This window comes from Vigna angularis, chromosome 4, assembly GCF_016808095.1.
Source record: "Vigna angularis cultivar LongXiaoDou No.4 chromosome 4, ASM1680809v1, whole genome shotgun sequence".
NCBI lineage: Eukaryota > Viridiplantae > Streptophyta > Magnoliopsida > Fabales > Fabaceae > Vigna > Vigna angularis.
The window spans coordinates 24,719,022-24,780,922 of record NC_068973.1 but is presented as its reverse complement, the minus strand read 5'-3'; the positions used below and the strand labels follow the sequence as shown (position 1 = coordinate 24,780,922).

The 61,901-nt window shown below is 36.1% G+C and overlaps 1 long non-coding RNA gene across 1 annotated transcript; it reads right to left on the bottom strand.

Annotated features, from left to right (window-relative positions):
- Window positions 1-12,932: 12,932 nt before the first annotated feature.
- LOC128196387 (uncharacterized) lies at window positions 12,933-14,689 on the bottom strand. Its single transcript, XR_008248664.1, has 4 exons — window positions 14,630-14,689; window positions 14,218-14,453; window positions 13,287-13,504; window positions 12,933-13,117 (listed from the first exon to the last, which is right to left on the bottom strand). It is a non-coding gene; the product is annotated as an uncharacterized LOC128196387 (long non-coding RNA).
- Between the last annotated feature and the right edge of the window lie 47,212 nt (window positions 14,690-61,901).

Here is a 61,901-nt window from a genome sequence, read left to right as displayed (position 1 = left end):
TCAACCCAGACTCTACGAGTTTTCTTAACTGTAGACTTTTTATAATGATGCATGCTCTTACTGTCAGGAGGCGGCTGCAGCGGAATGGTTAGCGTGGAATAACAAACCAAGAGGGTTTTTAATTCAAACGTGTGCCTTAAAAATTTCTACTCAATTAAACTTACTTAGCAATTAATATTGACAAATAAAGAGAGTAAGGTTGAGAGAAATTTGCACAGATGATTTTATCCTGGTTCGGATCTTACCAATCCTACGTCCAGTCGTTTATCTCAAAGCAAGATAAACAATTCACTAATCACAAAACAATTACAAATTACAATCACAAAGAAACAATTTGTAAGAGTTTAGAAACCACCTCTCTTGATACCACAAGAGATGAAACTACACCTCCTTTGAGTTTTCACAAAGGATGAACACCTCCTCCGAATACTTCACGAAGGATGAACACCTCCTCCGAATACTTCACGAAGGATGATTCTCTTCCGAACACCTCCTTAGACACACCAAGGATGAACCGGCTATTTCTTCTGTCACCGTAGCAGCACTTCACCAGCTCCACAGACAAGAGTTTCACAAGCCGAACAAGAACACACAAGTCTCAAGAATTTCTGAGTATTTTGAGCACAAGGGAAGAGTTTCTGTGTCTTTTTGGTTGTTTTTCTTGAGAGGAAATGAGAGTCTATTTATAGACTCATCCAAAGGCTCTTCCATTTACTAAAAGACAAACTTAACGGCTACTTTGTCCAACGGCCATAAACGGCTACTTTGTCCAACGGTCATAAACGGCTAGTTTGTCCAACGGTCATAAACGGCTAGTTTCTTCAATAGTCATAAACGGCTAGTTTCTTCAACGACTAGTTTCTCCCACGTCCGTGTTAAGTGCGATACTCTTACCGTTAACCGTCACTATTCACGTGAATAGTGTTACTATTCATGTGAATAATACTATAGTGTTTTGTTGCAATGATTTACTATAGTAATTTTACAAAACACTTTTCTTTTCCTTATCTAAGTCCTATACACATTTCTAAGAGTATTACAAAAGCTTTCCATCACAATACAAATCTTCAAGTCATTTTGATTCTTGATTGGTCTTGACTTGATTTGGACATCATCAAAACTTCATCTTCATCATTTTGCTAACAATCTCCCCCTTTTTGATGATGATCAAAAACTCCTTGATTTAAAGCTTTTGGTAATAATCTGTATTTAAAACACAACTTAAGGAAGAAAAGGTGCATTAGTGAATAAGCACAAATTGCACAAATAGGCAAATAAGCTTTAAACATTTTCTCCCCCTTTTTGATCATAATAAAAAAGTTGTGTTTGATGTTCTCCCCCTAAGATAATACTCCCCCTTAATAAAAGCATGTATGCATATGAGCTAAAAATATTTCAAATTTAAAGATTCATTCAAACATGCACAATAGGATATTTAAAGCAAATATTTTTAGGAGAAAGAGCTTATAAAACATTGTTGAGATCTTCATCTTGAGGATTGTCATCATTCTTTGCTTCATTTGTTGTCTTCTAAAAATCTTCGTCATTGCCTGCATGTAATTCAACTGACTCAAGAGGTTTTGCCTCAAGGTCTACAATTTCATCAAAGACAACATGCACACATTCTTCTATTTCAAATGTTTTCCGTTTGAAAAATAGTTCCATCTACCTTGGAATAAAAATTTCTTAATTCTTCTTTTTAAATATTTAGAACAAGATAATTTTTTTTAAAAAGTTTTCTTAAATATTGTTTTTAAAAAAATTCTAAATTTTAAACAATAAGTACCCAACTATTTTGTATGGGTCCTTTGGGTTAGTTTGAAAATTTGAAATCATTTTACAACCCAAATATATCTACCACTTGGAACACCATAATGCTTAATTTTACATTTATTTGAAGTATGACCCTTTTTCATACAATAAAAGCATGATACAACATTTGTGTTCCTATAAGTTGTTCCTTTTTCTACCCAAGTTCTATGGGTTCTATGATTATGTTTATTTTTAATTCTAGGAACATACTTATTTTTAACAACCTTATTTTCATTATTTTTACTACATTCTCCTGAGGTTGTTTCATCTAGTAGTTTCTTATAATTAACACAAGATGCACATTCATTACTACTAGTAAATTTACCCTTTTCAAAAATTAAAACTTTATTTTTCAAATCTTTATTTTCTTCAAAATTATTTTCAAAATTTAATTTTAAATTCTTATTTTCTTCAAGAATATTTTCAAAGTCTGATTTCAAATTTTTATTTTGTTCAGAAATATTTTCAAAATTTAATTTTAAATTTTTGAAATCCTTTTTCAATTTCTGATGGGCTTTATCTAATTTTTCAGATTCTACTATTAAAGCAGCATAAATTTCATGCAATTCATTTTCACTAATTTGACTAGAATTATCAGAATCGCTAGATGTACTTACTTGGCTTCCAACGTCGTCGTTCACCACTAAACAGATGTTTGCTTCTTCATCTGAGTAGCTTGAATCTGAAATGGTCTCATTGTCGTCTTCCCATGCGATGTACGCTCTCTTTTTCTTGAAGAATTTCTTTTCTTCACCTTTCTTTTGATTTGGGCAGTCTGCTTTTAGATGCCCCTTTTCTCCGCAACCATAGCATCGGTAATTTGAGGAAGATACTGGATTATCTTTCTTTTCGTATCTAAATTTTCCTTTACCTTTAGACTTCATGAACTTGTTGAGCCTTTTTACCATGAGTCTCAAAATTTCTTCTTCTTCGTCTGAGTCTTCATCTTCCGATTTACCTTTGCTTCTTTCAACCTCAGATTTCAAGGCTAGACTCTTTTTCTTAGTTTTTGCTTTTGCTTCTTCTTCATCTAGTCTTCCGAGGTGAAGTTCATGTTCCCTCAACTTTCCAAAAAGTGCCGCCATAGTCATGGTGTTGAGATTTTGTGACTCAGAAATTGCAGTCACTTTTGGTTGCCAAGACCTGTCTAAAGATTTCAGAATTTTTATATTAAGCTCATCAGTATCGAAAGATTTACCTAGTCCAATGAGATGATTGACAATGTTGGTGAAGCGTTTTTGAACATCTACTATTGTTTCCCCTTGCTTCATCCTGAACATCTCGTATTCCTGGATTAAGGTATTCTTTCTAGCTCTCTTAACATCATTTGTACCTTCATGGGTTACTCTTAGTACTTCCCACATTTCTTGTGCAGTTTTACAAACAGAAATCCTGTAAAACTCATCAACAGTTAAAGCAGATGAAATAATATTACGAGCTTTTACATCATTACCAAATTTTTTCTTATCTTGAGCAGTCCATTGGTCACGGGGCTTTGGTTCCTGCATATTGTTAATTGGAACAAAAGGACCAGATACAACAGCATCCCAAATATCTATATCAATAGATTCCATAAATATTTGCATTCTTACCTTCCAGAATGCATAGTTCTCACCAGTGAATAGTGGGGGTCTATTGATTGATGCACCCTCTGCAAAGGTTTGATGTGATCCTGCCATTTGAATGACTATCAAAGCAAGCTCTGATACCAATTGTCAAGAGGCGGCTGCAGCGGAATGGTTAGCGTGGAATAACAAACCAAGAGGGTTTTTAATTCAAACGTGTGCCTTAAAAATTTCTACTCAATTAAACTTACTTAGCAATTAATATTGACAAATAAAGAGAGTAAGGTTGAGAGAAATTTGCACAGATGATTTTATCCTGGTTCGGATCTTACCAATCCTACGTCCAGTCGTTTATCTCAAAGCAAGATAAACAATTCACTAATCACAAAACAATTACAAATTACAATCACAAAGAAACAATTTGTAAGAGTTTAGAAACCACCTCTCTTGATACCACAAGAGATGAAACTACACCTCCTTTGAGTTTTCACAAAGGATGAACACCTCCTCCGAATACTTCACGAAGGATGAACACCTCCTCCGAATACTTCACGAAGGATGATTCTCTTCCGAACACCTCCTTAGACACACCAAGGATGAACCGGATATTTCTTCTGTCACCGTAGCAGCACTTCACCAGCTCCACAGACAAGAGTTTCACAAGCCGAACAAGAACACACAAGTCTCAAGAATTTCTGAGTATTTTGAGCACAAGGGAAGAGTTTCTGTGTCTTTTTGGTTGTTTTTCTTGAGAGGAAATGAGAGTCTATTTATAGACTCATCCAAAGGCTCTTCCATTTACTAAAAGACAAACTTAACGGCTACTTTGTCCAACGGCCATAAACGGCTACTTTGTCCAACGGTCATAAACGGCTAGTTTGTCCAACGGTCATAAACGGCTAGTTTCTTCAATAGTCATAAACGGCTAGTTTCTTCAACGACTAGTTTCTCCCACGTCCGTGTTAAGTGCGATACTCTTACCGTTAACCGTCACTATTCACGTGAATAGTGTTACTATTCATGTGAATAATACTATAGTGTTTTGTTGCAATGATTTACTATAGTAATTTTACAAAACACTTTTCTTTTCCTTATCTAAGTCCTATACACATTTCTAAGAGTATTACAAAAGCTTTCCATCACAATACAAATCTTCAAGTCATTTTGATTCTTGATTGGTCTTGACTTGATTTGGACATCATCAAAACTTCATCTTCATCATTTTGCTAACACTTACTTCTATTATTGCCCTTTTTAAGGATAGTTGTAGCATATGAGTTAGGCATGGTTGCCTTTGCAAGTAGATTTTAAAGAATGTCAATATCAAACATATGACTCTTACAAGATAAACATTCAATAGGTTGTTCATTTGCATTAGACTCAGACAGTTTAGTTTCTATATTACTAACTTTATTTCTTAATACCATTTCTTCATCTAATGCTTTCTCATATTTAATTTGCAAATCCTTAAACTCATTTTTCAAATTTTTATGAGCAACATCTAGTTTGTCAGATTCATTTAATAGTTCAAGGAAGGCCTTTTGTAAATCAAATTCATCACTTGACTCAAAACTAGAATCACTTACTTGGCTTCTAGCATCTTCTAAGTCTGCCATTAAACAGAGATTTGCTTCCTCATCAGATTCACTAGAGCTTGAAGAACTAGAAGTGTTTTCTTCCCATGCTATGTAAGCTTTCTTCTTCTTGGGAAATCTTCTTTCTTTCTTTTCTTCACTTTTCTTGTTCTTAGGACAGTCGGTCGTCACGCGTCCTCTTTCTCCACATCCATAGCATTTAACACTTGATGGAGAACCTTGATTCTCTTTTCTTTCTCCATGGTATTTGTCCTTTCCCTAAACCACACAATAGATTTTTATCTTGGTTCGAATCAAAAGATTCTACGTCCAGTCGTTAATCACTATGAATAGGGATTAACCTTTTCACTAAAACAATTTCACAGTTACAATGAAAGTGAATAGAAAATAACAATAACAAAAACACCTTCCTTCGACAAACGAACCAGAAGAGTGCAGCAAAAACCTTCCTTCGACAAACGAACCGGAAGATCTTCCTTCGACAAACGAACCGGAAGCAACAACTCTGCCAACTTGAAGAGAACTGCTCTGACCTTTGACACACAAAGCGCAAGCTTCTCTTATTCACAAGACTTGACAAGAGTAGGAACTAGCCCTTGAGAACTTCCTCAAATTTCACTGTATTATCAAATTCGCAAAGTTGTCTTTTAAAGTGTTTGGCAAAGAGATTTATAGCCTACTGGTCTGGAAATGAAAAGACGTATTACAACTGCCAGTGATAATCGATTATTGTAAGTGATAATCGATTATATGCGAAACTTGGAATAGTTAGGATTTTTTAACTCTTGAACCGATCGGCTCGAATTCTTCATCTTATGTTGTTGGGTTTGATTCGTCATAGCCTCATGCCATTCGGTTTAAACCCTTATCACCTTCTGCCATTCGGCTTAATTCGACACATCCTCATGTCATTCGGTTCAACCCCTTATCATCCTCTGTCGTTCGGTGTTAAGACTCCGACAAGTGTACCGAATCGTATCAAGTAATATAAAATGGTAAGACCAAATATCGTATCCCAAAGGACTCACGACACTAAACAGTTATGTGATTACTCAACTAATTAAGGCTTAAGAAGAACAATTTTTGGGGGTTTTCAATGCAAATGCAATACAAATAAACATGAATGTAATTTGATCAATTGAGGCTGAACACAAGGATGAATGGATGATATTGAAAATATGAGATGAATTTGTTGTTGGGTTTAGATTTCACCTAATCACTCTTATGCATATAGAAATTCTTCTTCTTTCATTATTGTAATGTCACTTTCTAATTTACTTTAGACCCGATGTCTCGACGAAGAAAGCCTATCCGTAATTACTAGTTTACAATGTCTTGTCTCCCTAGGAATTAATTCTGCATTATAAACGCACAGAAGCTTAAAGGCAACCAACCCTCATATCCCTATGTCTAGGCAATACTGCTTTTGGGAGAATTCCCCAAATCGTGATTTGTAAGATATCTCTCGATAACAATCCTAGGGAGTGAAGAGGAGATCTATCACATCCCCAAATCATCCAACCCTAGGAGGACGAAATCTCCTGATACTTAGACAAATCATAAGATTTATGTCATACATGAAGAAGAATATCCCTAACAATTAATGAAAGAAGCATATATCAATAATAAGAATCAATTCAAATACATTAGAGTTTAAGAGGTTACATCTTTCCCCAACAACAAATAAGGTTTAGTTCCCCCTCATCATGGAGAAACTAGATGAACAGTGAAAGAATGAAAGAGATAGAAAAATCCTAAAAAGAGAAGAGGAGAGCTGTCACATCCCCAAATCTATCCCTAAGAGGTGAAAAGTGTGTTTCTGTGCTCAAACCATCAAAAGATACAATCCCTAGCACGTCCAAGTCCTTAAATCGAACATAAAAATAATGGAAAACAGGTACAAGCCCACGAAACTAGAGCTCAATGCCTCTAAAAGGGCGCCCGGGCGCAAAACGACACTCAATCTGACACTCAGAGCCCCTGAAAGGGCGCCTAGGCACAAAACAACACTAAATTATGTACTCTGGTTGACTTTTCTGCACTCTGGTTAACTTTTATGCATTCTGGTTGATTTTCTGCACTTTGGTTGACTTTTCTGCATTCTAACTATTTGGTACTTTAATCCTTCTTTCAAATCATTCTAATAGCCTACAAAATCAAGGGAATTTAGTGATAAAATCATCAAGTATAATCTCAACTCTCTTATTCACACAATTAGAGCAAAAACATGAGTTAAAGCAAGTTTCTAAGTGAAAGAGGGTGCATTTAGTGTCAAAATTACATCATAGATAATGGCATTTTGAATCGTTATCATTCGGCTTGGTTCCTCACAGCTTTCCAGCATTCGGTTTGAGCCCTAATGGCCTTTTGCCGCTCGGTCTGCGTTACAACTTGTGTTCGGGCTTCAAATGCGTCTCGCTCAAGTCATTATCACCTTTTGTCGTTTGTCTAGGTTCCTTACAGCTTTTCAGCATTTGGCTTGATTGTTCACTAACTTTCATTGCTCGATCCGAACTATTTGATCTCGACATGTCTTGTGTGCTCTCGCTCATGCCTTCCACTACTCGGTCTTGGTCATAACTTTACCGCTCGGTCCTATGTTCTTGATCAATAATGCTCGTGTCCTGACTGCTTGGTCTTGGTCATGAAGTCTACCATTCGGTGCTTACCGCTCGGTCTTGTTAGTTGCGTTCGGCCATGAACAGTGTTCTGCCTTTAGTTGTGTTTGGCCTTCATCTGATTGTAGCCGTTCGGTCTTCATCTACGTTCGACCGTTGATTGATAGCGACTGTTCGGTCTTCATCTACTTATCTATCGTTCGGTCTGAATCTTACTCTTGTTCTTTTTCTTCGCTGATCATTATGCAGATATGTTTTTAAACTTGATGCAACAAAAGTTTTCATATTCTTCACTTTGTACCATCATCAAAGTTATTAACTTCAAAACACCAATGCTCCTCATTGGTAACACCTTGTAGAACTCGCCCAGCTTCCTATCGACGAACTGTCGTCCATGGTCCGTGACAATCGTCCAGGGGAGACCGAACTGACACACCAACCTCCAGCAAAATTTTTGTACTTGCATCACTGTAATGGTTGAAAGAGCTTCAGCCTCGACCCACTTGGTGAAGTAATCGACCGCCATGAGGAGGAACTTCTTCTGAGCCATGCCAAGGGGAAATGGGCCGACAATATCCATTCCCCATTGGGCAAATGGCCATGGGGACACAAGTGTGTGCAGGTTGTACGGCGGTGCATGGGGGTCGTTAGCATGTGCTTGGCAACTGACGCACTTCTGAACAAACAACTTAGTATCTTCCTCCATGGTTGGCCAGTAGTATCCGGCCTAGAGCACTCGAGCTTTCAAGGTCTGGCGGCCGGTGTGGAGTCCGCAAATCCCATTGTGGAGCTTGTCCATTACGTACTGGGCTTCAGCGTTCGAAAGACATTAGAGGAGAGGGGTGGAGAATCCTCTTCGCTACAGGTCGTTCCCCACCACAACATAGTGGGCAACCTTCTTTGTCTTGGCCTGGCGGAGAGGTTGGTTGGCATCTTGCTGATCCATCAGACTTCAGATTTCCGTCCTCCAATCTTCAGTTGTGTCTGCCGTTACCGTAAGGCACTCCACCGATGGTTGCAGCAACACCTAGCGGATGATCGTGGTTAATTGTCCTTTCTCTTTGCCAGATCTGAGTTTCGATAGCATGTCCGCTCGAGAATTCTCTTCGTCGGGAATGTGTCGGATTTCAATTTTTTCAAACTCTTTGGTTAGGACTACGACCGTGTGGAAGTATCGGAGGGGGTGGTCTTCTTTAACTTGGAAATCCCCGTTCATTGGCCCGACCACCAATTGGGAGTTCATCCGACACAAGACCCTCCGGGCCCCCATGTCCCTCACTAGCTCCAATCCCGACACTAGGGCTTCATATTCTGCTTGATTGTTGGAAGTCCTAAATTTGAACACTAAAGAGTGTTCCACTAAGAAGTCGTTTGGGCCTTCCAACACCATCCTTGCGCCACTCGCTGATCGTCCTGCTGCTCCATCGACATATAAATTCCATTCATCGCTAGCCGTCATGGGTAGTTCTGCCGCAAAATCGGTTAAGTGTTGACCCTTCACCGACCCCCTTGGCTCATACCGCAAACCGAACTAGGACAGCTCAACCTCTCAGCCCACCATTCTCTTTGCCATGTGTGGCTTCCTCAAGATCTTGGAAATGGGGTGATTTGTCCGAACCACGACCTGGTGGCTTTGGAAATATAGTCGGAGCCTTCTAGATGCGTTGAGTAGAGCCAGGGCTACCTTCTCCACCTGTTGGTACCATGTTTCGATATCTTGAAGGGTTCGGTTTACGAAGTACACGAGCCTTGGATCGGGCTTTTCTTGTAAGAGGATAGTGCTAACGGTCGTTTCCGAAACTCCCAGATAGACTTGTAGGTCTTCCCCCGAAGTTGGTTGATTCATGACCTGTGGGTTCATCAGTATTGTTTTGACATCTTGGAACGCCTTTCTGTAGTCGGTGTCCTAGTTGTCTTCAGATCCTTTCTTCAGCCTTCTTAGGATGGGGCAGACGCGCTCAGCTAGCTTTGGGATGAATCGAGACAAAACAATGAGACGTCCAACCAGTCTTTGGACCTCCTTCAATGTGTTCGGACTTTGCATATCCAGGACAGTAGCGCACTTGTCTGAGTTGGCCTTTACGCCTCTAGCAATGAGCATGAATCCAAGAAACTTTCCCGTCGCCACTCCAAAAGTGCACTTGGCAGGATTCAACCTCATCCTGTATAGCCTGACCTGCTTGAAGACCTCCTCTAGGTCTTGCAATTTCTGGTGTACGTCTACCGATCGGACCACCATGTCATCTACGTACACATCCATGCATCAATCGATCTGATTTGCAAAAATTTTGTCCATCAAGCGCTTATACATGGCTCCAACATTCTTTAAACTGAAAGGCATGACTTCGTAGCAGTAGTTAGCCTTGTCAGTGATGAACGCGGTCTTCTCCCGGTCGGGTGCATACATAGGGATCTGGTTGTTCACAGAGTACGCGTCTAAGAAACTCAGCATCTTGTGTCCGAACACCCCGTCGACGAGGGCATCGATATTGGGCAAGGGGTGGGAGTCTTTGGGACAAGCTTTGTTTAAATCCGTATAGTCGGTGCACATACGCCATTTGTCGCTGGCCTTCTTAACCATGACCACGTTGGCGAGCCAGGTGGTGTATGTCACCTCCCTGACGAATCCGGCTCCCTTCAATTTGTTTACCTTTTCCTCTACCGCTCTCCTCTTCTCCTCCCCCATTCTCCTCTTCTTCTGGGTGACCGGCCGAGCCTTCTTGAACAACGATAGCTTGTGCGATATGACCGAGGGGTGAATTCCCAGCATGTCGGCGGCAGTCCACGCAAATAGGTCCCTATTGCGCCAAAGGACGGACCTGATCTCCTTTTCCATCTCCGCGTCTAGTCCCCTCGCCATAGTTGTGGTTTAGGAGCCCTCTTTTCCAACTATGACCGGTTGTGTGTCCCCCAACGGCTCCAAGCGATCTTCGGTATTTTTCCTTGGGTCGAGATCCGCCATGGTCACTTCTGACCGATTTATTTTTCTCCTACTTGTCAAGGGATACATCTTCAGGCCAGCCGCATAACACTCCCTTATTGTTCTTTGGTCGGCCCGAACTGTGCTAATCGTCCCTTTACTGGACGGGTATTTCATGGTGAGGTGTGGGGTTGATACAATAGCCCCGAAGGCGTTTAAACACGACCGCCCCAGGAGGACGTTATATGAAGCGTTAGCTTCTACCAATAGGAAGTGCACCCATTTTTCTTCACTTTCTAGTCCAGCACCCAGGCGGGTACGCAGGTCGACGTACCCCCTGGTGTCCACCCTTGCGCCTAAAAACCCCACTATCTGCTCATTATAAGGAATGATCACATCATCCAAAATGTCCATTTGTTGGAATGTCTTCTAGTAGAGAATGTTTACTAAACTTCCTTGGTCGATGAGAACTTTACTTATGCTGTAGCAGGCTATCTCGGCAGTGATGACAATGGTATCGTCGTTGTCAGGGTCGGGAGCATGGAAATCCTCATCGGTAAAGGTGATGGGCGGCATGGTTCTCTTAGGCATGTCCACTGCGTGGACGGATCGCAATGTTCGGATGTGGCGGTTTTGCGCAGAGGACGATGAACCTCCACCCGCAACCCCCCCCCCCCCCCCCCCCCCCCCCCGAGATTCTGTTAATGTGTCCCCGCAACGGACGATCACGACTCCTACTATGACTCTGGCTTCGCCGCCTTTCAGACCAAGAGCGGTCAGTCCGACCGTGTCTTGGTCTTTCACGCCCCTCCAGCCTTCGTGGACTCCCTCGCTGCAGACTGTGCGACTGTTGCACTGGTGCCTTTGGCCAGTCAACTTTCACGTATTTTTTTAATTGCCCTACCCCGATTCATTCTTCGGTCTTATCCTTCAGTGTTACACACTCATCGGTGGTGTGGCCCATGTTTTTGTGGTATAAATAGTGTTTGTTACCGTCCGCCCCGGGTGGAGTGGGCCTTATCTTCAGCTCTCGAATCAATTACATGCTTAGGGCTTCCTACAGTATCTTGGCCCGAGGTGCATTCAAAGTAGTGTACTGTTGAAAGCGTGGCCCCCTTGGTTGCTCTTTTTGTCTGAATGCTTCGGTTCTTCCTAACTGGTTGTCGTGTTTCCTCTCGTCCAGCTTCTCCCTCTTCCCCTCCTGGTTCTCCCTCTTGTAAGACTGTTTCATCTCCTCTACCCTTATCTCATCAGTGGCCCTCTCTCTCAATTCTTCCATGGTCTTGGGGGCCCGACGGCAGATGCTATCCTTAAAAGGTCTTGGCTTGAGGGCGGACAGAACGTACTAGAGGGTAAGCTCAGGGTTAAGTCCTTTTACCCGTCGTACGGTTTTCTGGTATCTGTCCATGAATACTTTCAGACTTTCCTCTTTCCCTTGCTTGAGATTCACCACTCGAAAATAGTCAAGTCATGAGTGCTACTGCTAGCGAACGAGTGGTTAAACATGCGTTGTATTCCTTCAAAGTTCTCAATGGAATTGGGATGCAGCGAGTTGAACCACACCAGCCCCTCCCCTTTTAGCGATAGGGGAAACGCCCTACTCCAGATGGTGTCGCAGCTGGTGCGGAACACCATCGTCTTGGTGATGGTCTTGATGTGAGACTCTAGGTCGATCGTCCCATCGTATATCTTAAACTGTGGAAAAACGAATTGTTCGGATTTGTGGACGTCCATGATTGCTTGAACGAAGGGTAGTAGGATGGACGAGCTCTCAGCCTTCACCATCAGTTGTTTGTTCACAGCGGAACTCTCAGCGTATACGGACTTGGCTCTACGCCCATCAATTCCCGGCTCGGTCGGTTTCCCTATCTCGTTCGGCATACTGCTATATTCGATTTTGTCTTCCTGGGCGGCCTTGTCGTGCTCCTCTCCCACCTTTTCACCAGCTCCCGAGCCCTTTTCTTGGGCAATCCAAGCCGAGCATTCTGCTCGAACGGCTATCAGCTCTACTTCGTGGTGCTGGTGCATCTTCTCCATTTTTTGCTGTAACATCCTGATCATCTCTACCGGGTCGTCAACGCTCATGTTTCTTGTGGTCACATTGGGTTTGACAAGTAACTCGATCCTACGGTAGGCGTCAAAATGTTTCGGTAGTGAGGTCGAGTCACCAAACACCTTAACAATTTGCTATCTTTATCTATCCGGTCTCGCTCTAAGGTCCCCTGTCTTGCTCTTTCGTCCAGAGGTGTACCTGTTAAAGGTTCTCCGATGCCAAATCTGTATGTGTACCGTTCGGTAATTCAATATGATAGTAATAAATGCACAGTAAATGTGAACCACCTATGATAGTAATAAATGCACAGTAAATGCGAACCACCTACCTCTTACCTTTGACCTGTATTTATAGTTTTCGCCATGGACTTGAGATTAGTGAGACGTTAATCATGGCCCAATTTTGGCCCAATAACTTAAATCACTGCTTACCTTAATATTCGCGTAGATAACTACATAATTTTTCTGGTCGTTCGCTCTTGACCGTCTGATCAGAGCGAGGATAATTCTAGAGCCGTCCGGCCATATTGACAACCCCCGTGGCATTATGATCGTCTGGCCCATTGGTACAATAATGAACAAATTACTAACAATTAAAACCATTTTCTTTGGATGAGAAAACATGTAAAGCAAATTTCCTCAATGTATGAGCAGAAATTTATGAGTAACATCAGATAACCAATTGAGGTTGAACTTCATTAAAGCATGCCAGGGTGGTTCGTACCTCTGCTTTATCATCATTTGTGATCACTTTAAATGGATGCCAAGCAGAATTTTCTTCACGTTTTCCTGCCACAAAGAGCAAAGCTCGACACCTTTGGTCCCAGCTTCTTGAAGAGAAAATCTTTCCTTGCATTTAGTCACAAAAACCTTCTGATCTAGCTCTCCCATTCTCTTGAGCCCAATATTACCTTAAGGACCATTAAGCATATCCTCTAACCCCTAAAATATTAGAAGCAAACTATACATTTAGTATACCCAATCTACTCAAGATCCAACAACAGAATATCAAAATTCTTTTATCCAACAAATGGTGAAGGGAATATTCTCATAGAAATGTTCACAACTTAGCAAGACAAGACACAGAAACAACAGTTGCTAGTTAAAGTGGTTATATTCAACAATCAAAGAAGAAAAATGTTAAAGCTCACACCTGAGTGAAAGATATAAATTGAAATTTATTAACATATACCCACTTGTTTTCTAGAAGTATGTTAGTAAAAGATATGTATATGTGTGTGTGTGAATTAATATGTTGGGGGCGGGCATGGATTTTGCTAACACAAATCTACTTATTATTTAGGGGTATTTTAGCAAATATATAACTATAGTTTTCTTAAACTATATCAACGCTAAAATATTCTTTTTGAAAAAAATAAGTGAACATACATTAGCAACTTATATCTTAGGTGTATTTAAGAAAGTCATGATTCCAATCTGCTAATGTTTACCTCGTTATTTTATTTTATTTTGAGAGCTTCAACTTCGGCAAGTTATAACTAGTATTTTTCTGAAACACAAGCCAAGTTATAGCTTACTAATGTACACCTAAAAAACGGTTGTGTATATAGTAAATCTACATATATAGGTTGATTACAGGGGAGGCAGAGAGACTTTTATCAGAGAGAAAGTAAATGAAGTAAATGAGATCGTACTTTTAATAATTCTTTGCGAGCTTCCTACAGTTCATCATTACTTTGACGTTCCTTCATAATGAGGGTTTGATTCATGCTCTCCACAGATTCCAAATTCTCTATTTTTTCTTGCAATTCATCGTTCATTTCTTTTATCTTTTTCTGAACCGCTGTATCACCTTCATCTCCAACATGCTTCATAACTTGCAATTTCCCTTTTAGCTTCCTTCCATTTCCAATTTCTGTTTGGCATCAAACTGTTTTTCAGCAGAAGTATCTTGTTATAACCATCATCAAAATTGAGGTAAGCGTATAGATTCATGTAGCCAAATTATTCCAAAATAATTTCACAAAAATATGATCCAAAAATATGATTTCTATTTACATACATAAAAACCTTAAATTTATGCAAATATAATATAATCTCACATACCTTCTTCTTGTCATGACAAACTTGACTCTGTTGACCAACTTCTATCATTGCAACAATATCTACAATACACCAAATAAACTTCAAAAAAATCATAATAAGATCCATAAAACACAACAACCCCTAAATGGTAAAATATTTTAAAAAACAATTCAAACCCACCGAACAATAATAAAGGATTGGCAAAAGGAAGGGCGGGAACCTTCAAAAACCACGTCAATGGTGGTTTCGGTGTTTGTTGGTGCTTCAAAACGGCGGAACGGCGGCGGACAAGACTTTGGTGAACAGCAGCGGTCCGGTGAACGGTGTAAACTCCGTGAATGATCGCTTCTGCTCAGGCAACGATTGTTGGTGAAAGCACGTTCTCTTTAGGGTTCTCTCGCCAAACCCAAATGAAGTTCTATTTTGTGAAACCCCCAAAATGAAGCCCACGAAATGAATCCCCTGCAGTCCTTGCATTTCCACGTCATTTTCGCTTTTTAAATTCTTTTACAGATGGACCAATAGGACCGTGACATGTGTCTGAGTGTCAAAAGTTTGTCAAAATTTGGTGTCAAAGTATCATTTTGACACCAAATTTTGACAAACTTTTGACACTCGGACATGTGTCATAAGCTAAATGGTCCATGTGTTTAATGTTTTAAAAAATTGAAAATGAGGTGGATAATAAAAGGTACAGGGGTTTTGAAACGCGGGATTTATTTGGATTCATTTCAAATAAGAGAACCTCATTTGCGCTAGAGCCTTCTAGAGAACTGTCCTCCTTCCTATCCACCGACAAGCTTTAATCTCCCCACAAGGGTCGCCGGCGTTGACAGAGTTTGAAGGTGGTCGGAGTGTCGTCGTTGACCAGAACTGCATATGCCCCATCGTTCCGCCGTTCGGAGCGTACTTACTCCGAAACCGCCATAGAAGGTTGTTTTTGAAGCTTTTTGTCGTTCATTTCAGTAATGCATTGTTTTTGTTCGGTGGGTTTAAGTTGTTTAAAAAAATTTGGGCATTTAGGGTTTGTTTATTTATATGGTTGTTTCTCGTGGTATGTGTTGACCCAAAACTTGTTAGTCGTTGCTAGGACTCGGGTTCAATCCCCAAATCCCCGGCAGCGGCGCCAAAAACTTGTTAGCCAAAAACTTGTTGGGCTCGATTTCGGCAAGCGTACCGAATCGTTCAAGTAATAAACCGGTAAGACCGGGTATCGTTTTCCCAAGAGACTCCTAATACTAGAGAATTGTGCGATTAACAACTCATATAGACTCAAGAACATAACAACAATTTAAGAATATGTGCAAAAAGATAAATTCACAAGTAATTACAAGGTTGGACTTTGGTATTGAAGACACTTGGAAATGGAAAAGACTAGAAATGGTATGAAATGACATTGTTAAGGTTAGTTTTCACCAATGCACTCTTGTGTATGACTAATTTCATCTCCTCTCTATCAATTTACTAAAGTCAATCCACTAAAACACTCTAGCCCTAATCCCTTAGGTGAAAGAGCCTAGGTTTTCCTTATCAAACTCCAATCCCTTGGACAATCTAACAAGCAAACCCGCATTAAAGAGCTAGGATCTAAGACAACATGTGAATCATCTTCCATCCCTAGAATCAATGAACCACAAGGACTCCTATTTCAGTTCTGGGTTTCATCTTACGTCCCCATAATGCATAAAACCCCAAAATCAAGTCATGAACGTCCCCATTACATGCAAGCTTTAAGATCGGAAACAAGAATACTAGCAATTGATAGAAAAGCATATATATAATCAAATCATTCAACAATTACACAAAAATTCAAAGGCTACAACTAATCCCAACAAGATGGGTTTGGTTCTCCATTTCCATGGAGAACCCTAAAGCTTACAAACATGGAAGATGGAAGAAGAAGGAGACCCAAAGGAAGAGGAGGAGATGTTCCCACAAGCTCCTCACGCCCTCCATGAGCTCCAGCCGTGAAATCGCACCTCCAAAGAACCAAAGACCCTTTCCCCTTCGCGTTTTAGGGTTAAATAAGTTGTCTGTCACGTCAGTAAAAGTCGCGCCCGGCGCCCTCTGTCAGTCGCGCCCGGGCGCGAGACTCTCTGGAAAGTCACGCCCGGGCGCCCCATTTCTCACGCCCAGGCGTGAAACTCTCTAGAAAAGCTGAAAGTGGACGAGCGTCCTGAAAGTGGACGAGCGTCCACTTCTCGCTGCCGAGCGTTCACTGAGAGCCTCTCTGGACGAGCGCCTCTTCTCTCGCTGGACGAGCGTACACTTCTCTCTTCGCTAGACGAACGTCCACTGCTCAGCTCTCAAGACGAGCGTCCTCTTCTGCCTGGCTGGACGAGCGTACACTTCTGCCTGGCTGGACGAGCGTCCGCTCTTCTGCCTTCTAGACGAGCGTCCACTGCTCGCTCGCTGGACGTCTTCGTTGGACGAGCGTCCTCTTAACTCTCTGGACGAACGTCCTCCATGAGCTCCTGGACGAGCGTCCTCTTTTCTCTTTTTCTGGACGAGCGTCCCCTTGCTGGCGACGAGCGTTTCTGCTGTGCGACGAGCGTTTCTGCGTGCCTTGTGGTTGGTTCATCTCTATAATTTGTTGGAGACTCTTCCAAGCTCATTTTTAGCTACAAAATAAGGGATTATTGATGAAAGTACATCAAAGTAGCCAAAAACATAATTATTTAGAAAACAAGACAAAAGAAGAGGATTTAACAAGTTATAAGTTAGAAAGGAGTTGATTTTGCTAACAAAATGATGCTTAAAATATGGTAAAATTTAGCATTATCAAATACCCCCAAACTTACAACTTTGCTTGTCCTCAAGCAAAAGTACTTCACCTAGCAAACAATTCAATCACAATGGTCTAGTAACTTTAAGCACACTTTCAATCAAATAAACAAAATCAATCATGCTTGCTCATCTTAGAAATTACATTCAAGAGAGAATATGGCCTTAGCAAGCTAAAGTTCAACCATGGTGCTAACAATTCAAAATCACATGATAGATGCAAATGATAGATCAACAAACATGGCAAGATGTTTTCAATGAGTGCATGGAACCAATCCTCACCAAGGAAAGTGTTTCACTCAAGCACAATGGTGTATAAGGATGTGTGTCTAACTCTCAACTATTACAATGTTACACAAATCAACTTTGCCTTTCGTTTCAACAATTTCAAACACATTAACAAACAAGTTACATCACAAGGACTTTTTGAAGCTTGTATTGTGGCTAGGCTAAGAAGAAAATTTGGTTTTTCTGGACAACAAAGCACCTTGAGATAAGAGACCAAACAATTTAATTCATGATATAGCATAGTATCTCTTTTTCTCCAAAATTGAATAACCCACTTCTCAACCTATTTCCCAACTCTTTTTCATTGAATTCATGTTTTTCTTCTTCTTTCTTCTTTTTCTTTCTTTTTAACTCAACTTATTGTTTTTCTCAATGCTCCCCTTATGACAAGAACTCCCCCAAACTTAAACCACTCTCCTCATTCTAACATATATGTTCATCTCAACTCAAGGTAAGGAGGTTAAGGATTTTTCAATAGGCTTAAGGTTTCGGGAATGAGAAAGTTTTCTTTAAGGTTCAAAGGTTATACATTGGCTTTTAGGCTCAAAATGTAGAAGAGGTGGAAGAACAAGATGGCCTTGATCATTTGTAACAAGCAAGCAAATAGTTCAAACAGAGAAACTCAAGCAAAATCAACTATGATTCCAAAGTAATAGCATTTAACAATAAGCTCTGGGGCACAACATCTCACAGGTTTACTCAAGGTTCCAAAATTTGATAAACATCCTGCCAAGTATTTGATCACATTTAAAACCAAACATCTATCTAAACATAGATGAAAGCAACCATAATCTATGTTCAACAAGCTCAACCACATAATCTCAATCAGATTTTCAAAACAATTCTCATGGATAAAGAGCAAGCACAACAGATTTGTATTCAATTCAAGCACAACAAATGATTCACTCAAATCACCAGACCAATTGCACAAGAATGTTAGAATCGCTGTAGTGGAATTATTAGCGTGGTAACAAACCAAGAGGGGGGGTGAATTGGTTATATACTTTTATTTTGCCTTTTTAATATTTTTCTCTTAATTCTTTCTTACTAAGCAGATAATTGAATGTAAATAACAGAGTAAGGGAAAGAGAAAAATTGCACAGGTGATTTTATCCTGGTTCAGATCACTAGGATCCTACGTCCAGTCGCTTATCTCAAACAAGATAAACCTTTTTCACTATCACAAAACAGTTACAAATATTAGTCACACAGAAAAACAATTTGTAATAGTTTAGAAATTACCACCTCTCTTGAAACCACAAGAGATGAACTTACACCTCCTTTGAATCTTCACAAAGGATGACCACCTCCTTCGAATGCTTCACGAAGGATGAATCTCTTCCAGACACTTCCTCAGACACACCAAGGATGAACAAGCTATTCCTCTGTCACCACAGTACCACTTCAAGACTTTGCAGACAAGAGTTTCCTTAACTTCAGCAAATTCACAGAGTTCTCAAAGAATTCAGAGATCTTTAGCACAAGGGAAGAGTTGTTTATAAGAGAAAAAGTGAGCCAATTTATAGACTCAGCCTAATACCCTTCCATTCTTCGAAACCGGGCCATCTAACGCATTTAATCGATTAACATCAGTATTAATCGATTAAAATGAGTACAACAGCTAGTTTTTCAAATCTGAAATCCCCAACGGTCAGTGTTAATCGATTATTCTCAGGATTAATCGATTAGCTAATCGATTATTATACACTTTAATCGATTATTCCAGTGGCACTTGGGTTTTCAGGGCCAGCCTCGGTTTTAATCGATTAAAACTAGGTTTAATCGATTAAAACAGAATGAGGACGAAACTCAACAGCATTTAAATGTAAATTACAATAATCGGTCCTAATACATTTGTGAGTACTACTTCATCAACTTTGATTATTACAAAAGCTTTATAAAAATACATAAATCTTCAATTTGTCTTGACTTGTGCAACTCTGTTCATCATCAAAACTTCATAGTTGATTTTTGCCAACATTCTCCCCCTTTTTGATGATGATCAAAAATTCCTCTGAGTTTAAAGCTTTTTAATAATCTGAAACAGTCACAACTCATAAAAAGAGAGATTAATAGAAAATAATAATTTTAAACTTTCTTCTCCCCCTTTTTTGATCATAAGAAAAAATGCGTGCTCCCCTTAAATAAAAAGAGATAAGGCATATTGAAAGATGAAATAAACAACACTTTTTATTAAGGATGCACATAATCATAAAACCAAACAAACAAGACAAGCAAATAAGTCCTAGAATTCATCACTTTCATCACTAAGAAGATGTTGCTCTAAACCAGAAACCCTAGTGTCTAAATTTCGGAGATGAGTACAAATTTCTTCATGGCGAATGTTTTGGATGTTCATCATCTCAGTTTGAAGGCGAGTCATCTCAGTCATTTGTCTAGAGAGAATTTCTAGACTGTATTCCTCATGGACTTGAGATGGGCCAGCAACATTTGTGGGATCAGGCATTGGAATATCTTCAGCTTCATCTTCATTGCCCTCAATAGCATTTTCAGGATGTATGTAAGATTGTCCCTGTTTGATAAAACCCATTTGTCTTAGGGAATTATCTCCAACCTTATGACCAGGGAGGACAGTCTCATGGTTTTCATTGGTGATATCCACTCCTTTGAACACACAGATTTGGGAAACTAGGAGAGGATATGGAAGAGGGGCTACATCTAACCTTTTGGCCTTGTACATAATTGTCTTAATCAGATGAGGCCAATTGAGAGGAATGCTCTAAAGAACACCGTACATGATGATGAGATCAGTCTCAGAGCATTGGGCATGATTGGATCCTCTAGGGCACAAAATCCAGACAATGAGGTAGTGCAGGAGACGTTCTTCCATCTTGAGTCCACCTGCAAGGAAAAGACGCGCATTGTGCTGACGAGGATTGCGGAGAAAGGACTGGTAGACCGCTATCTTGTTGAATTGTGCAAAGTCATCTGGGATAGTTTGAGAATGCTCTAAGACAGGGACTTTTGCAACATTAGTCCAAATGTCATTGTCCAAGACAATGTCTACACCTTTTACTCTTGTTTGAAACACCCCATCCCGGATCTTTAAATTGTAATAGAAAGTGCGAACGAGATCCGGATAATACCTTCCACGGAGTTCCATAAGGTGTTGAACTCCTTGTTCAATGATGAGATTTGGGAAGGAAAAGTTGTAAGATATATACCAGGATAGATCAATGAATTTTTGCTTGATCAGCTTCCTTTCCTTCCAGAATCGTGAGAAAGATAGTTGATCTGCTTCATCGGAGAGCCACCCTTCTACTGTAGCATCTCTTGTTGGAACAGGATTCTCCGAAACAGCACTGGTTCTTCTTCTCCTCCTTCTTGAAGATTCAGCCATTGAAATAAAGGAAAGGCAAGGGTTTGGGTGAAAGAAGAGAGAAAGTAGAAGAAATAGGCTTAAAGTTTGTTCAAGTAATGAAAATGGGGACCAAAGGGTGTATATATAGGCTTAAAAATGTGTCCCAACGGTTAGATTTGGAGAATATGGCCGTTGGCAACGGCTAGATTTCGAAAACAAATTTTTAAAAAATTGTCTGGAGCGTATTTAATCGATTAAAGGAAGTTTTAATCGATTATGTAATCGATTAATACTTGGATTAATCGATTAATCCAGTCGCAAATCTATAGGTAGCGTTTTTAATCGATTTGCAAGCAGATTAAATGCGTTAAACAGCGAAAAATGCAAGATTAATTTCAAATATGCCTATTTTACTATCTCTAATATTCCAAGATCTCTCCTAAGCTCAAAAAATCTATCCTTGGGCAAAGCTTTGGTGAAAATATCCGCTAATTGATGCTTAGAATCTATAAACTCCATTTCACAATCACCTTTTTGGACATGGTCTCTAATAAAATGATGCCTAATTTCTATATGCTTGGTTCTAGAATGCATGATGGGATTTTTGGTGAGTTTTATGGCACTGGTGTTATCACACTTAAGCGGAATATGATCCAAATGAATACCGTAGTCTTCTAATTGCTGTTTCATCCATAAGATCTGTGCACAACAACTACCCGCAGCAATATATTCGGCTTCAGTGGTTGACAAGGCTACACAGGCTTGTTTCTTAGAGTGCCAGGAGACTAAGGAGCTACCGAAAAAGTGACAGGTTCCACTGGTGCTTTTCCTATCTATTTTACAGCCTCCATAATCAGCATCAGAAAATCCTACAAGACTAGGTGCAGCGCCTGAAGGATACCATAACCCAAAGGATGTTGTCCCCTTAAGATATTTAAAGATACGTTTTACAGCAGTGAGATGAGACTCCCTAGGGCTTGACTGAAACCTAGCACACACACATACACTTTGCATGATGCCAGGTCTACTAGCAATGAGATATAATAAAGAGCCAATCATACCTCTGTATTTGGTCTGGATTACCTCTTTACCTGTCTCATCTTTGTCTAAGTAGCAGGATGTCCCCATGGGGGTTGATGCTTCTTTGGCATTGTCCATCGCAAACTTTTTAAGAATTTCCCTGCAATACTTGGTTTGAGATATAAAGGTTCCTTCCTCCATTTGTTTGATTTGAAGTCCGAGGAAGAAAGTAAGTTCTCCCATCATTGACATCTCAAATTCTCCCTGCATGGACTTAGCAAAATTCTCGCAGAGAGTTACGTTAGATGATCCAAAAATAATGTCATCTACGTATACTTGAACAAGTAGAAAATGTTTTCCATTCTTTTTAATGAATAAGGTTGAATCAATTTTTCCTCTGTTGAAATCATTTTCTACCAGAAAATTGCTCAGACGTTCATACCAAGATCTAGGTGCCTGTTTTAAGCCATATAGTGCTTTCTTTAATTTGTAGATGTGATTTGGGTTTTTAAAATCTTCAAAACCAGGTGGTTGTTCAACAAATACATCTTCTTTGATATAACCGTTTAGAAAAGCACTTTTAACATCCATTTGAAATAATTTAAATTTCATCATAGATGCATAAGCAAGAAGTAGGCGTATTGCCTCTAACCTGGCAACTGGAGCGTATGTCTCATCATAATCTATACCTTCTTCTTGACTATATCCTTTTGCGACAAGCCTAGCTTTATTCTTGGTTATGTTTCCTTCTTCATCCAGTTTGTTTCTGAACACCCATTTAGTTCCAATTACTTGATGAGTGTCTTTTCTGGGAATTAATTCCCATACTTGATTTCTTTCAAACTGGTTGAGTTCTTCTTGCATTGCGATACACCATTTTTCATCTTGAAGGGCTTCTTTAATGTTCTTTGGTTCAATCTGTGACACAAAAGCAACATTCATACAGTAATTTGCAGTATTACTTCTTGTGTTTACCCCTTGTGTGATATCACCAATTATGTTGTCCAAAGATAATCCTCTAGGTTGTTGCCATATTTTATTTAAGTCTTCATCTTGAGGATCGTCATTATTCTTTTCTTCGTTTGTCTCCTTTGATGAATTTTCACTTGTTCCTGCATCAAATTTTTCTGACTCAAGAGGTTTTGCCTCAAGGTCCACAATTTCATCAAAAGTAACATGTATGGATTCTTCTATTGTAAGCAGATTTCTATTAAAGACTCTATATGCTTTGCTAGTTAAAGAATATCCAAGAAAAATTCCTTCATCAGCTTTTGAATCAAATTTTCCCAAATTCTGTTTTCCATTGTTTAAAACATAGCATTTGCATCCAAAGATTTTTAAATGGGAAACATTTGGTTTTCTATTTTTGAAAATTTCATAAGGAGTACGTTTTAAAATAGGTCGAATTAACATTCTGTTTAACACATAGCAAGCAGTACTTACAGCATCAGCCCAAAATTGTTTAGGAACATTATTTTCATTTAACATAGTACGAGCAAGTTCCTCTAATGATCTATTCTTTCTTTCTACTACTCCATTCTGTTGGGGAGTTCTAGGCGAAGAAAAGTTATGAGAAATACCATGTTCTTCACAAAACTTTTCAAATAATTCATTTTGAAATTCACCACCATGGTCACTTCTAATAGCTTTTATTCTTAAATCCTTTTCATTTTGGATTAAAATAGCAAACTTCTTAAATTCTTTAAAAGCTTCACTCTTAAGAGTGAGAAACAGAGTCCAAGTATATCTTGAAAAATCATCAACAATAACTAAAGCATAATAGTTTCCACCAAAACTTTTTGTCCTTGAAGGACCAAATAAATCCAAATGTAAAAGTTCTAAAGGTTTTAAAGTAGAAACAATATTTTTTGAATGAAAGGAATTTTTAACTTGTTTCCCCTTTTGACATGCATCACATAATTTATCTTTTACAAACTTTAATTTTGGTAAACCAATTACTAGTTCTCTAGATACTAGTTTGTTAAGTTGTTGCATATGTATATGAGCAGCACGCCTGTGCCACAACCATGGGTTTTCCTCTTTAACAACTAAACATGAAATATTTTTATTTAATACGTTTTCTAAATCAATTAGATAAATATTATTATGTCTAACTCCTTTTAAGGCAATTTCAGAAGAATCACTCTTAAAAATAGTGCAAGAATTCTTCTCAAAAGTTACCTTGAATCCTTTGTCGCACAGTTGACTGATGCTAATTAAGTTATGCCTCAGTCCTTCTACATATAGTACGTCTTTGATCATCAAGGTATCTTTGCTTCCTATAGCCCCTTTTCCAAGAATTCTTCCTTTGTTGTTGTCACCATAGGTAACAAAGCCTTGTTCCTTTTCTTTAAAGTTTGTAAATTTTGTTATGTCTCCTGTCATGTGTTTTGAGCAACCACTATCGAGACACCACATGACTTTTCTTGATTTTTGTAATACATGCAAAAGAAAGGAACAAACAAGCTATTTTAGGTACCCAACTTCTTTGTATGGGTCCTTTTGGATTAGATTCAAATTATTTAGCAACCCAAACATATCTACCACTAGGAACACCATAATGCTTAATTTTACATTTATTTGAAGTATGACCCTTTTTCATACAATAAAAGCATGATACAACGTTTGTGTTCCCATGAGTTGTTCCTTTTTCTACCCATATTCTACGGGTTCTATTATTCTGTTTGTTTTTAATTTTAGGACCATACTCATTTTTAACAACCTTGTTTTCATTATTTTTGCTACATTCTCCTAAGGTTGTTTGTTCAGAAAAATATTTGAATTGTATGCAAGACTCACATTCATTATTAGCAACATATTTTTCTTTTTCATAATATAACACTTTACTTTTCAAATTCCTGATTTCTTCTGCTTGATATAAAAATTTATTTTTCAAACTTCTGTTTTCTTCAGATGAATTTGAAAATTCAGTTTTCAAGGCATCATTTAGTTTAGTGAGATTTTCAGAAGTAAACTTCAAATTTTTATTTTCTTCAAGAAGGTTGTCAAATTCAGATTTTAAATTTTTAAAATCCTTTTTCAGCTTTTTATGAGAAATATTTAATTTTTCAGATTCAATTAACAATGCAGCATATGTTTCATGCAATTCATCTTCATCAACTTGACTATTATTATCAGAATAATGTGAGCTACTTACTTGGCTGATATTATCATCATCTGCCATTAAACAGATGTTAGCTTCTTCATCTGAATCGCTTGAATCTGAAATGGACTCATTATCGTCTTCCCATGCAATGTATGCTTTCTTTTTCTTGAAGAATCTTTTCTCCTTTTTGTCTTCACCTTTCTTCTGATTTGGGCAGTCTGCCTTTAGATGCCCCTTTTCTCCACAGCTGTAGCATCGATAATTTGAGGAAGATGCTTGATTATCTTTCTTTTCGTACCTAAACCTTCCTTTACCTTTAGACTTCATGAATTTGTTTAATCTTTTGATCACGAGGCTTAAGTTTTCCTCTTCGTCTGAGTCTTCATCTTCCGATTTACCTTTGCTTCTTTCAACCTCTGATTTTAATGCCAAACTCTTCTTGTTGGTTTTGGCTTTTGCTTCTTCTTCATCAAGTCTTCCAAGATCTAATTCATGTTCCCTCAACTTTCCAAATAGTGCCGCCATAGTCATGGTGTTGAGGTTTTGTGACTCCGAGATTGCAGTCACCTTAGGTTGCCACGACCTGTCTAAAGACTTTAAGATTTTAATGTTTAGTTCATCAGTATCAAATGACTTACCTAGTCCAATGAGATGATTGACAATGTTGGTGAAGCGTTTTTGAATGTCAGAAATTGTTTCTCCTTGCTTCATCCGGAACATTTCATATTCTTGAATTAGGGAATTCTTTCTTGCCCTCTTTACGTCATATGTTCCTTCATGTGTTACTCTAAGCACATCCCACATTTCTTGAGCAGTTTTGAAGACAGAAACCCTGTAGAACTCATCAACAGTCAATGCTGATGCAATAATATTCCGAGCTTTAACGTCATTCTGAAATCTTTTCTTTTCTTCAATGGTCCATTGACCACGGGGCTTTGGTTCCTGTATATTATTAGTAGGAACAGAAGAACCAGATGCAATAACATCCCAAATTTCACAATCAATAGATTCAATAAATATTTGCATCCTTACCTTCCAGAATGCATAGTTCTCACCTGTGAATAGTGGGGGTCTATTGATTGATGCACCCTCTGCAAAGGTTTGATGTGATCCTGCCATTTGAATGACTATCAAAGCAAGCTCTGATACCAATTGTTAGAATCGCTGCAGCGGAATTATTAGCGTGGTAACAAACCAAGAGGGGGGGTGAATTGGTTATATACTTTTATTTTGCCTTTTTAATATTTTTCTCTTAATTCTTTCTTACTAAGCAGATAATTGAATGTAAATAACAGAGTAAGGGAAAGAGAAAAATTGCACAGGTGATTTTATCCTGGTTCAGATCACTAGGATCCTACGTCCAGTCGCTTATCTCAAACAAGATAAACCTTTTTCACTATCACAAAATAGTTACAAATATTAGTCACACAGAAAAACAATTTGTAATAGTTTAGAAATTACCACCTCTCTTGAAACCACAAGAGATGAACTTACACCTCCTTTGAATCTTCACAAAGGATGACCACCTCCTTCGAATGCTTCACGAAGGATGAATCTCTTCCAGACACTTCCTCAGACACACCAAGGATGAACAAGTTATTCCTCTGTCACCACAGTACCACTTCAGGACTTTGCAGACAAGAGTTTCCTTAGCTTCAGCAAATTCACAGAGTTCTCAAAGAATTCAGAGATCTTTAGCACAAGGAAAGAGTTGTTTATAAGAGAAAAAGTGAGCCAATTTATAGACTCAGCCTAATACCCTTCCATTCTTCGAAACCGGGCCATCTAACGCATTTAATCAATTAACATAAGTATTAATCGATTAAAATGAGTACAACGACTAGTTTTTCAAATCTGAAATCCCCAACGGTCAGTGTTAATCGATTATTCTCAGGATTAATCGATTAGCTAATCGATTATTATACACTTTAATCGATTATTCCAGTGGCACTTGGGTTTTCAGGGCCAGCCTCGGTTTTAATCGATTAAAACTAGGTTTAATCGATTAAAACAGAATGAGGACGAAACTCAACAGCATTTAAATGTAAATTACAATAATCGGTCCTAATACATTTGTGAGTACTACTTCATCAACTTTGATTATTACAAAAGCTTTATAAAAATACATAAATCTTCAATTTGTCTTGACTTGTGCAACTCTGTTCATCATCAAAACTTCATAGTTGATTTTTGCCAACAAAGAACTATCCACAAGGCAAGTCAAAAAGAAATCAAAAACACAAATACTGAAAGTAAAAAAAAAAGAACTAGAAATAAAACTGAAAAACCGATTTAGAATGGACTCTTTGCAGCTTCAGTAGTGTAGAACACTAGCTTCACTTTCATCTGCAACATCTTCCTCCAATAGTAGCTTATACTCCGCAACTGATCCACCTCCCCCATCAGTAGGGGCCTGGCCCCCAGGCCATGGTACACGAGCAGCAAATCTTCAAGTCATAGGTTGCTCAACTCAAGCATGCCTCAAAGGTTGACCAATGGTGGTGTTGAACTCTTTAATTCCTAAGGAAGATCTTATCCTGTAACAAGAAAGCTCAAAGAAAAATTAGTATCCCATAGTCCAAAATTGAAGAGAAAGGTCCATAAAACATACTAAAAGAAATGTGCAAAGGAAAACAAAGAAACAAACCAATGAAAGCCAAAACAAACAAAGACAAAAGTACATGAGCAAAGAGGAAAGTCTTAAAATTAAGCTTCCCAAAGGTACCACAACACAAAAAGGTTTAAAAACACAACAAAAGGAGTGTGTGAAAGAGTGCAAAAGAATGGGAAACTCATCATCAATCAAGAAATTCACATGTGCAGAACCAGAATTTTTGGTGCTCGGTGCCCCTGGTGCAGCTCGCGCTGGGCGCCCCTGGTGCAGGGGGCGCTGGGCGCCCCTGGTGCAGGGGGCGCTGGGCGCCACTCGGTCGGTTGGGTGCAGGATGGCCCTGATACAGCTCGCGCTGGGCGCCCCTGGTGCAGGGGGCGCTGGGCGCCATAACAGTTTTCTGCATAATGCAGATTTCTGCGAAATTGGCCACTCACCATGTGATTTTTGGTTCTAGATCTTCATTCAATGCACTCACACACCAAACAAGCTAAAACTAACCTAATACACTTATACAAACCATAAAAACAACATCACAACTCAAAAATCACAACAATGCAAAACTACACAAACATGCAAACCATAAGCTACTAAAGCACATAACACAAAAATCACACAAACACTAGTAAAAAGGGTAAGAAAATTGGGTTGCCTCCCAAAAGCGCTTGTTTAACGTCATTAGCTTGACAGATTACTCAATGAAGTGCAGATTTTGATGTTGGTGTGCTCCTTCCACCAACTCTTCTTGAACCAATTTCTAGTCACCAAATCAACTCTCAAAGCTTAATTCTCTTCATCTTAGTCCTTCCACTACCTTGACATCTTTAAATACTCAATCCTCTTGATCAACTTTGGCTTGCTAGGCTTGAGTTCCTTGTCTCTCATCAAAGGGTGGTGGTGACTAGTCTTTCTCTTTTCCTTCTCCCTTTCTTCATCTTTCACTTAGCACTTGGAGCATCTTCAAAGGAGGAAGAATTTGGGGCAGTTTGTGATGCTCAACATAGTTGTCTCCTTGTGTCCTATAATTACTTCAAACTCAGGGTCTTGATGATGCTTTTGAGGCCGCAGTCCTCCTTATGTGACCATTTCCCTGCATACACTTAGACACAACTATGCTAAAGCCACAAATTAGCCCAAACAAAACTGAAAATCTATTTACAACAAAAGAGTTAGTTCTATATACAAAATCAAGTCTACATAAGTTAGAAACCTCACAAAAGTCTAGTATTGACACGAGTCCCCGGCAACGGCGCCAAAAACTTGTTGACCCAAAACTTGTTAGCCGTTGCTAGGACTCGGGTTCAATCCCCAAATCCCCGACAGCGGCGCCAAAAACTTTTTAGCCAAAAACTTGTTAGGCTCGATTTCGGCAAGCGTACCGAATCGTTCAAGTAATAAACCGGTAAGACCGGGTATCGTTTTCCCAAGAGACTCGTAATACTAGAGAATTGTGCGATTAACAACTCATATAGACTCAAGAACATAACAACAATTTAAGAATATGTGCAAAAAGATAAATTCACAAGTAATTACAAGGTTGGACTTTGGTATTGAAGACACTTGGAAATGGAAAATACTAGAAATGATATGAAATGACATTGTTAAGGTTAGTTTTCACCAATGCACTCTTGTGTATGACTAATTTCATCTCCTCTCTATCAATTTACTAAAGTCAATCCACTAAAACACTCTAGCCCTAATCCCTTAGGTGAAAGAGCCTAGGTTTTCCTTATCAAACTCCAATCCCTTGGACAATCTAACAAGCAAACCCGCATTAAAGAGCTAGGATCTAAGACAACATGTGAATCATCTTCCATCCCTAGAATCAATGAACCACAAGGACTCTTATTTCAGTTCTGGGTTTCATCTTACGTCCCCATAATCCATAAAACCCCAAAATCAAGTCATGAACGTCCCCATTACATGCAAGCTTTAAGATCGAAAACAAGAATACTAGCAATTGATAGAAAAGGCATATATATAATCAAATCATTCAACAATTACACAAAAATTCAAAGGCTACAACTAATCCCAACAAGATGGGTTTGGTTCTTCATTTCCATGGAGAACCCTAAAGCTTACAAACATGGAAGATGGAATAAGAAGGAGACCCAAAGGAAGAGGAGGAGATGTTCCCACAAGCTCCTCACGCCCTCCATGAGCTCCAGCCGTGAAATCGCACCTCCAAAGAACCAAAGACCCTTTCCCCTTCGCGTTTTAGGGTTAAATAAGTTGTCTGCCACGTCAGTAAAAGTCGCGCCCGGCGCCCTCTGTCAGTCGCGCCCGGGCGCGAGACTCTCTGGAAAGTCACGCCCGGGCGCCCCATTTCTCACGCCCGGGCGTGAAACTCTCTGGAAAAGCTGAAAGTGGACGAGCGTCCTGAAAGTGGACGAGCGTCCACTTCTCGCTGCCGAGCGTTCACTAAGAGCCTCTCTGGACGAGCGCTTCTTCTCTCGCTGGACGAGCGTCCTCTGCTCTCTTCGCTGGACGAACGTCCACTGCTCAGCTCTCAGGACGAGCGTCCTCTTCTGCCTGGCTGGACGAGCGTCTACTGCGTGTCTCACTGGACGTCTTCGTTGGACGAGCGTCCTCTTAACTCTCTGGACGAACATCCTCCATGAGCTCCTGGACGAGCGTCCTCTTTTCTCTTTTTCTGGACGAGCGTCCCCTTGCTGGCGACTAGCGTTTCTGCTGTGCGACGAGCGTTTCTGCGTGCCATGTGGTTGGTTCATCTCTATAATTTGTTGGAGACTCTTCCAAGCTCATTTTTAGCTACAAAATAAGGGATTATTGATGAAAGTACATCAAAGTAGCCAAAAACACAATTATTTAGAAAACAAGACAAAAGAAGAGGATTTAACAAGTTATAAGTTAGAAAGGAGTTGATTTTGCTAACAAAATGATGCTTAAAATATGGTAAAATTTAGCATTATCAGTATGGTTAATTGTGGTTTGAATTTTTGTTGACAATTTTTGCGTTTATGTTGTTTTTGGGTGCAAAGTTTGAATTTTTGGGTTAGTGGTTATAGTTGGGTTATTTTGACTTAGGTTTTCTATTATGTTTCTTTTGACTTAGGAAAAACACACATTATTTTCACCAAGGATGCTCTACCATGAACAAAACATACATCCTAAGTCAAAGAATGAACTTTAAAAACAAGAAATGTAGGTTCAGTACAACACTGGTACCATAGTTCAAATAAGTGTTGAGCTTAGTTGTGACTTTTGCACATGAAGGTAGACTTTGTTCTGAATACATGTTTCCTATTAAAAAAATTTAATAATCATGTCCACACACCTTTATTGTGAAAATTGATGAATAAATGTTGGATTGATGGTGGATTTTTGTTCTACCATGTTGATATACATTTATATGAAGTTTTTGATGGATTGGATTGTGAAAAGGGATGGAAAATAAGGGAGTTTCAACTTACTTTTTATCAAATACGAAAATTGTGTGTTTTGGTTGGTTGATGAATTTTGGATGGATGAATTTATGGATTGTATGAAAATCTTTGGTAAGACAAAAATATGGTGAGTTAACCATCAAGATTTTGATGTTGTAAAAAGTTTATGTGTGGAAAATGATAAATCCAAAGGTGTATTTTGATGAGTAATATTGATGATGAGTTTTTGGAAAATTCACTTGAGTACTATGTTATTTCAAATTTGTTTTGATGATTGATTAATGGGTGATGGGTATAAACTATTTTTGGATGGATTTGGCATATTTTTGGGGTTGTTTGAGTGTTGGAAAATTAATGCAGAAAAATCTGATTGGTGTGTGACTAAAAGAGTTGGTTTTCATGAGAAAATGGATATGTTGATGTTTATGATGTTTAAGATTGATTGTGGAGTGATTTTGGACTCCAAATATGTTTGAAAACATGATGGAATGGATGAATCTGAACTGGAATTCGAGATTATGCGAATTTGGGCGAATCTGTTTGAGGAATGTGTGGTGCAATCTATTTTTTATTTCGTATTTTATATAATAAACTTTGTTCATTTTTTCAAGTTGTTGTTGATTTTGGGGTGTCGAAAGAAGAGCTTTGTTATGGTATTGTGAATGAAGTTGTTCAGAAATATGGTGTGCCATTTAATAAGCAAAATAGAGGAGATAAGGAGAAAATAATTCGTGTTGTAGAAGAACAAACGCGGGTTATTGCCAACATGTAATGTAGTATTCATCATTTAAGAATGTTGGTTGAAGCCAAAAATGAAGATAAGGGTCAAGAGTTTGGGGAGAAAGCACTTTGTGGAACTGAAGATCCTTGTCAAAGTACGTAGGTTCAACATCAGCAACAAACCCCGAGGTTTGAACGTGAGGATGAAATGAAGCAAAGCACAATGTATGATCGAATGAAGGTTGTACCCCGAAGACGATTCAAGAGTCGGGCGAATAGAACTCCATTTACTGTAGATGCATGAAGAAAATAATGAGTAGTTGAATAATTTATAGTGATTTATAAATGTTAAGAACTTCAGTTGACGATGTTCAAGTACAATAGAAAATGTAATTGTTAGTTAATATGTTGATGTACAAAGAATTGTTATGTCCCATTAATTTGAATTGAATTTCATTTTATGAAAGTGGTTGAATGAGATTTATTTTATGTTTTATGTTTGTCGACATGAAATGAAGTTGTTACCCAGATATTTCAAGTTAGTTGGCCAAGCAAATAAGGAGGTCTTTTATGTTCATGTTTAGTATTATGTTGACAAATTTGGTTGATTTTGTAAAGGTTGGGAAAATATTACGAAAGTAAATATTATGATAGACCCTCCTTGCTGAAATTAAAGGAGTTTGGACATGATAATTAATAAATGAAGTTGGAAACCTTTAGGTAGAAGTTAGTCTACCATGTTGTGTATAAGTCATAACATAAGTCCCCACTTATTTGAACTATGGTCCAATAGGTGTATTAAAGGTATATTTCTTGTTTTTGAAGATCATTTTTTTGACTTAGAAACAAAACTCAAAAAAACGGCATAGGTAGCAAAGGCCAAATAAGTGGGGAGTTTAGACAAGGTTTTGCACCGACAGGTCAACTTTGAACATGTCATTGATTTTGAAGTGAACAATTTTTTTTAAGCCTTATTGGACATACAATTGATGTTCAGGCATTCATTATGACATTTCTATCGAACTCCATCCCCAAGGAATTATTCTTTATAAAACTCATGGTGCAGAAACTGCATTGGTAGCAAAGGCTAAATAAGTGGGGAGTTTAAGCAAAGGTTTTGCACAGACAGGTCAACATTGAAAATGCTATTGATTTTGAAGTCAACTTATTGGACACACAATTGATGTTCAGGAATTCATTATGACATTTATATCAAACTTCATCCCTAAGGAACAATTCTTTGTAAAACTCTTGGTGCAGAAACTGCATTGGTAGTAAAGACTAATCAAGTGGGGAGTTTAGACAAAGGTTTTGCACATACAGGTCAACTTTGAAAATGCTATTGATTTTGAAGTGAACAATTTTTCTTAAGCCTCATTGGACATACAATTGATGTTCAGGCATTCATTATGACATTTATATCGAACTCCATCCCCAAGGAACCATTCTTTGTAAAACTCATGGTGTAGAAACTGCATTGGTAGCAAAGGCCAAATAAGTTGGGAGTTTAGGTAATGGTTTTGCACAAACAGGTCAACTTTTAAAATGTCATTGATTTTGAAGTGAACAATTTTATTTTAAGACTTATTGGACATACAATTGATGTTCAGGCATTCATTATGACATTTATATCGAACTTCATCCCCAAGGAACCGTTCTTTGTAAAACTCATGCTGCAGAAACTGCATTGGTAGCAAAGGCCAAATAAGTTGGGAGTTTAGGCAAAGGTTTTGCACAGACAGATCAACTTTGAAAATGTCATTGATTTTGAAGTGAACAATTTTTTTAAGACTTATTGGACATACAATTGATGTTCAAGCATTCATTATAACATTTATATCGAACTCCATCCCCAAGGAACCATTTTATGTAAAACGCATGGTGCAGAAACTTTCTTGGTACCAAAGGTCAAATAAGTGGGGAGTTTAGGCAAAGCTTTTGCACAGACATGTCAACTTTGAAAATGCCATTGATTTTGAAGTTCAGAATTTATTTTTTTACCACTTGTTGGACATACAAGTCTTGTTTAGCCAATGATTATGACACTTAAGGCAAATATTTTGCACATGTTGGTCAATAAAGTTCATGTCATTTAGTGCTTAAGTGCAATAATTAATTTTCAACATTTAATCAGCATACAATATTGTACATACCACATTGAACACACATAATGACATACATTTCGTGGGGACTGCAGTACAAACGTCCTACACAAAAAATGGTCATTGTTCTATTCAACCTTCTAATAATGAACACCAAAAATAGCACAATGATCATTCTTATCTTCAAATTTCATTATCAATAAATGTAAGGAATACATTTCTTTGATCATTTGTAACAAAAACATATGTACATTCAGACCTAATCAATACATTCTGAAACAGTTCTAAAAAAACCATAAATTACATTGCAAGAATCTGTATTGAACAACATCTACAATAACCCTAAATCTTGCAACACTTCATCACTCCACACATTGTCAACATCCAAAATCCAATCGCAAACATACTTCTCAGTAACCTCTTGTAGTTCCTCCTACAAAGAAAAAATGCACATAATATCAATAAAATGCCAATGTTGAATCAAAAGTCCAAAGCATCAAAAGTTTGATAACTTACACTTGTGTAATTGGGCATTGTTTTCCCTTCGTATTTCTTAACACCATTCCACAACTCCATAAATTTCAAAGCAATAACTCTATAAATTTTACTCATCAAAATACACCTTTGGATTTATCATTTTCCACACATAACTTTTTACAACATCAAAATCTTAATGGTTAACTCACCATATTTCCATCTTACAAAAGATTTCCATACAATCCATCATTCATCCATCCAAAATTCATCAACCAACAAAAACACACAATTTTCGTATTTAATAAAAAGTAAGTTGAAACTCTCTTATTTTCCATCCCATTTCACAATCCAATCCATCAAGAACTTCATATACATGTATATCAACATGGTAGAACGAAAATCCACCATCAATCCAACATTTATTCATCAATTTTCGCAACAAAGTTGTGTGGACATAATTATTAATTTTTTTAATAGGAAACATGTATTCAGAACAAAGTCTACCTTCATGTGCATAAGTCATAACTAAACTCCCTACTTATTTGAACTATGGTACCAGTGTTATACTGAACCTACATTTCTTGTGTTTAAAGTTCATTCATTGACTTAGGATGTATGTTTTGTTCATGGTAGAACATCCTTGGTGAAAATAAAGGTGTGTTTTTCCTAAGTCAAATGAAACATAATAGAAAACCTAAGTCAAATAACTCAACTATAACCACTAACCCAAAAAATTCAAACTTTGCACCCAAAACCAACATAAACACGAAAATTCAACAAAAATTCAAACCACAACTAACCATACCAGGAGAAACAACCAAATAACAAAACAAACCCTAAATCCCTAAAATGTTTTTTTTTTAAGTTAAACCCACTACACTAAAACAATGCATTACCGAAATGAACGACAAAAAGCTTCAAAAATTACCTCCAATGACGGTTTCAGAGTAAGTACGCTCCAAACAGCGGAATGGCAGCGCATATGCAGTTTCGATCAACGGCGACACTATGGTGACCTTCAAACTCTGTCAACGCCAGCTACTCTTGTAGGGAGATCAAAACTTGTCGGTAGGTGAGAGGGAGGACTTTAGAAGGCTCTAGCACAAATGAGGTTCTCCTTTTTTAAATGAATTCAAATGAATTTCCCGTTTCAAAACCCAACCTTCATTATCCATCTCATTTTTTATTTTTTATAACATTAAACACATCCACAATTAGCTTATGACACGGGGTCCGGTATCAAAAGTTTGTCAAATTTGAGTGTGAAAGTATCATTATTTTTTTTCTTTTCCCTTTGCTTTCTTCCTGGTTGTTCTGTGTAGTTGTTTGTCCTCTTCTTTGCCGACACCACCTACGGAAGTGTTCCTTGGACTCCTCGCCGCCCTCGTGATGTTGGGATGGCTCATAACATGATACCTTTATTCAAAATAAAAATACAATTTCGGAATGCACTTTCCATAACATTTATTTTGGATTTAATTACTCATTTGTTTTTTATTCTCGTTCAAAAATATTAAATTGGTTCTTTAATTTTCTTTTTTTCTTAATTTAATGTCGATTTATAAAATGGATATAATTTGGTGTAAAATTTAATACTTCATTAAATTTATTTAAATGGATCCAAAAAATTAAATCAAAATTAAAATTATTATTTTAATAAGAATGATTTGTTTTATTTGTATAATTAACATAATTCCAGTCTAAATATTATCACGGATCATATTTATAAAATTTATTAAAAATGATTACATTAAGTTTTTATAAATTAAGTTTAAATTACATTAATTTTTACAAATCAAGGCTAAATAAAAAGAAAAAAAATGAAAAGATTAATTTAGATTTTTTTTTGGAAAATAATTAATTAAACCTTTATATTGCATCTCCCAGACTAGATTTTTCTTTGGGGTTTAATTATGTTTTTAATCTTTATACCTTCTAAGAAATTTTGATTTCATCCTTCTTACAAAAATTTGTTCTAATTCTATCTTTATTATTTGAAAATTCATGAAATTATTTTTTGACGTGTTAATATTTTTTTGTCAGGATTTCATTTTAAACATGTAACAAATTATTTAATTTAAAAGCTAAAATTGATTTTCTATTTTCTTCTTTCACAGGTTAGGCTTCTCCCTAAAGTTGCATTGGAGATTTCTCCCTCTTCTCCAATTCTATCATTTATCTTTCATCTTCACACCTTCCATTCTCATCCCAGACAAAGAACATTCCCTGATTCATCTCCAATCCATCCAAACCTCACTCGTTATACAGAGCACCAAAACTTCACGCGTCAAATAAAAAAAAAAAACAGTTATGTAACAAGACATGGTGATTCTTAAAACTTTTGCATTGTCTATAACTAGTAGAATCCTTCAAAACGAAACTTTTTCTCTCATTTCAGAAGCTTCAGCGTCTCATTACGAAGATCCAATTAATTTCACAATTTCCTCTGTTCCTCACTCATGAGTTGTTGGAGTCTCTCCTTGAGAGCGGGACCATGGTGGCCACCGTTGGGAGGGTTTATGAAGACCATGGGACTAGGCGAGGTAGTAGAATCTTACTGTCAGTGCAGTTAATGAAACAGGACTCACCGGTGACGAGGTCCTGAAGAAGAATGGAATCAAACGGGGCAGAGTGGCGACGACAGGAAAAATCACAGCAGCACAGCACATCATCTTCCAAGGAGAACACCATGTGAAATAAAATTCCATGGGAAAAACAAGTATTTCAAATATTGTAGGACGTAGGAAGTAAAAGCCTTTAAAAATTATTATATCGAAATATTCTTATGACTTTTCTCAAAAGTTCAAAAGCACATCTATTTCGAAATTATTATTCCTGAACATAAATTCAACAATACAATACGGACTATATTTTCCGGAAGTCTTACGTGTGATTCTTTTTAGATTAATCTTTGCAGAATGATATTTTACTCTCAGAAATATAAATCTGAAAAACCCTTCCTCATCTCCCAAAACAGGAGTTTTAAAAACTTATGGGGTGTAAGTATAAATTGATGGGGTGCAGAATCAATTACCTCTCGTTGGTTTCTGCAAAAATAGGTTGGGCTCATTTTCTAAACTCAATTAACTCTAGGTAATGTCTATTATACCATGTTTAGGAATTTTTATTTCTCCCAACTTTCAAACAATAAAATCATTAATAAAAGTTTAGTGGTTATAATTTTCATATTCGGTTTTAGTTTCGTTATAATTCAAATCTTGTATAAAGTATGTTTGTTTGTGAATGTACTTTTTAGAAGTCACCTATCTTTGCAATTGGTACTTTCGTGAGAAATTCATCTCTAACTATTACGAAAATGTTTAATATATACAAATATAAAAATATATCAATTCAATTTCATTTATAAAGTTTGAGTTGGTGAAGTTAAATTAGATATATTTTTTTTTCAAGTTATCATAACAAGTTAAAATAAGTATAATGCAAAATATAGAATTTGTAATAGTGCACAAGATATTACATCTAATAGATAACCTTTTAAAATATTAAAAAAAAAAGCCCAATCCAATAGCTTAATTTAGCACACTCTTCCCATTAACTTGTTAGACTAATAAGTTTTGCAAGCTGATAAGTTGAATCATATAATTAACTACACTCATTTTGGCAGGTGAAATGAGTTTATCTATTATATGCAACTTATATTTCTTTTTTCTAATAAAAAATTATATATTTAATATCTTAAAAACAATTTGGATAAACATATTATCTTAAATATGTGCCTTCAAAATACTTAATCTCAAATATCCCAATTAGGTATTTCTTTTGGCCAAATGAGTAGTATCACGAAAAAGCGTAAAGCAATATATTATTGCTATGAAGTTGAATTTATAACATGCTTTAAGTTAACAATTCAAGCTAATTGAATGCGGAAATTTAATTTAGGACTTGGAACTGTCGAAAATATTAAGACCATTCAAAATGTATTGGGATAACTTCACATCAATGTTTCTTTTGAAAGAATGACAAGTTCTACAAAGATGTTAAACATATGTGGAGTTGAAGTACTTTTCTACGGGAGATAAAAAACTAAACTATTAATATAAGAAAGCTTGTAATTATCGACTAATCATTATTATGAAATTGAATCTGTCGACTAAATTTTATAATCAATGAAAATTATTAAAAAAATATTAATAGTTGTATTGCCAACAACTATATTTGTCTAGTAAAGTAGTGATAAATTATATTTGATAATTTAATGGTTATAAGTAAATAATATTAGTTGGTAATATTTATATATACTTAAGCGTCGTAAAATTCGTTGGAAATATTCATGATTATTTATCTATCTATAAAATTTGTTTGTAATATTTATGAATTCTTATCCGTTATAAAATTTGGTTGATAAAATAAGATTTTAAAAGAAAACTAAATATGAGATTTATACAAACTCATTCTACTTACTAAATCTTAAACTATTTGTCCATCTTCTCACAATTCAAAAATATTATAAACCCTAAGTTTCCAAATGTTCTTATAGCCACACTCTTCTTTTAAATTTAATGCTTTTGTCCACTCGAGCTCTATTCATTCAAGCTCAATGTTTGCGATACTATTAAATGTTTGGAAGGAGTGCCACACTCTAAGATGATTAGTTCCAAGAGGAGCATCGACTTTATGTAGTGTGGATGTGTGAGCTCATGGTTTGCAAAATCGAATGAATGAATTTGCACAACAAAGTAGAAAAGTAGTAAAGCGATGGTAATGTCGTCACTTGGTTTTGGGTAATTCGTTGGTGAAAAAGAATGTTGACTTTTGGTGTAAAATACTTTAAATAGGTTGATTTTCCTAATTGTGATGTTTCTCTTATGTGTTTACTTGTTTTTTTAGATCCTTGTAAAGACATGAAACAATCCTATATTTACAACAAATAAAAAATTGCTTTAATTTTATTTTACAATGCCTTAATAAGTTTTGCTTATAAATTATTTGAAAAAACTTCTAACATAATATCTTGTTGAGTATGGTGTTACTATTAAACTTATACTAAATCAAAAGATTTTTTTTCATCACTTAGGTACATATAAGGTGATTGATATTATAACGAATATTTTGAAACCCCACTTACCATTGGTCATTTGAAATTATTTTACATCATTCTATATATTTATTTATCTTTAATAAGGATATAAATGAAATTTACCCTTTAAGAAGCCCAAGAGCAGGAAGACACCATATAAATGTCACTCTCCACCAACACACAAAGTTTGGCTCCATCATGGCTTTCCATTGCGCTTCAACATCCTCTCTCTCTCTCCAACTTATTTATATCCCAACAGTCCCTTTCTAATGCTATTGGTCTCACTATCTATCTCACGGGAGACCATGAATAAATCTAATTGACCCACTTTCTGATGATGCCTGTGCCACCAAGCTATTTCTTCTTTGACACCAACGACAGGGTGCAATGTCACTACCACTACTGTACACGGAACATTTTATGACACGTAAAATGAGCTTACTATGATAGGTATTATTGCATCATAGTTGCGAGAGTCATACAAAATGTGCTCAACGTGAATTAATTTGAGCACATTATTTGATAACATACATATAAATTATGTTAGGTGCAATTATTTGCATCTTCTTTTTAGATATAGATTAAACATCTTGAAACTTTGAATGGGCTTCCAAAGACCTATAAATAGTAGACATTCATTTAATTGAAAGGAAATAAAATAGAATAAAAAAACCTATGCATTTAATATATTTTTTATGGACAATGTGTTAGCTTTCTTATGCAAGAAACACAAGAGATTCTCACCCTAAAAGTTGTTATTTTGTTTAACAATATCCAAACCCTCTTTATTCACTTATTTGTAATTACAACTTTGAGATAAAAATGTACTTGGGTAGGAATTAATGTCATGGCTAGAGTTGGACTTCTTTTTACACCATATACACTAAAACAAACTGGTTGGATAAACATGATTGTGATGCTTTTCTTTGTAATTGTATGTTGTTATACGACGAATCTTATAAAACATTACTTTGAAAGTCAAGAGGAAACTCTTCTTCGACATTGCACATGAATGTCTAAGAGACAAAAAAGGTGAAAGGCCTAGTATGAAGGATATTGTTCAACGCCTACTTAACCACCTAAAATATGGGTTTTGATCTTCTAATATTGGTTTTTCACTTTCTTTTAGTTTAGTAATCTCACATTAAACTAGAAAACATTAAACTTCTAACAATTATAAATTAATTAACTTTACATACTTAATTTAACCACACCCTTTTTTAAGAAATTATACACAATACCAAACTTCAGGAACAAATAAACACTTTATTTTATTCAAACGTATCTAATGCTTCCTCTAATCTTAGTTTCTAACACTACTACAACTGGTCAAAAAACAATATATAAATAAACCCTACAAATGTGAGCATAGAATTTGCTTAAAGCAAAATACCAGTTAGGCACTCATAGCCTTAAGCTTAAGAACAACACATAAACATGGTGTTTAATGACAAGTTGATATAAGAGATTTGTGTTGAACTCAAATTGATTTAAACCCAAAGAAAACTAAAGCACTCATTCAAGCAAAATAAGCTCAATCAACTAGTCTCAAACAAAATAAGCTCAAAAGTGGAGTAAAAAAAGAAAACTTGATAGTCCAAATGGTAGCAGAATCATCGCCACCACAATGGTAGGTATGGCAGAAAAACTCGTACCCGCAAGTATTCACAAATAAAATTTGCGACGGATAATTGGTACTTGCGGATATTATACTATTCGTACATGCGGGTATCAATTATCCGCAAAACAAAATTATATTTTATTAAGTTAAATTTAATTAAAATTAAAAATAATTTATATTTTATCAAGTTAAATTTAATTAAAATTAAAATTAAATTTATATTTTATTTAATTTATATTATATTATAAATATATATTGTAAATTTATTTAAATTTTATTTTAAAAATTTTAAAAATATATTTTTTTAAATATTTGCGAGTACCTGCGGGTTTTAAAATACCAACAAATATTTTTTAAATGGGTATTTGTGCGGGTAGTGGGCGAGTAGTGGATGGACTTTTTTTTTTGTGGATCAATGGTCTCGCTGGAGATTACTAGGTGAGTCCAATGGTCCAAACATAAGGTTGAGTTTGGGAGAGGGGTGTTGGCAACCCAAATGGCAAAGATTAAAGTGAACATGACGGCGTGTGGTTTGGGAGACGACAACATGTGGGAGACAATAAAGTGTTGAGTCGACGACATGTAAGAGGCAACCGTGTGTGGAAGATGAAAAAGCGAAATGAGAGACTATGCATGAGGAATGGAAAACGAGAATAAAAAGAGGATTGTGTGGACTGCTTCTAAAGTAAGATAGAAATTATGAAATAACTAAAAAACACTAGAAAGAGTTAAATAGTATCGTGAAAAACTTTCTGTCAAAGGTAATTTAACAACTCTATTAAGGATTAAACAGTCTACAAAAGTTTTCATACACTTGATTTATAAAGTACCATTTAAACTACAAGTTTAAAGATAAAATGTTTCTAATAAAATTATTGTAGTATTTTGAGAAAGACCACTCAAGATAGCATTAAAAAAACTCTTCATTTCAATATTCTTACATGAACATTAGATGAAAACATTTATTGTATTTTAACCACCATTAGTAATGACCACATACCATTTGACAATTTCATGTTAACATGAAAACTTTAAAAAATATTTAATAAATTTATTAAAAAAAATATCACTTATGCGAATTTTGTAAATATAATTTTTTTAACATAATTTTAATAGAAGCTTCTTAATAAAAATATCATTTTAATGTGAAATTATAAATATACATTTTTTAAGGTTGAGGAAAATTATTTATATAGGAAATTTTATTCAATTTTAAAGAACTCATTTAAAATAAATAATTGTATTGATATAAGTTGTTATAAAAAATACACATTGAAGATTCTATTGAGAGATATATTTGATTTCTCATCATTAAGAAAACTCTTTAAATATGAAATTTCTCACCCAAATCCATTTTTATTTTTATAAAATTTTCCTGAGTTCAAATGTAAGATAAAGTTTTGTATTATATAAAAATGAGCAAATTGAGCCACAAGAAAAACAAAAGAAAACTCAAAAATTTATATAGTCTTTAAAATTTAATGTAAAAAGTGTTGTCAAATTTATGTATTAATAGGTTGTAGTTTATTAACCGTGTAAATCTCCTAGTTATTTTCTTCTCAAATTGACAAAAAAAAAACGGTATTAATATTTTCACCCATCAAATTGTCTTATAGATATATCTAATTAGTAACATGAACACACATTGTTTTTTACATAAATTTTACAAAATCCTCCCATCCATTAGAAACAAAAATACCTTCAAATACCTTGAGGAAGGGTGGTTTCCTTCTCCTAATTTTTTTATTATTTTTTAATGTGCCTTATATTTTAATATTTAAAGTTATTAGAGTAATATTTTATTGGGGTATAACATTGAGATAATGTCATTTAAGTTTCTTTTATTTATTTTAATTTTTTATAGAATATTATTTTATTCTTTTGTATAAAATATATTAAGAAAAAATAATCCTTATTTTAGAAAAAAATTATTCCTCTTCTATTTAGGTATAATATATCTATATATAATTTTTAAGAGTCTTGGATTATAAAGAAAATCAATATATAGAAAATTATATTTAGAAAAATACTTAAATTCTATTGTTTTCCAAAGCCGTTTATTCATATAATATGTTGTTTTATTTTAATGGTGTAAATGATCAACTTTATCTTAATATCTATTTTGGTTCCTATATTTATTAGGTTTGTTCAAAATGATTTTCAAGTTTTTTTGGCGTTCAAAGTGATCCATTCTTTTGTAAAAATTGTTTAATTTGGTCTTTTTCGTTGACTGCGTTTAAATCGCTAACGACATAATATTCACTTTAACCAATAATGAGCTGTCAATTTTAAAATATGTGGCATGACAAAGGCAAGTAACATTAATGTTAAAAGTTAAATGGTTTCTGTTTCGGTAGGAATTTGTAGGACCGAGAAACGTACCTTTTCTGACGTGAGTTTCCTGCTTTCTGATGCCTGAGTCGCCTGAACCGCTCGTTTGGATCGCTCGCTTGTTTACTACTCCGTTCGTTCGTCGCCTGCTCCGCTCGGTTGTCACCTTCTCCGATCAGTTGTACTCTTAACCGAAGGGGGAGGTACCTGCAAAAGGCACTCCGACGCTCAAGTTAGGAGCGGTTTAATAAACTGTTTAACACAGTTTAGTATTTAAGTTCTGATTGGACGTAAGTAGAATGTAGTGGAGTCTTAGTTGAACGTAAGTGGAACGTACTTAGCTTTCGGCCTTGACCTTATATTTATAAGCGTCTCATGGATCCTAAACCAACATAGATCCAATAAAATAAAAACAGGCTTACCTTTAGATTCGGTTGGTTACTGATAAACAGCTTATCAATATCTTTAATCAGTTATCAATATCTTTAATCAGATGTCCTTAATTATTTTATCGTCTGTTGGACTATTGGCCCAATAATAACTTAAATGTTGGCCCAAGTATGAGCCGACATTTGTTGTAGCGGTTAGACCACCGAACGACTTTGAGTGGATGGACGGAACGTCCCATATTGCATACCATACAGTTTCTGTAATAGGAAATTGTCATTACCTTCGAAGGGGATTTTCGATTAGGGTTAAATTGAGGTTGAGAATCTAGTAAAATTGGTATTCAATTTTGGTTCATGGTTCATTAAAAATGCAATTGGAAGAGCGTAGATTAGGTAAGTGTTCTTAACCTGATGTTGTGTTTGTTGTTTTGGGGTGTTAGGGCTTAATTTTGCATTCAATATGTTAATTTTGTTAAATGTAATTATTTGTTTGATTGGGCATGGGTTTCGTGCTTAAATTTTTTTAATTATTTGTGATTGTGTTGTGAAAGCTTGTTTGTTTGGGTGTAATTATGTTGAATGTAATTCGTTATCAATTTGGGTGTAATTGTTCTTAAAATTGTTGCGTTTTGAGTGTTGTTATTAGTCACATAGGTGTTAGTTTAAGATTTTTTAGTGGTCCTGGTTTCCATTTGCAAGGTAGGATTTGAGATGTTTGACCAAAGGTTTGAAGTAGTGGACCACCCAGTGAGACCTTGATAAAAGAGATTCCCTTTAAGTATATAGATGGGGAAGTATTTGATTGGGACGTTGACCCCTACAAATGCAGTTATTTTGAAATAGATGGTGCCCTTAAGGATGTGGGATACATTGATATAAATGAGTTATTTTATAGTATACAAACTATGTTATATGAGTTGTGTGATCATAGAGGTGCAATGAATATGATCAACATGACAAAATATTTTTGGCAAGTTCACTTGTATGTTGTACATGGCGTGGACGTGCCAAAGGTTGTAGAAAATTATGTGAATGAAGTTCTTAATCTTTGTGAAAGACCTTTTAGAGAGTGGTGAGGGTAGGGGTTTGGAGATTTGGCAAATGTTGAGGGTGGTGATGAAGGAAATGTTGAAGGTGAAGTTGAAGTGCAAAATAAGGATGAGAAAGTACCAATTTAGTGTGCTCAAGTGGGGGTGCACACAAAGGATGAGGTGAAGGTACAGAAAGAGGCTGAGTTGCTTAGTAAGGCTAATATGCAGCTGCACACAAAGGTTGGAGTGGAGGTGAACAATGAGGATGAAGTGCAGGTGCATGGATAGTTTGAAGTGGAGGTGTATAATGAGGATGAAGTGCAAGTGCATAATGAGGATGAGGTGCATGTGCATGAAGTGGCTGAAATGTAGGTGTACAGTGAGGATGAAGTAGATATGGAACATTTTAGTTCAAGTGAGATTGATGAGGACGTGAAGGAGGTAGAAGATATTGATATTGGTTTTGAGGTACAAGTTGATGGAAATGCAGAAGATTTGATGAAGAAGATAGGGCTAAAAGAGTGATATTCAACCAAAAACAAATGTTAGGGGGTTGTCGAATAATGAATGAGATTTTGAATTCCTGTTAACTCTAGAGCATGGTGGAAGTGAGGATGACAGTGAGGAAATTCGAACTCATGGTCCATTTCCTACATATGAAAAAGAAAAGTCAATGGTAGAGTACATCTTGGAAGTTGGGACTACATTTACAAATAAGAATGAGTTCAAAGAGACTATTTGAAGTTCTGCAGTTCATATTGGGAAGGCACTAAAGTTTGTGAAAAATGATAAACGTCGGGTAATGGTGATATACATTGCCCAACATAGGTATCCATGGATATCTTATTGTGCCTTTTTTCCTTCAAGCAAAACTTGACAATTAAGAAAAATAGTTGATACTCATACTTGTAGTAGACAATTTAACATTAAAATGGTGAATAGTAAGTGGTTGAGTGAGAAATTGGATAGGTCTTTACAAGAAAATCCTAATTTAAGGGTGAATGAAATACGTTTAAGAGCATTGAGGAAATGTAATACCAATGATTCAATTTTTAAATCACGCAAGGCAAAGTTAATGGCATCAAGCCAACTTGAAGGTGACTTTAAAGAACAATTTAGACAAATTTATGATTATGCACATGAGTTGTTAAGGTGTAACCTAGGGTCAACAGTTAAGGTTAAAGTACACAGTGATAATGGTGATCCAATGTTCCAAAGATTTTAAGTTTATTTGAAAGCTTGTAAGGATAGTTTTATGTGTTGTAGGCCCTTTATCGGTTTAGATGGGTATTTGTTGACAGGTCAGTTTAAGGGAGAGTTGCTTACTATTGTTGGAAGGGATCCAAATGACTAGATGTTACCACTAGTGTATGCAGTAAGTTGAAGTGGAGAATAAAGAAACATGAATGTGGTTTTTAGAGTTATTGGTAGAAGACCTTGTGGTAATGAAATCTGTGGGTCATGCACGTGGATGTCTGACCAACAAAAGGTACGTGTATTACTTAGATTTGTTTTACTTTAATTTATATAATTACTGAAGGACTGATTAGGAAATTGATGTGGGCAAGGGTTGTTGTCAGCTATCCAGGAACTTAAGCATGAGGCACTTGTATGAAAACTTCAGGAAAATGTATTGTGGAAAAATATTGAACAATCTAATGTGGATGACTGCCACAAGCACATACTATAACACCCCAAAATAAAACATCTCACACACTAATCATTCCATAAATGATATAATTATTGTACATTTATTTTACAAACATCTCTTAAGCATTATAAAGAGTTCATGTTGAAAATACATTATGCGCTTTCAAACATCACGAAAAATACTCATAATTTTTTTTTTCTTTCTTCTTAAACTATTATTCATTTCTCTGTTGTCTCCTACTTCACTTGTATAGGTTCAGACGTCGTTCCCTCATCTGCTCCCGTATAACATATACGTTATACAATCATCGCAAAAATAAGATTTTCCATCACAAACAAACAAGTAAGGGTGACTTACCATGCAAAATTCTAAGAGAGGCATAACACTATTATTATACGTAATACATTCACCATAAATTCTTGTAAGATGAAACTATTATACTAGACTCTATTATCCGATATAATTTTGACCTCTACTCCTCTCACAACACAATCATGGCCAAATACAATCTATCATATCACCCACAAGGTTAGTCCGTTAACATCTATCACCATAAATGAACATTGCTAGGACCTTCTACTACTCTCACCACATAACACATCCTTCTCTATTTGAGACTGGATAAGTATTAGAGTATTAGGATAACCACAAACAACAAGACCCTCAACATCAACATATACACTAATATCGTGCCATTATAAAGTCTCTCCCCGAGACTCATACTATATTCAAATGCAAAATTTCATATCCAACATCATAAAATACATTCATCACAAAAATCATACAAAATGAATATTTCATAAAATAAATTAAAAATAATAGAATATCACAATATAAACGTTCTAGGAAACTAAGAAGTTGAATCTAGCATAGCTGGTTAGACAACTTCTCATCCTTCTAGAAAGATGAAAGAAAAAAATACACTAACTCATAAACATACACAATAATTCAAAAAGAAAGATGCAAGACAAAAAAAACAATAAATGTTATAGGGAAACAAGAAGTTGAATCTGGAAAAGCCGATTAGAAACTTCTCATCCTTCTAGAAAAATGGAATAGAAAAAGAAAAACAATAAATGTTGTGGGGAAACAAGAAGTTGAATCTGGCAAAGCCGGTTAGACAACTTCTCATCCTTCTAGAAAGATGCAAAATAAACAACTAAATGTTTTGGGAAACAATAATGTAACCACAACATAACAAAATCAAAATCACGTTTTATAACCATCAATAGACTTGGATCTCATCACAAAAGCATGTTCATATTCCAAATTCAAGATCATACAAAAACAAAAGACTCCATATTCAAGTTTTAAGATCAGACAAAAGCAAAAGTTCACTAGTAAAAAAATCGGGTACAACGTCGAATATTTTGGGCTTTTAACAGTGAATTCGCGAACAACGCCTATCAAGAGACGTTAAATTAATGTCGAATTTTATTAATATACGACGTTAACTTAGCGTCGAAGTTTATTAATATACGACGTTAACTTAACGTCGAATTTTCTCAATATTCGACGTTAATCAATTTTTTTAGTTTTTTTATAATTAATTGTGATCCTTTTTTACAACTCTACGAGACTTAAGAAGCAAAAAAAAACAACAAATTTCAGTTTTTGGTATTTTATAAAGCATGAACTATGAATGTGTAGTGTAATATCAACAACAAATAATAATAACCAACAACAAACAAGTTCAATCAAACAACAACAACAACAAACAAGTTCAACTAAACAACAACAAAAAACAAGTTCAACAAAAAAACAACAAACAAGTTCAACAAATAAGTTCTTCAAAACGAAAAGGAAAACGAAAACTAAACTTCAAAAGGTGGGTTCATCGGAATAAAGTTCCGTCACAGTGAGAGAGAAGGCAGAATGAGTCTACGAAGGACAAGAGCACGAAAATAATCGGTTAAAACAAACAAAACATCATACATAAAATAACTATTTAACATGCATTTATATCAAATGAAAGAAATATTACATGTGATGCTCGTCATACTTCGTTCGAGAAAAGTTTGAAAGGAGAAGAGGGTATCGCGCGCTAAGATAAAGTGAATGAATTTTCAATCTCTCGCTCAAATTTTAATTGAATTCACTAACCTTTTGACGTCGAGTTTAAAAGCCATTTGACGTTTTATATCCTTTTACGTCGAATTACAATTCTAAACGACGTTTAATAGTTGCATTTATTTACAAAAATGACACCGCTCATTTTTGACGTTGGTTATTCAGTGGTTGGACGTTGAACGCGTGACGTTATACGCTATTTTTGTACTAGTGGTTGCATATTCAAGGTTCAAGATCATACAAAAGAAAAGACTTAAAATTTGTTCCGCTTACCTTTATTTTTGACTTCATCTCCTGTTTAGAAATTGTTCCCCGAAAACTTCCAGAATTTCCCCTTTACAATTAGAATTTCCTCCAACTCTCTCTTCTCCCAAAATTTCTCAATTTTTGGTGCAATTTCAGCCTTCCCCTTTCTTGTTATTCACAGGCTAAGATTTGGAACTATTTTTTTTTTTAATATTTTATTAAGAAATTATATTTTGACTTCCATCACCACCGAAAGTGTCTTCATCCTCATTCTACTTCCGAAAGGTGTTTTGTCCCTTTGCAATCATTTTAATTTGTTTTTTTACAAAACCTTCTAAAATAAAATTTTCAAAATTTTGAATTCCTTCTTCTAAAATTACTATAATCCTTTATCCTAAATTTTTAATTCTTCTTATCATAATTTTCTTATTAATTATATTTTCTACTTTTAAAATTATTACTACTAACAAAGAAAAATTGACACTATTTATTAAAATAAATAATTTTTTATGGACTTTACATTCTCCCCAACAACAAAAATTTTCGACCTCGAAAATTCGACACTTCACAAAAATAGATGGGGATAAGAACGATTTATATCATCTTCTAATTCCCATGTAGAGTCACCTGTTTTCCTATCTCAAACCACTCTGACTAAGTTGAAACTCTTCCCTCTGAGCTCCTTTGTTTTAGTGTCTTCTATACAAATAGGTTGTACTTCTAGGGAGAGATCCTCTCTGATTTGAATCTCTTCTACTTCTAGAATATGAGAAGGATCAGTCACATATTTTCTTAGTTAAGAAACGTGAAAAACTGAATGTAGATTGGCTAACTGAGGGGGTAACGCCATCTCGTAAGCGAATGGCCCAATTCTTCTCAAAATTTGATATGGACCAATGAACTTAGGAGAAAGTTTCTTCGAACGAAGAGCCCTTCCTACACCAGTGGTTGAAGTCACCCGCAAGAAGACATAATCTTCGACTGCAAACTCCAATGGTCTTCTCCTTTGATCAGCATATGACTTTTGTCTACTCTACGAAGCCTTTATTCTTTCTTGTATCAACTTTACTTTGTTCGTGGTCTGTTGTAGTAATTCAGGTCCTACCAAAGCCCTTTCACCATGCTGGTACTAGCATAAAGGAGTTCGACATCGTCTTCCATACAGCGCCTCATAAGGTGTCATTCCAATACTAGCATGAAAGTTGTTGTTGTAGGTGAATTCCACTAGAGGAAGTACTTCATCCCAACTACCCAGATGATCCAATACACAAGTTCTCAGTAGGTCTTCTAATGATTGGATGGTTCTTTCAGATTGTCCATCGGTTTCGGGATGATACGCGGAACTCATTCGTAACTTGCTGCCCATAGCTTCCTATAGAGTTTGCCAGAATCTAGAAGTAAATCTTGGGTCTTGATTTGATAAAATGATTAAAGGAACGTCGTGGAATCTTACTATCTCTTTTATGTACAGTTATGCTAGCTTAGCCATTAACATTCTCAAATTTATTGCCAAAAGGTGAGCACTTTTTGTCAATTGATCAATAATGACCCAGATAGCATCGTTACCTCTCACTGTTCGTGGTAAATGGGTAACAAAATCCATAGCAATGTTATCCCATTTCCATTCTGGTATGTCTAATTGTTGTAGCATTCCTCCAGGTCTCTGATTTTCCACTTTTGCCTTCTGACAAGTTAAACAAGCCACTACAAATTGTGCTACTTCCTTCTTCATTCCAGGCCACCAAAAGGACTCCTTGAGATCTTGATACATTTTAGTCATACCGGGATGTATGCTAAAACGACTCTTGTGTCCTTCTTCAAGGATTAGTCTCTTTATCTCTGCATTATCTGGTACACATACTCTACTTCTAAACCTTAATACACCCTCAAATCCTAGCCTAAAATCTTTAGCATGTTTTGTACCGATCATTTTTGTTATCTTTTCCAGGCCAAGGTCCAACAACTACTTCTCTTTAATTAAATTGAGAAAGTCGCTAGATATAGTCAGACTACTACATCTAACGAAATCTGCTCCAAACTCCATTTATAGCTTCAGATCTCTGAACTTCTCCACCAACTCTTGTTCTTTGATCATCATATGAGAAACATGTAATGCCTTTCTACTCAAAGCATAAGCTACCACGTTTGCCTTTCCCGGATGATATAGGAGTTCGAAATCATAATCCTTCAAGAATTCCATCAACCCTCTTTCCCTCATATTCAGCTCCTTTTGGTCAAATAAGTACTTCAACTTTTTGTGATCGCTGAATACTTGAAATTGAGAACCATAAAGATAGTGCCGCCAAATCTTCAAGGAAAACACCACCGCTTCCAGTTCCATATCATGAGTAGGATAGTTCTTCTCATGAACCTTTAATTGTCTTGAAGCGTATGCCACTGCGTTTCTTTCTTTCATGAGCACACAACCTAATCCCTGATGAGAAGCATCACAATAAACTTCGAAATGTTTACTTGGGTCATGGATTACCAAAACAGGTGCACTAGTCAGTCTCTACTTCAGCTCCAAGAAACTCTTCTCACACTTATCCGTCCAGAAAAATGGTTGATCTTTGCGAGTTAGTTGTGTTAAAGGTGCAATTATTCTAGAGAAACTTTCTATAAATCTTCTATAGCAGCTAGCTAAACCCACAAAACTCCTTATTTCTGTTACAGTCTTTGGTCTTTCCCATTGCAGCATTGCTTTAACTTTGGTTGGATCCACCGCTATGCCTTGAGATGATATAACATGTCCTAAGAATTTCACCTCTTGCATCCAAAACTCGCATTTTGACATCTTTGCATACAATTTCTTCTCCCTCAAGATCCCAAGTACGGTCCTTAAGTGTTTAATATGTTCTTCTCAAGTCGAAAGATTTTGTTCATGAAATCCATGAATAGAGCTAGAGCATTAGTTATAGCGAACGACATAACTACATACTCGCAGTGCCCGTATCTGGATCTAAAAGCGGTCTTTTGCACATCTTTCGCCTTCACCAAAACCAAAATTTGATGATATCCGGACCTTAGATCTATCTTTGAAAATACTTGAGCTCCATGCAATTGATCCAGCAAGTCATCAATCCTAGGTAGAGGGTACTTGTTCTTGATGGTTAGCTTGTTAAACTGTCTGTAGTCCACACACAATCTAGAGCTTCCATCCTTCTTCTTTACCAGCAGTACAAGTGCTCCCCATGGTGACACACTTGGTCAAATAAATTGCTTCTCCAATAATTCTTCAATTTGCTTCTTCAATTCAACTAACTCCTCCGGAGCCACTCGATATGGAGCTACTGATATGGTCCAACTCCAGGTACTAAATCAATGGAGAATTCTACTTCTCATTGAGGAGGCAAAGTAGGTACTTCTTCTGGGAATACATCACTAAACTCATTAACTATAGGAATATCAAGATTTTGTTCATTTTTCTCAACTTCCACATGAGTCAAGATAATGAAACACGAAGATCCTTCTTTGACTTCCTTTATCACTTGTTGTAATGACAACAACTTTGCTTCTTCAGGATTAAGGAAAATCAACTCCTTTTTGCTATAGTCTAAAAGGAAACGATTGGCAGATAACCAATCAATTCCTAAGATTACATCTAAACCTTGTAGGGTTAAGGATATAAGATGTACTTTGAACCTACGTCCTTCTACAACTATCAGACATTAAGGACACATCCTCGATGTTTTTATCAATTTAAAGGCTAGTGTAGATACCATGAGATCATACTACAACTCTCTCACGAGTAGGTTCAACTCTTGAATAAGATTTTCAGACAAAAAGGAGTGTGTCGCTCCAGAATCAAACAAAACATTCAATTCTCTACCAACTACCATACAACATCCAATGATGAGATTACCTGATTTGGCAACTTCTGCTCCAGTCAAAGCATAAACCCTTCCAATCGCTTGTGGCCTACTGTCAGTCCTTCTCCGTTAAGGTGGTTGTTGAGGTTGAGCTGCTTCTCTTTTGCTAGAGGGACAGTCTCTAGCAAAATGTCCTTCTTCTCCACAAAGAAAACGTTTGTTGCGTACACTAGTACAAAAATCGCGTACAACTTCGAATATTTTGGGCTTTTAACGGCGAATTCGTGAATGATGTCATATCAGGAGATGTTAAATTGACGTCGAATTTAGAAAAATCGACGTTAAATTAACATCAAATTTTGTCAATATACGATGTTAACTTAACGTTGAATTTTCTAAATATACGACGTTAATCAATTTTTTTTGTTTATTTTAATTAATTGTGATCCTTTTTTACAACTTTACGAGACCTGAAAAGCAGAAAAACAACAAATTTAAGTTTTTGGTATTGTATAAAGCATGAACTATGAACTTGTAGTGTAGTATCAACAACAAACAACAATAACCAACAACAAACAAGTTCAATCAAACAACAACAACAAACAAGTTCAACCAAACAACAACAACAAACAAGTTCAACCAAACAACAACAACAACAAGCAAGTTCAACAAAAAAAAACAACAAACAAGTTCAACAAATAAGTTCTTAAAAACGAAAACAAAAATTAACCTTTAAAACGAAGGTTTGTTAGAATAAAGTATCGTCACCACTGAGAGAGAAAGCAAAATGTGCCTATGAAGGACGGGAGCACGAAAATAATCAGTCAAAACAAACGAAAATCATACATAGAGTAGCTAATTAACATGAATTTGTATCAAATGAAAGAAAGATTACATGTAATGGTCGTCAAACTTCGTTCGAAAAAAGTTTGACAAGAGAAGAGGGTCTCGTGCACTAAGAAAAAGTGAATGAATTTTCAATCTCCCCCTCAAATTTTTATTGAATTCACTAACCTTTTACGTCGAATTACAATTCTAAACGGCGTTTAATATCTTTTTATATCTTTTTAAGTTGAATTACAATTCTAAACGACGTTTAATAATTGCATTTATTTAGAAAAATATCACCGGTCATTTTTAACGTTGGCTATTCAATGGTTGGACATTGAACGTGTGAAGTTATACGCTATTTTTGTACTATTGGTCTAGTAACTTATGGACAAACGCTCTTCAGATGAGGTCCTCCATAGACGTAACATCAGATTATTTTCTACTGGGGCTGCTGATAACGGTTGAAAATACTGTTATCTATGATGTAATTTTGACATTAAATGCACCCTTTTATGCTTAGAAACTTGCTTGGAATCATGTTTTTGCTTTGTGAATAAGAGAGTTGAGGTTATACTTGATGATTTTATTACCAAATTCCCTTGATTTTGTAGGCTATTGGAATGATTTGAAAGAAGAGTTAAAGTACCAAATAGTTGGAATGCAGAAAAGTCAACGAGAATACAGAAAAGTCAACCAGAGCGCAGAAAAGTCAACTTGATTGCAGAAAAGTCAACCAAAGTGCATAATTTAGTGTCGTTTCGCGCCCGGGCGGTCTTCCAAGGGCGCTTGAGCACTAGAAAGTGTCGTTCGATGCCTGGACGCCCCATTTAGGGCGCTTGAGCGCTAGTTTCGTGGGCTTGGACTTGTTTTCTGTTATTTTTATGTTCTATTTAAGAACTTGCATGTCCTAGGGATTGTATCTTTTGATGGCTTGAGCATAGAAACACATTTTTCATCCCTTGGGGGTAGATTTGGTGATGGTGACAACTCTCCTATTCTTGGAGGGTAGATTTGGGGATGGTGACAGCTCTGCTCTTCTCTTTCTAGGGTTTTTCTAGCTCTTCCATTCTTTCATTCCATTGTAAATCTATTTGTTGATTGGGGGATAATGTAACCTTGTGAATTCTCATGTATTTGAATTGATTCTTATTATTGATATATGCTTCTTTCATTAATTGTTAGGGATATTCTTCTTCATGTATGGTATAAATCTTATGATTTGTCTAAGTATCAGGAGATTTCGTACTCCTAGGGTTGTATGTTTTGGGGAAGTCACAGATCTCCTCTTCTCTTCTTAGGATTGTTATCAAGAGATATCTTACAAATCACGATTTGGGGAATTCTCCCTAAAGTAGTATTTCTCAGGGATGGGGGTATGAGTTTTTGTCATCTTAAGCTCCTAATCTTAATGGAGAATTAATTATTAAGGATGCAAGGGATTGTGACTTAGTAATTAAGGATAGGCTTTCTTCGCCGAGGGATCGGGATTTAAGTAATTTAGCGAGTAACGTTGACATTAATGAAAGAAGAAGAATTCTTATATACATGAGAGTAAATTAGGTGAAATCTAAACCCCAACAACATATTCATCTCATATTATCAACTTCATCCATTCATTCTTGTGTTTAGCCTCAATTGATCAAATTGCATTCATGTTTATTTTATTCCATTTACATTCAAAAAACCCCAAAATATGTTCTTTAGAGTCTTAATTAGTTGAGTAATCACAAACTGTTTAGTGTCGTGAGTCTCTTGGGAAACGATACTTGGTCTTACCATTTTATATTACTTGTGCGATTCGGTACACTTGCCGATCCATCAACAAGTTTTTGGCACCGTTGCCAGTGATAAAAAATGTTGTTAATAGCTGCTGCTAATGAGAATTCCTTACATTTTGTCCAATTCGTGATCCAGATGGTCCTCCTACCCTCGGTAACTATTGAGATTGTTGATAGGGGGAGCACTGGTTTAGCTGAACCCACAATCTCAGTAATATCTGAGTTTTTGATGATGACAACGCATTTTTAATAACATATGTGTATTATGTGTTACATGTTCTATGCTTACATGTTATATTATGCTTACATGTTATATGCGTATATGAGAACATGATTGTGTTGTTGTTATGTTGTTCATTGCATTTCACTGTGTTATATATGTGATTCTATACATGAATGCATGACACATGTTTTTGGATGAGAAAAACCACAAGCACTAATGTTGAATTTTAATTGTGTGGCAAAACAACAGTTTTAAGTCGATTACATTGTGGGGTGAATCGATTAAAACTCGTGTCTTTGCACAAACTTTTTACAAGTGTGCTGTGAGAGTTTTTCAAAGAGAAAAGTTTTCAAAACTTTGCTTAACATTGTTGCATAATCAATTGCATGCGATATGTATTCGATTAAGTTTGTTACTATTTTGAAATCTGTTAATGCTTGATATAATTGTCACAACGGCTATATTTTTAAATGTGTTGACCAAGCATTAAATGTTATTTGACTCCATTAATTGTGAATTCAATTAATTGCTTTGACTGCTACTAACTGTTATAACTGATTTGGTGTATTCGACTACATTAGTAGCGAAGTTGATTATATTGCGTCTGATACGAGTTTATCTATATATTGACTCGAATTTGATTTCTGTAAGAACTTTTGTGATTATGAAATTTTCGTATTCTTTTGCAGAAAGTTTGATTCTTACGAAAAAGAGAAAAAGCTCCAAGAAACTAGATTGTGGTGATCAACTACTTGTGATTTCTTGAAGAGCAAGATTGCTGAGTTTCAAAGTCTGATCTACTTGCACATTTGGGTGTCTACTACAAGATCAGGTTCTACAATTTGTTGAAGATTGGGTTGAGTTCCCTGTTGTGATTACAGGAAGAAGGACGTGATGCGTTCTTGACTTTGAGGGTGCCTCAAAGGGGTTAGACTATAGGAGAGGGGATTTTTGTTGCTAGTTTGTTTATGTATTGCCTATATTTTGATTAGAGGGTTAGAGAAGTGTTTTATATTTTTGACATGAGGTCTCTATAAAAACCTTCTTGTAAAAACCTTGATCATTATAGTGCATTGGCTTCCTGTGGTTGGAAGGTCACTGGATGTAGGCTTGGCCGAACCAATATAAAAACTCAGCGTTTGATCTTTCTTATCCCTACTCTTTTACATTCAATCGATTATACTTTATACTCATTCGATTAAATTTCCGCTGCATTGAAAATCTTTTAACTTGCGTTTCAAGAAAAGTATAAAGGCACCTCTTTTGGTGAAAAGGATTTTGAAAGTTTAAAATTTTATACCTCACCAATTCACCCCCCCCCCCCCCCCCTCTTAGTGCGAGAAATTGAGTCATTCTATTTTAACAATTGGCACCGGAGCTGGTTTTCATAAAATATTTGAAAAACTAGTCGATTACTATTTTCGTTAAATTGATTGATCTTGGAAAATGGCTTTCAATTCTCAGACCTTTAGTGAAGGTGCTTCGACAAATAGACCACCACTATTTCTTGGAGAAAATTATGCTTTGTGGAAAATAAGGATGCAAATCTTTCTTGAATCGGTGGATAAAGGAGTTTGGGATGCAACTCTAAACGGTCCATATGAGCCTACTCATGTTTTAAATGGAAAATGTTTTTTGAAAAAATTTTCAGAGTGGACTCAAGATGAGAATCGAAGAGCAAAATATGATGTTAAGGGTAGAAATATGATTGCATCAGCATTAACCATGGATGAATTTTTCAGGATTTCCCAATGTAAAACTGCTAAGGAAATGTGGGAGGTTCTTGAAGTACATGAAGGAATGGATGAAGTGAAAAGGGCCAGAAAGAATTCTCTCATACAAGAGTATGAGTTGTTTAGAATGAAAGCGGGAGAGACTATCTATGAAGTACATAATAAAACATCTCACACACTAATCATTTCATAAATGATATAATTATTGTACCACTAATTGTAACACCCCAAAATAAAACATCTCACACACTAATCATTTCATAAATGATATAATTATTGTACATTTATTTTACAAACATCTCTCAAGCATTATAAAGAGTTCATGCTGAAAATACATTATTGATAACGGTTGAAAAACCGTTATTTTTATACTTAATTTTGACGTTAAAAACACCCTTTATGACATAGAAACTAGCTTGAAATCATGTTTTTGCTTAAGTTGTGGAAATAAGAGAGTTGGATGGGTTTTATGCTCTTTTTTCCTTGTTTTGACAGGAATTAAGATGAATTGGATGAAGAATTTGAAGTAGCAAGGAGTTGGACTCAGGAAAGGAAGGAAAATTGCACAAAAGAAGAATCGCAGCCACTGCTCAGCGCCATTTTCACCGCTGAGCGCTAAGCTTGCTGTTGAGTTCTTTGTCTGACGCCTAAGCGCCACTGTTGAGGGTTAATCTAGGTATCGCAGTCACCGCTGAGCGGCATTTCTACCGCTGAGCACCAGAGTCTGCTGTTGAGTTCACTGTTTCACGCTTGGGCGCCATCGCTGAGCGTCATTCTAAGTGTCGCACCTGCCGCTGAGCGCAATTTCCAGCATTGAGCATTGTCGTCTTGGGCCTGGGCCAGTTTTCTGTTATTTTTATAAACTATATAAGGGTTTAGTCAACCTAGAGGGTCTATCTTTGGACAGAAAGAGGCGAAATTACACTCCTTTCACCCCTCGGATGCAGATTTTGGATGCGGAAGCTCCAATCTTCAACTTTTAGGGTTCTATCTTCCATTCTTTTCATTATTTTCATCTAGTTTCACCATGTCTATGGTGAACTAAACCTCAATTGTTGTTGGGGAAACGATGTAATCCTTTGAAACTCTCATGTATTGAATTGATTCTTGATTATATATGTTTTACTTCATTAATTGTTAGGGTTTTTCCTCTACGCTCTATGCATGCTTTGTTTAACTCATTCAATTGCATGATCATTGATGTTATCGATATGGACACATATAGGTAAATCTAGAACTGGGGAAATTATCCCAAAAGCAATATTACCTAGACATAGGGATAAGAGGGTTGCTTGCCTTCAAGCTTCTATGCGAATGTAATGCATGATTAATTGCTAGGAAGACAAGACATTGTGAACTAGTAATTAGGATTAGGCTTTCTTCACCGAGACATCGGGTTTAAGGTAAATTACAAAGTGACATTAACATTAATGAAGAAGATGAATTCATAAATACATGAGAGTGGATAGGATAAGTCGGAAACCCCAACAACATAATTATTCCATATTTTACATTAATCACTTTTGCATCTTTCAATCCAATTGATCAACACTTGCATTCATGTTTATTTTCCGCAATATAAACACAATGATTTCGTTTACAAGTCTTATTTAATCAAGAAATTACATAACTGTTTAGGTCGTGAGTCTCTTGGGAAACGATACTTCGTCTTACCATTTATTATTACTTGATACGATTCGGTACACTTGCCGAAGTGTTAACAATTATGCGCTTTCAAACATCACAAAAAATACTCATAATTTTTTTTTCTTTCTTCTTAAACTGTTCTTCATTTCTCTGTTGTCTCCTGCTTCACTTGTATAGGTTCAGACGTCGCTCCCTCATCTGCTCCCGTATAACATATACGTTATACGATCATCGCAAAAATAAGATTTTCCAGCACAAACAAACAAGTAAGGGTGAGCTACCATGCAAAATTCCAAGAGAGGCATAACACTATTATTATACGTAATACATTCACCATAAATTCTTGTAAGATGCAATTATTATACTAGACTCTATTATCCAGATATAATGTTGATGGAAGTCTCGGGTGGTTATGCAGTTGTGGTGACCTCTACTCCTCTCACAACACAATCATGGCCAAATACAATCTATCATATCACCTACAAGGTTAGTTTATTAACATCTATGACCATAAATGAACATAGACTAGGACCTCCTACCACTCTCACCACATAACACATCCTTCTCTATTTGAGACTGGATAAGTATTAGAGTATTAGGATAACCACCAACAACAGGACCCTCAACATCAACATATACAGTAATATCGTGCCATTATAGAGTCTCTCCCCGAGACTCATACTATATTCAAATGCAAAATTTCATATCCAACATCATAAAATACATTCATCACAGAAATGATACAAAATGAATATTTCATAAAATAAATTAACAATAATAGAATATCACAATATAAACGTTCTGGAAAACTAAGAACTTGAATCTAGCATAGCCGATTAGACAACTTCTCATCCTTCCAGAAAGATGCAAGAAAAAAAATACACTAACTTATAGACATACACAATAATTCAATAAGAAAGATGCAAGACAAAAATAATAATAAATGTTCTGGGGAGATAAGAAGTTGAATATGGCAAAAGCCGGTTAGACAATTTCTCATCCTTCCAGAAAGATGCAATAGAGAAAGAAAAACAATAAATGTTTTGGGGAAACAAGAAGTTGAATCTGGCAAAGCCAGTTAGACAACTTCTCATCCTTCTAAAAAGATGCAAAATAAACAACTAAACGTTCTGGGAAACAATAACATAACCACAGCATAACAAAATCAAAATCACGTTTTACAACCATCAATAGACTGATATCTCATCACAAAAGCATGTTCATATTCCAAATTCAAGATCATACAAAAAGAAAAGACTCCATATTCATGTTTTAAGATCAAACAAAAGCGAAAGGTTGCCTATTCAAGGTTCAAGATCATACAAAAGAAAAGACTTAAAATTTGCTCCCCTTACCTCTATTCCAAACTTAATCTCCTATTTAGAAATTGTTCCCCATAACTTCCAGAATTTCCCCTTTGCAACTAGAATTTCATCCAACTCTCTCTTCTCTCAAAATTTCTCAATTTTTGGTGCAATTTCAGTCTTCTCCCTTGCTTACTATTTACACACTAAGATTTGGCACTATTTAATTTTTTATTTTATATATTTTATTAAAATATTTTGACTTCCATCACCGCCGAAAGTGTCTTCATCCTCATTCCATTTCTGAAAGGTGTTTTGTCCCTTTGCAATCATTTTAATTTTTTTATATATAAAACCTTCTAAAATAAAATTTTCAAAATTTTGAATTCCTTCTTCTAAAATTACTATAATCCTTTAGCCTAAATTTTTAATTTTTCTTATCATAATTTTCTTATTAATTATATTTTCTACTTTTAAAATTATTACTACTGACAAAGAAAAATTGATACTATTTATTAAAATAAATAAATTTTTATGGACTTTACACGTACCCCAAGCTTTGGAGAGAGAAATGTTAAATATTAAACAAGTGAATGTAGAAACATATAAATACCTTATAGTTATTCTCCCGAGGTACACTTTTTTCCTTACATGCCATTAACGAATCTCATGTGTGGTAAATCATTTTCATTGTTTTTGTGCAACAGGTATTGATAACAACATGAGTGAAACTTTCATGATACCCTTAATAAGATCTCGATTCACAGGTCAAGTAGTGTTTGATACCCTTGATAAATACATGAGTGAAACTTTCAATAGTGTTATTATTCATGCTAGAGATAAACCCATTATCACCATGCTAGAAGAGATTAGACTTCATCTCATGAAACGATGAGTCAGCAAAAAAACTAAGTTGGCCTCCATGGATTTTTCTACCTACCCAAAGATTAAAAAGAGACTTCTCAAGGAATTTAATTTATCAAGATATTGGATCCCAAAGTAATAATCTGTTGATACTCTTCATTTATGTTCATGTCCATTTTTTGTATGTTCATATTTAAATTAATTTTTCATTTATTTCTTAAAGTTGGTTTGCACGAAAGATGTTTGAAGTTAGACACGTTTTGGTCAAGTTCACAGTGGACTTGGACAATGAAGAATGTAGTTGCAGGGTGACTGATCAGTAGCATCCCTTGTTGTCATGTTATTGTAGTAATGAAGTTCTTAAATATAGACCCAAAAAATTATATTCCAAGTTGGTTCAGACGATCCACGTATGAAGAGACATATGCCTTCATCAATCCTGTCAATGGACATCTGCTTTGGGAAACAACAAGTTCCTAGATATACTCCCAACATTTAAGGGAAAGTTTCCTAGGAGGCCAAAGAAAAAACTAAGGTTGGAGCAATGGAATCTAAGGAGGGATGAGACCCAAATGGGTCAAGGTGGCCATAAAAAAAATGTAGCATTTGTCGTAAAGTTTGGCACAATAAAAATCATTGTCCCTTACGTCCTGACGTAACAGAACCAACTCCCCCATGCTCTCTACCATCACAACCACCAAGTCCCTAATCCCCATTACCAACACAGGCACCACAACCAACTCCTCAATCCCCTTAAGCATCACAACCACCAACAACACCAACTCCTCAATCCCCTCAACCATAACATGGAGCACCACAGCCAATGTAAGAATCCATACCACAATTAACTCAACCAATGAGAAGGCAACCATTAGATATTAGGAGAAAAG